Source organism: Marmota monax, unplaced genomic scaffold, assembly GCF_021218885.2.
Source record: "Marmota monax isolate L192 unplaced genomic scaffold, Marmota_monax_Labrador192_F-V1.1 WCK01_AAM20220418_F8-fsc00134, whole genome shotgun sequence".
Lineage (NCBI taxonomy): Eukaryota > Metazoa > Chordata > Mammalia > Rodentia > Sciuridae > Marmota > Marmota monax.
In genome coordinates, this window is record NW_026692281.1 from 2,217,506 (window position 1) to 2,289,594 (window position 72,089).

Below are 72,089 nucleotides of genomic sequence, written 5' to 3' on the forward strand. Positions count from 1 at the left end.
CAAAAGAAAAAAAGGCAACATTTTTATGGGGATATCTGCACTCCCATATTCATTGAGGCATGAAAATAACCTAAGTATCATTCCATGGTGAATTATGCTAAGTGAAATACAAGAGAAAGGCATATATTACTTGCTAATATCTATTTGTAAAATGTAAAAAAAAATCGAATTCTTAGAAACAAATAGCAGAATCATGGTTTCTAAAGGCTATGGGGTGAGGTAAATGGGACAATGCTGGTTTTTGTCAAGATATATAAATTTGTAGTTATCTAATGAGTGTGTTTTGGGGTTATAATTTACAGTATTGTAACTATAGTTGATAGTACTCTATTGTATACTTGAAATTCACTAAGAAAAAAATACATCTCAAGGGTTCTTTCCCTCAAAATGAAGTAATTATGTGAAGTGATTATGTTAATTAACATGATTGTGGTAATCACTTCATAATATATACATACATCAAATCATTAGATTGGTCTCTAAATATATACAATTTGACTCACCAATTATTCATCCATAAAGCTGAGAAAATTAAGACCTAAATAAAAGACACACCATGTTCATTGGTTGGAAGACTTTTAATATTTTAAGATAGCACTACTCCTCAAATTGATTTTTTATGAAAATACCAGCTGGCTTTATTTTACAGAAATTTCCTGAAATTCATATGGAAATTTAGAGGACTTAGTATAACCTTAAAAATGAATAACATAGTTGAAGCACTCATACTTCTTTATTTCAAACTTAGTACAAAGCTAGAGTGATTGAGACAAGATGTTCCTGGTATAAGGCTAGACACAAAGATCAATGGAAGAAAATTGAGAGTTCAGAAATAAGCCATCACATTTACAGTCAATTACTTTTCATCAAGGCATGAAAATTCAATGGTTAAAAGAATAGTATTTTCAACAAATAGCTCTGTTACAACAGGGTATCCATATCCAAAACAATGAACTTAAACTCTTACCTCTTATCACATATATAAATTAACACAATACAGAGCAAAGATGTAAATGTAAAAGCTAAAACTATACATTTTTTTGCAATTCTGATAAAAGATTATAACTGATATTTTTCAAAAGTTTTTTTTTTTTAGTTGTTGATGGACACAATATCTTTATTTGTTTATTTTTATATGGTGCTGAAGATCGAACCCAGTGCCTCACACATGCAAGGCAGGTGTTCTACCACTGAGCCCTAGCCCCAACCCCATCTAGAGGATATTTTTAAAAACCTCTTACAACTTAATAAAAAGAAAAGTAATCCAATTTTAAAATGGGCAAACAAATTGAACAGATATTTCTCAAAGTAAATTATATGAATGGTTAGTTAACATATGAAAAGATGATCAATATCAATACTCATCTGTGTGTTCTTGCCCCTTTAATTTGCACTTGGCTATGTGATCTTGCTTGGTCCAAGAGAATATGGACAGAAGGTTACAATGTGATAATTTTATGCCTTAGTCTTAAAAAATGTTGTACCTAGTGTTTATACCTGCTGTTCTCTGTCATGTCCATGAAAAGACATTCCTGACTAAGTCAGTGGGGTAAATGGAGACTTCGTAACTTGTGTCTTATTTAGCCTCTACTGAGTTCACTGTGTTCAACAGTGCCACCACAGGTAAGCTAAACATGCAAGAGAAACAATGATTTTTGCAAGTCACTGAGATTTTGTGGTTACATGTTAAAGCAGATCTGCCTGATTCATCTTCCTGTTTCCCAACACTGTCCAGGCCCTCTAATGTGGTACTTATGAAATTCTTCTTCACTTATCATTGGTTCTGCTAGAAATTTAAACAAACATATCTTGAATTATCTCTACTCTTAAACAGATATAAACCAGGCTAGCAAGCCTGGGTGATATATTTCTGCTGAGATCTTAATAACTGGAACAAGCTTTGGGAGTAATAGTAATTTTCTTGTTATTAGAGGTCAAAACCTATTACTAAACAAAATGAGGGTCCAGGATAAGAAAGAAGGAATTCCTTTAATAGGAAAGGATTTAGGATAGGTGTCCTCTGATTCTCCTCTTGCCTCCCCTTACCTATATTGAAATATATCTTTATCAGAGCAAAAATCACATGAAAACAAGTCATAGGACATAATGCTGGGTAATTTGGATTCAATTGTAGAGAGACTGAGTTATCTGAGTGAACAGATTTTCCTTAATTTAATAGACAATGAAGAGCCATTTAAGTACATTGAACAGATGAATGACCCCATAGGAATTGTGATTTAGAAAATTATTCTTTCTATCTAACCTCAGTTCCTTATGCTACCATTTGGTCTCTATTCTTTTTTAATGACTCAAGAAAACAAATGACTCATAACTCTTAGTAAAAGGAGCTTGCCCCAATTTGGAGAAACTTGGAAATTTCTTTTAGATGCTTTTTTTCTTATAACTTAACAATTCAAGTTTCTTTAAAATGTACCTCATTTAGGGATGATTAGTTCTTCTCCCACATTGTCATCCCTGTTTAGGGAGGTAAAGGGGAGTCATGGTGAAAGTTTTAGGAAAAAAAAAAACTCCAGAAAACTCTATTGTGGGTGCCTTTGTTAAAAAGAAACACAGCAAACTGTCTTTGAGTCCATAGGACAGGTTTTGATCATGAAACTGTGTTTGTTGCTCATAGAAACAGGCTGCCATATAGTCTTACAAAGTGTACACTGCACATATCTAGGGTATACCTATCATTGTGCCTAGCACAGAATGGATGCTTAATAAAAATTTAATACAATATAGTATAATATACAGTATATTCCCTATGTAATTTAGAGCATGGATTTTATGCATCCTTGTATAGTAGGTACAATCAAGTCAGTAGGCATAGATTTGAATATAATATTTTCTTTCTGTGTTATCTCAGAACACTGTCCTTACCTCAGTTACCCTCTCTGCAAATGAAGTGGGTAGCCTGTGATCTTCTGTACTGGCATTTTTTTATTTCTGTGAAAATCACCATTGACCCATGGATGGAGAATTGGGTGATGAGAGGGATATGGTGAACAATAGACCTCTTTTAAGCTCTGGAGAAAATATCAAACACAAATTAAATGAAGACAAAACAATGTTTTTCAGACAGGGACAATGATTCCAGGCAATAGCCTTCTTAATAATACCTGTGACAAAGAGGAAAATTGAGTATCCAGAATCATAATGCAGCACTGAGTAGTTGTTTCCAGAACAGCAGAAACCATAACTGGCTAACAAAGCAGAAAGGGAACTTACAAACCAATTAGGTCAACTTCTTGTATGAAAATGAGGCCTGGAAATGTGTAAGACTTTCTCAAATCCGAGAACACACATTGGTGATAGAGGCAGAATTGGGTTGGGGCTATCTAAGGCCAAATTCTGTGGTACTCTAGTCTATACCCAAGACATATTTCCAAAAAAGACAAGAAATTACAAAGTAGTAAGCAAAAAAACCTGTGAAGCTCAATCATGTATGTACAGAGAAGACAGAATTTCAACCATAGGGAAAAGGAGGAAAAACAGAAGAAATCAATTCATTCTTAACTGAAACAATGAGTCTTTAAAAAAAAAACACACTACTAATCTTGAAAATTAGTCAAGAAGTAATTCCTGATTTATAGAAGATCTTGGAGAAAACAGGAAAAAAAATATTAAGGAAAAAAAACTATGTGGGGAAGACTTCTAGAAGAGCTTTGAGAAAGAAATTTCATTAATAAAGATATTTTTAGGTAAATAATGATGAAACATTTGATCTAATGCCTAAGCCCAGTAACTTCCTCAGTGGGTGATCAATAACTCCTGAATGGAATGCATCAATAAGAATAAAAGACAAGATGCAGTGACCACATGAAGTGGAAGAAAAGGATTTTTTTTTTTTTTTTTGGTGCCAGGGATTGAACTCAGGCACTCAAATACTGAGCCACATCTCCAGCCCTATTTTGTATTTTGTTTAGAGACAGGGTTTCACTGAGTTGCTAAGCACCTTGCCATTACTGATACTGGCTTTGAACTGGTGATCCTCTTGACTCAGTCTCCCAAGCTGATGGCATTATAGGCATACACCACCATGCCCGGCAAGAAAGGGATTTGAGATCTGGCAACATCCATTATTTTATTTATTATATAATAAGATAACATTTAACTAAGAACAAGAGCTTCTTTATAAATAACTCAATTGCAGTCTTCCATCACATGGAATTCACAAAGTAAAGGAGTTTGAGTTAAATCAGAAATGCAGAAAGGGTGACTGACACATGCTTTCAGGGCTGAGATGAAGCGGGGAAAATGAAAAAGAAAAAGAGCTAATAAGTATATCAAAGGAAATAAAGCCACATATGTATTGCTGATCACTGTGTAAAATTATAAAATCATCTTAGAAAGAAATTTGGCAATGTATATCAAAAACTATAAAAGTGGCCCTATGTTTGATTCAGTAGTTAAATCTATCTTAATGAAATAGTATTAATCCGGATCTCGGGAAGATGGCAGCGAGGGGAGTGCATTGCCCCCGTGTGCCGCGTCACTGTGTGGGAGTATGACAAGTCAGGATGGCTAAAGGCTATCTTGTTAGGAATTTCCAGCAATAGTGTGGTGCTCCGGAACCTGGAGGAAGGATTTCCATCACACGAGGATCGGGGACTCAAATGCGAGAGATTTGTCGCACGGAGGGTAACACTGCTTATTCAGCAAATTGCCCTGCGGCTAGAGTCTGCAGCGCGCTCTGGGAAACGAGGAGGAGATAGTGGCGCAGGGATACAGCGCTGCAGTTTCTGCTAGCCTTCCAAGCACCGTACTCAGTGCTGAATTCTGGGTTTGAGACGGGGGAAGGAAGCCGTCCATTTCGGTTCTCCACACCAGTCAGACCACAGAGGAGGCCAGCGGCCACCATCTTGGAGAGCTGACGTCACCATCCCTGTTTTCGACTGACCGCAGCTCATTCAGCCATAGAACAGGTAATTTCAGGCTGCCATTCACCTGCGGCTTGCAGACAGATTACTCAGGCTCAGTGCCTGAGTGCTTCTTGGAGCCTGCTCTTATCAGAGCATACACCGAGCACGGAGCGGCCGAGTTCCGGCTCCCGGAACTGCTCTGGACCTGGGCTAAGGAGCCCGTGGAAACTGCTTCTCGATCCGGGTCCACCCGTTGCTTTGGTTACCCGGCAAAGGGAACGAAATGCTGCCATTTGCATAAGATACCAACATGGCAGAGATCTGATGTCATCAGAAAGTGGCGGAGGAGAGAACTTCATCAATACCAGCGGCAACAGAAACAGTTGGTCTCCTGGTAGGGAGGGTGAGGCACAGACACCCGAGTCTCTCTCGATTGGTCGTCGAGCCAGAGGGGAGGAGCCGGGCCGCCGCCCACGCCCGGAGCAGGCCCAGTGGCTCGCCGGCGTGGTGATCGCGTGACCCCAATTGGAGAGGGGGCGGAGCGGAGCCGCCACCCGCGCCCGCAAGGTGGGCAGACCCGCGACCCAGTGGTACACGGGCGTGCTAGGAAGGGCAGGGCAGAGCTGCCGCCCGCGCCTGCAAGGTAAGCAGACCTGCGACAGACTGGCGGGTCAGGCCCAGCGGCCTGCCAGTGTGGTACACACATCACCCCAACTGGAGTAGGGGCAGAGCAGAGCCTTCGCCCGCGCCCGGATCAGGCCCTGCCGATGTGGTGGTCACCTGACCCCAACTGGAGTGTGGGCGGAGCGGAACCGCCACCCGTGCCTGCAGGGTGAGCAGACCTGCGACCAACCTGCAGATCAGGCCCAGCGGTCCACAGGCGTGGTAGGAGGGGCAGGGCAGAGCCGCCGCCCGCGCCTGCAAGGTAGGCAGACCTGCGACAGACCAGCGGATCAGGCCCAGTGGCCTGCTGGCGTGGTACACATGTCAACCCAATTGGAGTAGGGGCAGAACAGAGCCGCCGTCCGCGCCCGGAACAGGCCCAGTGACCTACCGGCGTGGTAGTCACGACACCCCAATTGGAGTAAGGAGAGAGCAGAGCCGCCGCCCGCGCCTGCAAGGTAGGCAGACCGCCGCCCGACCCTGCAAGGGAGACTTTTCAACTATACAAGAGCAATATAAATATATAGGAGAAAAAAACATTTCAAAAACACAACAGTTTCACCAAGCAGAAAGAAACGCAAGCAGTATGAAAAGACAAGGAAAGAAAGGACCACAAGCAATGCAGGTCAACTCAACTTTAGAAGAGGTAACACCTGCAGCAGATGGAATGTCGGATAAAGAATTCAGGATATACATGCTTCAGATGATCTGGAGTATCAAGGAAGACATTAGACAGCAAAATCAGACAATGAAAGATCACTTCAACAATGAATTACACAAACAAATCCAAGAAGCAAAAGATCAACTATACAGGGAGATAGAGGTTATAAAAAACAAACAAACAGAAATCCTAGAAATGCAGGAAGCAATAAACCAACTTAAAAACTCAATGGAGAATACTACCAGCAGAGTAGAACACTTAGAAGATAGAACATCAGACAATGAAGACAAAGTATTTCAACTTGAAAAGAACATAGACAGCTCAGCAAGACTGTTAAGAAACCATGAGCAGAACATCCAAAAAATATGGGATAACATTAAGAGACCAAACTTAAGAGTCATTGAGATACAGGAAGGTACAGAACCCCAAACCAAAGGAATGAGCAACCTATTCAATGAAATAATATGAGAAAACTTCCCAGACTTGAAGAATGAGACAGAATCCCAAATCCTAGAAGCCTACAGGACGCCGAATGTGCAAAATCATAAGAGACCCACACCTAGACACATTATAATGAAGATGCCCAACATACAGAATAAGGAGAGAATTTTAAAAGCTACAAGAGAAAGGAAGCAGATTACATTTAGGGGTAAACCAATCAGGATAACAGCTGATCTTTCAACACAGACTCTGAAATCTAGAAGATCCTGGAATAACATATTTCAAACACTGAAAGAAAATGGGTTCCATCCAAGAATTGTGTATCCAGCGAAATTAAGCTTCAGGATGGAAGATGAAATTAAAACCTTCCACGATAAACAAAAGTTAAAAGAATTTGCAGCTAGAAAACCATATCTCCAAAAAATCCTTGGCAAAACATTACAGGAAGAGGAAATGGAAAATAACAATGAAAACCAACAGTGGGAGGTAGGACAGTAAAGGGGGGAAAATAATCAAAGAGGAAAACAAACCATGTTTAGTAACATAAATAAACAAATATGGCTGGAAGAACAACCCATATCTCAATAATAACCCTAAATGTTAATGGCTTAAACTCACCAATCAAGAGACACAGGCTAGTAGAATGGATCACAAAACAAGACCCAACAATATGCTGCCTACAGGAGACGCATTTGATAGGAAAAGACATACATAGGCTGAAGGTGAAAGGTTGGGAAAAATCATATCACTCATATGGACTTCGGAAACAAGCAGGAGTGTCCATACTCATATCAAATAAAATAGATTTCAAGCCAAAGTTAATCAAAAGGGATAAAGAGGGACACTACATACTGCTTAAGGGAACCATACACCAACAAGACATAACAATCATAAATATATATGCCCCAAACAATGGTGCAGCTATGTTCATCAAACAAACTCTTCTCAAGTTCAAGAGTCTAATAGACCACCATAAAATAATCATGGGAGACTTCAACACACCTCTCTCGCCACTGGACAGATCTTCCAAACAAAAGTTGAATAAGGAAACTATAGAACTCAATAACACAATTAATAACCTAGACTTAATTGACATATATAGAATATACCACCCAACATCAAGCAGTTACACTTTTTTCTCAGCAGCACATGGATCCTTCTCAAAAATAGATCATATATTATGTCACAGGGCAACTCTTAGACAATATAAAGGAGTAGAGATAATAACATGCATCTTATCTGATCATAATGGAATGAAACTGAAAATCAACGATAAAAGAAGGAAGGAAAAAGCATACATCCCTTGGAGAATGAACAATAGGTTACTGAATGACCAATGGGTTATAGAAGACATCAAGGAGGAAATTAAAAAATTCTAAGAGATAAATGAAAACACAGACACAACATATCGGAATCTATGGGACACATTGAAAGCAGTTCTAAGAGGAAAATTCATTGCTTGGAGTTCATTCCTTAAAAAAAGAAAAAAACAACAAATAAATGATCTCATACTTCATCTCAAAATCCTGGAAAAAGAAGAGCAAAACAACAGCAAAAGAAGTAGAAGGCAAGAAATAATGAAAATCTGAGCTGAAATTAATGAAATCGAAACAAAAGAAACAATTGAAAAAATTGACAAAACTAAAAGTTGGTTCTTTGAAAAAATAAACAAAATCGACAGACCCTTAGCCATGCTAGCGAAGAGAAGAAGAGAGAGAACTCAAATTACTAGCATACGGGACGAAAAAGGCAATATCACAACAGACACTTCAGAAATACAGAAGATAATCAAAAATTATTTTGAATCCTTATACTCCAATAAATTAGAAGATAGTGAAGGCATAGATAAATTTCTTAAGTCATATGATCTGCCCAGATTGAGTCAGGAGGATATAGACAACCTCAACAGACCAATATCAATTGAGGAAATAGAAGAAACCATCAAAAGACTACCAACTAAGAAAAGCCCAGGACCAGATGGGTATACAGCAGAGTTTTACAAAACCTTTAAAGAGGAACTAATACCAATAGTTTTCAAGCTACTTCAGGAAATAGAAAAAGAGGGAGAACTTCCAAATTCACTCTATGAGGCCAACATCACCCTGATACCTAAACCAGACAAAGACACTTCAAAGAAAGAAAACTACAGACCAATATTTCTAATGAACCTAGATGCAAAAATCCTCAATAAAATTCTCGCGAATCAGATACAAAAACATATCAAAAAAATTGTGCACCATGATCAAGTAGGATTCATCCCTGGGATGCAAGGCTGGTTCAATATACGGAAATCAATAAATGTTAATCACCACATCAATAGACTTAAAAATAAGAACCATATGATCATCTCGATAGATGCGGAAAAAGCATTCGACAAAGTACAGCATCCCTTTATGTTCAAAACTCTAGAAAAACTAGGGATAACAGGAACATACCTCAATATTATAAAAGCAATCTATGCTAAGCCTCAGGCTAGCATCATTCTGAATGGAGAAAAATTGAAGGCATTCCCTGTAAAATCTGGAACAAGACAGGGATGCCCTCTCTCACCACTTCTGTTCAACATAGTTCTCAAAACACTGGCCAGAGCAATTAGACAGACGAAAGAAATTAAAGGCATAAAAATAGGAAAAGAAGAACTTAAATTATCACTATTTGCAGATGATATGATTCTATACCTAGCAGACCCAAAAGGGTCTACAAAGAAACTATTAGAGCTAATAAATGAATTCAGCAAAGTGGCAGGATATAAAATCAACATGCATAAATCAAAGGCATTCCTGTATATCAGCGACAAATCCTCTGAAATGGAAATGAGGACAACCACTGCATTCACAATATCTTCAAAAAAAATAAAATACTTGGGAATCAACCTAACAAAAGAGGTGAAAGACTTATACAATGAAAACTACAGAACCCTAAAGAGAGAAATAGAAGAAGATCTTAGAAGATGGAAAAATATACCCTGTTCATGGATAGGCAGAACTAACATCATCAAAATGGCGATATTACCAAAAGTTCTCTATAGGTTTAATGCAATGCCAATCAAAATCCCAACGGCATTTCTTGTAGAAATAGAGAAAGCAATCATGAAATTCATATGGAAAAATAAAAGACCCAGAATAGCAAAAACAATGCTAAGCAGGAAGTGTGAATCAGGCGGTATAGCGATACCAGACTTCAAACTATACTACAGAGCAATAGTAACAAAAACAGCATGGTACTGGTACCAAAACAGGTGGGTGGACCAATGGTAGAGAATAGAGGACACAGAAACCAATCCACAAAACTACAACTATCTTATATTTGATAAAGGGGCTAAAAGCATGCAATGGAGGAAGGATAGCATCTTCAACAAATGGTGCTGGGAAAACTGGAAATCCATATGCAACAAAATGAAACTGAATCCCTTTCTCTCGCCATGCACAAAAGTTAATTCAAAATGGATCAAGGAGCTTGATATCAAATCAGAGACACGCCGTCTGATAGAAGAAAAAGTTGGCTACGATCTATATTCGGTGGGGTCGGGCTCCAAATTCCTCAATAGGACACCCATAGCACAAAAGTTAATAACTAGAATCAACAAATGGGACTTACTCAAACTAAAAAGTTTTTTCTCAGCAAAAAAACAATAAGAGAGGTAAATAGAGAGCCTACACCCTGGGAACAAATCTTTACTCTTCACACTTCAGATAGACCCCTAATATCCAGAGTATACAAAGAACTCCAAAAATTAGACAATAAGATAACAAACAACCCAATCAACAAATGGGCCAAGGACCTGAACAGACACTTCTCAGAGGAGGACATACAATCAATCAACAAGTACATGAAAAAATGCTCACCATCTCTAGCAGTCAGAGAAATGCAAATCAGAACCACCCTAAGATACCATCTCACTCCAGTTAGATTGGCAGCCATTATGAAGTCAAACAACAACAAGTGCTGGCGAGGATGTGGGGAAAAGGGTACACTTGTACATTGCTGGTGGGACTGCAGATTGGTGCAGCCAATTTGGAAAGCAGTATGGAGATTTCTTGGAAAGCTGGGAATGGAGCCACCATTTGACCCAGCTATTCCCCTTCTCGGTATATTCCCTAAAGACCTAAAAAGAGCATGCTACAGGGACACTGCTACATCGATGTTCATAGCAGCACAATTCACAATAGCAAGACTGTGGAACCAACCTAGATGCCCTTCAATAGATGAATGGATAAAAAAAAATGTGGCATTTATACACAATGGAGTATTACTCTGCATTAAAAAATGACAAAATCATAGAATTTGCAGGGAAATGGATGGCATTAGAGCAGATTGTGCTAAGTGAAGCTAGCCAATCCCTAAAAAAGAAATGCCAAATGTCTTCTTTGATATAAGGAGAGTAACTAAGGACAGAGTAGGGACAAAGAGCATCAGAAGAAGATTAACATTAAACTGGGATGAGAGGTGGGAGGGAAAGGGAGAGAGAAGGGAAATTGCATGGATATGGAAGGAGACCCTCAGAGTTATACAAAAGTACATACAAGAGGAAGTGAGGGGAAAGGGAAAAATAATACACGGGGGAGAAATGAATGACAGTAGAGGGGGTAGAGAGAGAAGAGGGGAGGGGAGGGGAGGGGAGGGGGGATAGTAGAGGATAGGAAAGGCAGCAGAACACAATAGACACTAGTATGGCAATATGTAATCAATGGATGTGTAACTGATGTAATTCTGCAATCTGTATATGGGGTAAAAATGGGAGTTCATAACCCACTTGAATCAAAGTGTGAAATATGATATATCAAGAAATTTGTAATGTTTTGAACAACCAACAATAAAAAAATTTAAAAAAAGAAGTTGATATCTAAAAAAAAAAAGAAATAGTATTAATCCCAAATCAAGGGTCACTATATTCAGAGAGGTTTATCTCAGGTTCTGTCTATTTAAAAGTCATTAAATATCCATCAACAGAAGTTTTTAAGTGCATTTAGAAACCCAAGTATATAAAAAAATGAAGAGGTGCTAAGCAACTCAGTGGGACCCTGCCTCTAAATAAACACAAAATAGGGCTGGGGATGTGGCTCAGTAGTTGAGAACCCGTGAGTTCAATCCCCAGTACTCCCCAGCTTAAAAAAATAAAAGTGAAAAAAAATTAAATGTGCTTATAATAGATGTGTTAGTTGATAAGATTAGTATTTTTTCTCCTTTAGTTTTGAAACTATGTATATTTAAATGAAAAAAAAACAAGACACAAAATGGTATACAGTATCATAGTAACTACCTACAGACATAAAAACTGCAGATAGTTAGGTTAGTATGGTAGATGAGGGAAATATTTTCAACATTTACAATTTACCTATATGTTGTTACACAAGTTTTTCAATTAAAAATGTAATTTGTTCATAAATGCCACATGGCAACATAGAAAGTGCTTATTTCTATAATGAAAAGTAAAAAAGATAGAATTAAATTGTATGCACATTATAATTGTAATTATGCAATATATGAACATAGGAAAAGAGATACATAGAAATGATAGTGGCTGCCATCTGATAATTTCAACCAGAATAACCTCTAATATTATTGTATCATCTTTTCAATAATAGTAAAAATGTTTATAAGCATTATATGCCAATATGATAAATATAATAAAAAGTAAAAAAATACCATCTCACATGATGGAAAACTAAGAATGCTTAGTAAGACTATATAGATACTAAAAATTATGATGCCTAAATAGGGTTTTGGGAATTTTTTAAAAATGTGTTTATGAATATTATGTGGCAACATGGAAAAAAAGCTTATTCAAAATGAAAGGGTGGTAAATTCCAGCTAATACCATGCACAAATAAATATGTGCATTGAAAAAATGTGATTGATATGTATGTAATTGTTTGAGTCTGAATGGAAACAGTATTTTTTATTTTCTTTTTTTTCCAATTTCTCAATAATTTTATCTTATATTTATGGCTTTTAAATATTATATACATATGTAACATAGTTATAATCTAATGGTAAGGCAAGATAGCATGTTACTAACTGTTTTAAAAATATAATTGCAAATAAATTGTGGATAAAACTTAGCTAAAAGTGTTACACAAAAATGTGAGAAAATGTGTTCTGTGTAAATGAGGGATGGTTTTATTCTCAATTCTTCCAAATTGCAATGTTTCATCGTTTTTTCAATTAAAACTGTTTATGGAGACTATATAACACCATGGTAAAGGCTTAATCTTTAAGGAAGGATGAAAACATGAGGTTCAAATCCTATGTGTTCTATGATTACAATATAAAAATATGGAGATGAAAAAGAATAGAATGCTTAAAGTGGTATCAGTGATTATATTTGTTAAGGATGTTGGGAATTTTCCACTCCATCTTGTTTATTTCTTTTGAAGTTTTATGGTAAGCTTATGAAGAATATGTAGCAACATGAGGAAATGTTCAGTTTAAAATATGGGATATGGTAGAAATAGTAAATATGTAAAATGAAAACATACAAGTAACAATAGGATATGAACCATAAAAATAATAGCTATTACTATATCAAGCTGATGAAGAGTGATCTTTTTGCATCAGATTTTAACATTACATAATCTTTTCAATTAAAATAAGGCTTTTAAGAACTATGTGGTAAAATGGGCAATGATCCTCTATAATGAAGAGCCAAAAAGCAAAAAAAATTGTAGGTGCTCTATACATAAAAAAAATCTATGAACAGGAAAAAGGAAGCAAGAAGAAAATAGATCAAAATGATAATAATGCCTCTTCTAGGGCTTCACACCTATGGGTGATATTTTTTCTTTCCTTTATTTGCCACACTCCCTATAATATAGTCATATTACTCTAATAATTACAAAAAGAATGAATACTTCAAAACAGAAAGGAAAAACAAGCAGTAGTCTAGCATGCACAGTCATGCATGACATATTAATGAAAGGCAAGGAGTAATGGCTATTACTGACATTAGATCGTTCTGACAACTGGAAAAATGTCAAAAGACACACAAGCCTCAAATATAGCATTAGACACACACACACACTTCTTATGACGTGGGAAAGGATAAAATTAGAGCAAAAGAGCGTGCATTTTTTTTTTCTCTCTAGGATTTGATATTTTTCCTAAAATAGTTTTGTCCAGTATAACAGTTAGAGAACAAACTGTTTTTTTTTCCTGACTGCAAAACAATATTATAGATAATAAGAGTAGAAATTTAAATTAAAATCATGTAAATATTTAATATGTTCTTAGTATAAGATACAAAGCATATGCTGTGGGAGGCAGGTTGGTGTAGCTAAATATGAGGTATATATACATTTTCTAGTTGTTTACTCTTCTAATTAAGGAGAATAACATGGATTCATAGGATGCTGAGCATTAAAAATAAGCTAAGAGATTATGTACTTCACATTTTTCCAGATCCTGCCCCTTCCCTAATTGTACATGGAGAAATTTAGGCCTGAAATGAGGAAGATATTTATATGGTTGTTGTAAATTCTGGACTCAAATCAAACAGGTCATTGATTTCCAGGTGCATTTTTCTCTTTCAATCAACTTTGCTGCCTCACAAGACAAGTTAGTTGCAATAAAAGGGTTAAAACATTGTTCAAGCAAATAATAGAAGAAATGCCTTGGGAAGGGCATGGTTAATTACCAGATGGATTGGACAGACCTATAGTCCATAATACTGAGGAGGCAGAGGTCACTTAAAACTAAGGATGTTTTTCAGGATGCCTCTATAGTGAAAGCGGGTTTTGTTAAAGCCTAGCATCAGGGAATAACACCTAAGGCAAGTAGTACTGGGAAAGGCAATGATGGGCTTTAGGGGACAATACTAGACAGGAAGATTATGGTCCCTTTTGGAAAAGTCATTTTTCAGGGCTGGGGATTTGGCTCATGCGCTCGCCTGGCATGTGTGCCACGCCCAGGTTGGATCCTCAGCACCACATACAAACAAAGATGTTGTGTCCGCCAAGAACTAAAAAGTATTAAGAAAATTCTCTCTCTCTCTCTCTCTCTCTCTCTCTCTCTCTCCCACACACACACACCTCTCTCTTTAAATAAAAAAAAGTCATTTTTCATAAAAACTGAGAGGTGAGAGCTTTAGAAGTTAGTACTTTGAGATCATCTTAATCTGACTTCTCCATTACTAAAAATGTGAAATCTGGGGCTCATAATGTAAGAAAGATATATTAAAATTTCTCTATAGAAAATGGTAAATCCAATACAAATGCTCAGATTTCTAGAATCTCTACTCAGTGCTATTTTCAGTACATTATGAATAAATGGTTACTCAATTGACCAAGAAATATAAATTAAGGAGATAAAAATTGAAAAAATTATTTGGAGATGATTTACTGAAGAGAGAGGCACACTATCTTTGGGAAGCAGCCAAGGTTCTAATGAAAGAAAAATCCAGAACATTAAGTATATGCTTTAAAAAGTTTTTTAAAAAAGGATAACTAATATTTAACCAGAGACTTAAAATAATTATAAAATTAACAAGTGACTCATTCTTCTCAGAAGTTTCCAGTGCCAAAAAAAAGTTTAGAATAAAATTAAAACTAGGCAGGGATAAATGAAGAGGTACAAAAGTAATTTATTGAATGGACACAACTTTATTTCAGCTATTGTCTTTTTTTTTTCTGACTACCCACTACATATCAAACAATGTTCTAGGATGATGAAGAAGTACAAAGAAAAACAAGAGAAGGGCCATGCCAAAGAAAAGGTTACAGTTTAATGGTGAATATAATTGTGCTATGTAGACATGCTTGTATGGTTGAAGATCGAATTTCTACTTTTAAGTATAAGCTAGGAGAAAGATTTTTCCCTTTAAATATAGGGGTCATTATATAAAGAAATGAGTGAGTGAAAGAAAATATGCTTTAAAGTTATCTATAGGATATGCTATTTTGATGGAAGGGGAGAAACCAACAGAACATAGATGCCTTCTTAAAAGGGCTGATGTGGAAATTAATAATAATGATTATGAGAACAGCTAACATATATTGAGCCTTTCCTACATACCATGAAGTGTTTCAAGACTTTCGTGTATGAATTAACTTAATTCTCACAATAGCCATATTTTTTATGCCATTATACATGTACTCTTTTTTTTTGCATTACAATTCTTAATACACATATATACCACAATTTTTCATATCTCTGTTTGTATATAAGATATATTGACCCAAAATTCAAATATTCATGCATGTATTTTGTATAAGGATGACCATCCCATTCCACCATTCTTGTTAATCCCCTTCCCCCTCCCTTTCCTTCCCACCCCTCTTCCATATCTAGAATTCATCTAATTCTCCCATGCTCCCCCTCCCTACCCCACTATGAGGCACCCCCTTATATCAGAGAAAACATTTGGCATTTGTTTTTTGGGGATTGGCTAACTTCAGTTAGCGTTATCTTCTCCAACACCATCCATTTACCTGCAAATGCCCTTATTTTGTTCTTTTTAGTGCTGCATAATATTCCATTGTGTATAAATGCCACATTTTTTTTATCCATTTATCCAATGAAGTAACCTAGGTTGTTGGCTCCACAGTTTAGCTATTGTGAGTTCTACTGCTATAAACATTGATGTGGCTGTATCCCTGTAGTATGCTGTTTTTAAGTCCTTTGGGTATAGTCCAAGGAGAGGAATAGCTGGGTCAAATGGTGGTTCCATTCCCAGATTTCCAAGGAATCTCCATACTGCTTTCTAAATTGGCTGCACCAATTTGCAGTCTCACCAGCAATGTATGAGTGTGCCTTTTTCTCAATATCCTCACCAACACTTGTCATTGTTTGTCTTCATAGTAGCTGCCATTCTGACTGGAGTGAGATGATATCTTAGAGTAATTTTGATTTGCATTTCTCTGATTGCTAGAGATGATGAACATTTTTTCATGTATTTACAACAGCCATTTTTGGTAGGTGATATCATTATCTTTATTTACCACATAATGAAGCTGAGGCACAGAGAAATTATACAAGGTCACATAGCTGATAAGTGGCAGAATTTGGATATGAATCCAGGCACTGCAAATGAGATAATGGGAGCCTTGGAAAGTATGAGCATAACTGAACTTAAATCTTAGAGAAGGAGAATTTCTGTGATAGAAAGAATGTACTCTCAGAAAAGGACACTAGAAATACTGGAAGGGGGATAGTAAAACATCTTTTTATTGAGGTATTACTTACCATACAATAAGCTATACATATATAAAGTGTATAATGTGATGTTTTAGTTTACTTATGCACTCATAAATTCATTACCACAATCAAGATAGTATACATATCACTCCCAAAAATTTCTTTATGCCCTTTTACAGTCCCTCTATCACTCCCCATTTCTCACACAACAAATGACTTTCTTTTTGATTGTGTATATTTAAAGTTGTATAGCATAAGTTTTATATACACATACATAATCAATTGATTACTAAACTCAAGACAATTAATAGATCCATCACCTTACATAGTCACCATTTATTTTTGTAAATAAAAGCACGAAAAATCTACTTTGTTTACAAATTTCCAGTATGTAATATAATACTCCTGACTGTAGACTCCATGATATACATTAGATATCTCGAATTATTTATCCTACATTACTCTACTTTAGTACCTTTGACTTACATCTTTTCATCTCTCTCTATTTGCTTTCTTAACCACAGTTCTGTTTGTATGCAGTTATTTTTTTTAGGTTCAACATATAAGAAAAATTACACAGTATTTGTCTTTCCATGGGTAACTTATTTTACTTATTGTAATGTTCTCCAGGTTCATGCATTTGTTGCAAATGAAAGGAACTCCCTCTTTTAACATTTATTTATTTGTTTATTTATTTATTTATTCTTTTATGTGGTGCCAAAAATCAAACCCAGTGCCTCACACATGGTAGGAAAGTGTTCTGCCACTGAGTCACAATCCCGGCCCAGAACTCTCTTTTTTTAAAGCTGAATAATATTCATATGTACATATGTATTTAATAATTTCTTGATAATTATCCATCTAGATAGATAGATGATATAAGTAGATATCATGATTTTTAGGCCTCCATCAACAGACAGGTTGTTTTCATATCTTGTTTATTCAGAATAAGTCTTCTGTTAATATGTCCATGCATAAACCTCTGCATGCTGTTGTTTTCATTTCCTTCTTGTATAAACCCAGAAGAAGGATTTCTGGATCATATGGTAGTTCTATTTTGATTTTTTTTGATAAGGCTTCCATACTTTTTTGTATAAATACTGCCCTTATCTACATTCCTACCAAGAGTTTACAAGGGTTCCTTTGTCTCCTTATCCTTCTCAATATGTATCTCTTGATTATTTTACAATAGCCATCCCAACAGATATGAGGTAATCTCTCTCTGGTTTTAATTTGTTTCCTTGATGATGAATGATGCTGAATATTTTTTTTTCATGTATGTGCTGGCAATTTATATATATTTTTGGAGACTGTTTTAAAATATTTTTATTAGTGAATTATGATTGTGTATTATACTGGAATTCATAGGACATATTCATTCATGCACATAATTGGTTCTATATCATACCCTAGTATTTCCCTTTTCTCTCTCCTCTTCCCTCCCCTGATCTCTTTCATCTACTCTACTTGGCTCCTTTCTATTTATTTTTTTTAATTGTTGCATTATAATTATACATAAACTGAGATTCCTTGTGATATATTCATACATACAGTGTGGGTCACTTGATTTCCAAATACCTACCATTTCATTCCCCTTCTCCCTCCCCTTCAATTCACTTCTTCTGATGTTCGAGAACATGTGTGTGTTGGGTGGGGTAGATAGAGAAATTCCTAGATATACACAAACTGTTAAGACTGAATCATGAAGAAAATCTGAACAGAACAATTATGGATTTGGTGATTGAATAAGCAACCAAAAAAGTCTCCATCAAAGAAAATCCCAGGACCTGACATCTTCACTACAGTAAACTATCAAACATTTAAATCCTTCCAAATTCTTCTCAAATTCTTTCAAAAAATGTGAAGATAGTACTTCCCAATCTTTTATGAGGCCAGTACTACTCTGACACCAAAAGCAGACAGAGACCCAAGATAAGAAAGCTACAAGTTGATACCTGTATGATTTTTATTGAATGCAGCTCATTTTGTGCTGCCCCAACAGAATACCTGTGACTTTGTAATTTTTAAACAGATATTTATTTCTTATAGTACTGGAGGCTGTAAATTTACAATTGAGGGACCCACATCTGGTGAGAGCTCTCTTGCTGTGTCATTCCATGACAGGTGAAAGGGCCAGAGACCTCAGGAGGGCAAAAGGAGACCATATTTGCTTTTATAAACAAAACACTCTTGTGCTAATGAATCCACTCATATGATAATTGTACTCTAGGCTCTATCCTTATGATTTAATTACCTCATAAATTTCCATGTCTCAGCACTACTGTATTGGGGATGTTTCCATGGTAATTTTTGGAGTAAAATTAATGTCCTTCTTATAATATAAGACATATACATTCCATCCAAATAATTCCAAAGGACTTAACTCACTTAAGAATCAACTCAAAACTCCCAAGTTCAGATTCTCATCTAAATAAGATATGGGTAAAACTCAAGGAACAATTCATCAAAAGGCAAATTCTCATCAGCTATGAACCTGAGAAATCAATTCAAATTATCTTCTTCAAATATACACTGGTAGAATAAGCAAAGGATAGATAGTCACATTTCAAAAGGGAAAAATGGGCATGAAGAGAGGGTACTGTTCCCAAATAAGTCCAGAATTCAATAGGAAAAAAGAATATTAAGCTTTAAAGCCAAGGCCTCAACCAGTCCTGTTCCCATGGATTTCCTGGGTCTGGTCCACCCACAGCTCTCATGGATTGTAATTTCATGTCTACAGCTATCCTAGGCTGGAGTTGTATGCTCATGGTCTGAAAGGCTACTTCTACTCCAATTATTCCACCATGCATTGCCCTAGCAGGGCCTAACTAAAGTAGTATTTTTCCTGTGGTTCCACCAGGTATTACTCTCTGGGGTGGCTTTTCCTCTGCATTAAGTTTTTCCTGAATTATGAGAAATAAATGCTTCCTATTTAATTCATCCAATCTGTGGTATTCTGTTATAGCACCCAACACTAACTAGGGTAAATTCCTTGTTTAAATTTATTCTTAATTATTTTATTATTTTTGGTGCTACTACAAATTTCATTGTTTTTCTGTTTTTTTTTTTTTTTAGTTTGTTGTCATTGTTTAGTAACACAACTAATTTTTATGTTAATTTTGTATCCTGCAACTCTACAGAATTTGTTTATTAGTTTATCACTTTTTGGTTTTGTTTTTATTTTCAGAACAGAGATGATTTTATTTCTTCCTTTCTGATTTTATTAACATTTAGTCATTTTTTTCTTACCTGGTTGTTCTGGCTAGGCATTCGAATAACATGTTCATTAGAAGTGGAAACTGGTCAGCCTTGCCTTGTTCCTGATTATATTGCTTAATTGTTATAAGTTGAAATAACCTTGCATTCCTGGGAAAAATGAGATTTAGTCACAATGTATATTTTTTTAATGTGTTGCTAGGTCAGGTTTGCCAGTTTGTTTGTTCTTTTTTTCCTTTATATCTATACTTACAAAGGTCATTGTTTTTCTGTGATTTTCTGCTTTTGCTATCAGAGTAATACTTGATAGCTTCACAGAATGGAGGTAAAAAGTTCTTTCATCTTATTTTTTGAAAGAATTTGAAGAATTGCTTTATTTTTTCCTCTTTAAACATATGGTACATTTCACCAGTGAAATCATGTTGACCTAGATATTTCTTTGTGAAATTTGTTTTATTTCTAATAATCTATTTATTTTTGTAGATACATTTATGTTTTGTGTTTGTTCTTGTGCCAGTTTTGATAGCTTGTGTATTTCTAAGAATCTATTCATTTTATCTTCATTATCTGATTTTTAGCAACTTATTGTTCATAGTATTCTTATATTCTTCTTTTTTGTGGAGTTGGTAGTAATGTTCCTTCTTCATGCCTGATTTTACTACCTTGATTCATCTCTTTTTTCTTGTTTATATTAGCTAAAGATTCATCAATTTTGTTGGTTTAAATAACTCTTTTCTATTATTTATTTGATTGACTTTTACTTTAATGCCAATTATTTCCTTTTTTATGCTTACTATGGGTTTCTTTCTTTTTTCTTTTGCTCTTTTTGTGTTTCTTAAGACAGTATATTTGGTTATTTATTAGAAATTATTCTTGTTTTCAATAGTTCTTTTTTTAGAAGAGTTTTTGGTTTACAGAAAAATTGTGCAAAAAGTACAAAGGGTTCCTATATATTTCCTCTCCCTTACTTTCGTAAGTACAGTTTTTCCTATTACTAAGATCTTGCATTTTTGTGGCACATTTATTATAATTGATGAACAAATATTGATACATTATTATTAACTAAAGTCTGGAACTCACATTAGTTTTCACTTTGTGTTTACAGTTCTATGGGTTTTGACAAATACATAAAGGCAATCCACCATTATCATAACTTAGAATATTTTCACTGTTCTAAAAGCACCCTGTGCTGTCTTCATTCATCTTTGCCCTCTTCTCTCCGAACCCCTGTCAACCACTGACTGTTTTTCCTTTTTCAGAACATCCTATAGTCGAAATCATATAATAAATAGCTTTTTCAGACTGGCATCTTCTAGTTAATAAAATGCATTTAAGACTCTCCATTTCTTTTTGTGGTGTAATAGCTTCTTTCTTTGTTATTGACAAATAATACTTCATTGTATGAATATCCCAGAATTTTTTACTTTGTTTACTCATTAATATATTGAAGGATGTCTTGGATGCTTTCTTTTGGAAATTATTAATAAAATGTCTATAAACTCTCATGAACAACTATTTGTGAGAATATATATCATTTTTCTTACATAGGTGTTACAACTATAAATTTCCCTCTGCATAATATATTTCCTACATCTCTTATATTTCAGTATATTTGACTTCATTGTTAATCACTTTAAAGCATGTAAAAATGTTTTCTATATTATTTTTCCATTCACTGAATATACAGCCATGTGGTGTTAATTTCACCCATTTGGAAATTATCTTCATTTCTCAGTTATTGATTTCTAACATACTTCGTGGTATTTTTAAGTTCTAAATTCTTTAAGACTTATTTCATAGTCTAGAATAACCATAAATATCTATCTTGAAGAATGTTTCACGTGCACTTGACAAAAATATGTATGATGCTGTTGGATGGAATGATCTATAGATATCTGTTAGGCATACCTTATTAGTGATGTTTAAGACTTTGAATTCCTTGATGACAGTCCATCTTATTGTTCTATCCATAAGTAAAACTGGAATTTTGCAGTTTCAACCATTCTAGTTGAATTATGTATTTATTTTTTGGATTCTGACAGTTTTTATCTCATGTATTTTGAGACTATTGTTAGGTGCACATATATCAAAATTAGTACTTTGATGACTTGATCCTTTTTCTTTAAAAGCCCCTTATTTTTTCTAATATCAGTTTCATCTATTTTCTCTGTCTTAGTATAGGTGTTACAGTTCTCTTTTGGCTCCTGTTAATGTGGAATATCTTTCAGCCTTTAATTTTCAAACTATTGCATGTGTGAATGTGTTGTATTTCATGTAGGAACATGTAGTTATTTTTATTCATGCTACCAACCTTTGATTTTATTTGGGAGATTTATTAATTCACATTTAATACAAGTACTGATGAGGTAGGATTCATGTATGCCATTCATATTTGCTATCTATTTGTCTTATTTCTCATCTTCAATTCTACTATTATGGCCTATTTTTTTGTTCAATGGATGTTTTAATGTAACATCTTAATTTCCTTCCAGTTTCTATTACTAATTATTTTGGGTTATTTTCTTAGTGGTGATCCTAGGAATTGTTTGCCATTAACATTTTAATTCAAAACACTTTAGTTGGGATTATATCAATTTATTTTTAGTAATGTTCATAAACTTTGCTCTAATGTGACTCTTCCACTTCTTTTTAGACTATTAATGTTTGAAATTGCATTTTTATACATTGTGTTCTCATCAGTATAGATTTGTAATTGTTTTATGCATTTATCTTTTAAACCAAGTAGGAGGAAAAATAATTCATAAACAAAAAATAAATGTATACCTTCTTTTATATTTACTTATGCAGTTACCTTCATGGTGATCTTTGTTTCTTCAGATAGATTTTAAGTACTATCTTTCATTTTATTCTGAAAGATTCTTTTCAATATTTATTGTAAGGCAAGTCAGTTACCAACAAAATGTTTCAGTTTTGTTTATCTGAACTTATCTTAATTCCTTCTTCACTTTTTAAAGAAAGTTTTGCTAGATGCAAAATTTAAATTTTTATTTTCTTCAGATTTTGGCTATTCCATCTCACTGCCTTTTGGTTTCCATGCCTCAGTTGAGAAATAAGCTTTTTGGGGCTGGGAATGTGGCTCAGTTGTAGAGTGTATGCCTAGCATGCATGAAGCACTGGGTTCAATCCTCAGTACCACATAAAAATAAAGATATTGTGTCCACCTAAATTTATATATAACAAAGAAATCAGTTTTTGAACTCAGGAGCACTCGACCACTGAGCCACATCCCCAGCCCTATTTTGTATTTTATTTACAGACAGGGTCTCACTGAGTTGCTTAGGGCCTCGATTTTGGTGTGGCTGGCCTTGAATTCGTGATCCTCCTGCCTCAGCCTCCAGAGATGCTGGGATTACAGGGGTGCACCACACCCAGTTTGAAATGAGCTATTAATCTTATTGAAGATTTCATTTAGTTGACACAACATTTACCACTTGCTGCTTCTTTTCAACAGCTTGATCATGATGACAATAGACATGTGTTTTCTTGAGTTTATCCTCCTTGCAGTTTGTCTATCTCCCTCCTCCATGTGTAAATGGGTTGTCATCAAATTTGAGATGATTTGGCTGGGTGCAGTGGTACATGCCTGTAATCCCAGGTGACTCAGGAGGATCACAAGTTCAAAGCCAGCCTCAGCAAAAGTGAGGCACAAAGCAACTCAGTGATACCCTGTCTCTAATAAAATATAAAATAGAGCTGGGGATGTGGCTCAGGGGTCGAGTGTCCCTGAGTTCAATTCCTGGTACCCCTCCCCACCAAAATTTAGGCTATTTTTGGCTATAATTTCCTCAGATATTCCTTCTGCCTTTTCTGTCTACCCATTCCTTCAGATACACTCATAACACATGTTGGTACGTAATAATACCTCACAGATTGCAAAGCTTTGTTCCTTTTTGTTGTTTTATTTAGCCTTAATACTTAATAGTCTCAGTTGACCTGAGTTTAGTTTGCTAATTAATGACTCATTCTGAGCAAATTTTCTACTGCACTCAACTAATGAAATTTTCCCTTATATTTTTATACTTTTGAAGTGCAGAGTTTCCATTTGATTTTTTAATTCTATTTTTAATTAAAGAGAATTTTAATTTATCCAGGCATTATTATAATATTTCCATTTTTCCTTGAGACATGATTTCTTTTAGCTCCTTGAGAATAGTGAGAAGTGCTGATTTGAAGTCTTTTTCTAATAAGTATGACATGTGAGTATCCTCAGGGACAGTTCTTACTGATTTCTTTTTCCTCTCTCTCTCTCCCTCTCTCTCTCTCTCACACACACACACACACAGATTATATGGTTGAAAGCAATTTAGCAAGGCAGTTTTACAGATATTACATTATTCATTCTTCTTCCAACAATCCTATGATCATAACTATTGACTTGTTTCACAGATTAGGGAACTGTGATCCAGATATAATGAAGGTTACAAAGAAAATGGCAGAATTGTAATTCACCTCTAAGTACATCTGATACTATAACCCTCATCTGTTTCCCTGACTTCACTTCTGGAATCACATCATATATGGTAAGAGCCAAAATATAGAGGATCTTGAGTATTGCTCAGGAATTTGCACATGATTTTGTAAACCATTTTTGAGTCAACATTGGGTAAGGAAGGGATATTTGGAGGGGGGAGATGTGGGTGGTAGGGTGTAGGTAGATTGCAGATGGGAAAATGGATAGTGATCTGTTTGCAGTTTTCCATTCAAGCGAATAAGAGGTCCTGATTCAGGGTAGTGGTGGTGAGAAATATACCTTGTTCTGCTATTTATGTCAGTATAAATGTTCTCTCTGTTTGTTTTGTATTATAGTATGATTGAATGCCATATTACATCAGAATGAGAAGTAGGCCTGGAAACTTTGAAAAAAATTAAAATGAACATCAAGAGCATTGGAAACAAAAGATCACACTAGGCCCTTAAAAAAAAAAAAACTATTGATGTGATGTACAAATGTTAATATGATAGACACAATGTACCCTGTGCCAGCTGCTAATGTTTGTGTAAGTATTGTCATGGTCATTTGTTTCAATAATGGGAAAGAAATAATGACAGCATAAGGATACATATTGGTTGACGAATTAATTTATTCTGAGAGGGGATACATATTCATTGAGTTTCTCACAGATATAAACAAGCATTAACCTGCATCATATAAAGACTCAGAATGAACAAAGTGCTATTATAGAAGGGACTATTCAGACCCACAGTTAGAAACAACAATTTCAGTATGGCATAATTAAAGTCATAAAGGTTCTTTTCACAGCTCAGCCGAATTACCAGGCTATGTGACTAAATAATATTGTCCCCTTTCTGAGATTCAGTTTCCCCATATTTACCTAGAAGAGCTTGGATTAAGAAATCTTGCTGGATTTTTCCATCACTGGAATATTGTAATCCTTGTTTCAAAGTAACAAGGAATGGCAAAAATAGTGACTTTGCAAAGAGAAGTGACAGGGCCATTCAAAGGTCTACATTTGGATTTACCTTCTCCTTGGCCCTTTCAATTCAGTCTCCTCACAGAGCAAAAGATGTTACCTTAATAGCTGTCCACACTGTGCCTTGTCTATTCCTCAATGATTCCAGTAATATTTCTCAAATTTGAGAAATATGTGTATTATACCAGACCTCTGGGTTTCAGTTCAGTTATTTGCATATTATGTTATTCACAATGGGAAAAAAAAAACATTAAACTGTGGAGTCTTGGGGTGTCAATAATTTTCATATAATTAATTTATAATTTAAATACAAAGTCAGTTTCAAAGGCAATAATATATGAATGAATAACATGAAATTAATGTGATAAATAATGCTTTTACTAAAATTAAATTGTTCATGCTGATTTTGAGTGGAAGGGTGTATTTTTGTTTCATTTTTCCCTCATTCTTTCACTTTGGAAAAGGATGGTCATCATCTTAGTCATTACCTTTCTTTTGTTTTTTAAACTTTTAATATGGAATGATCTCAAACATACAAACACAACTATCATGCAGATTTTGCCACACTTACTTTATCATTGTCTTTTCTACCATCTGAGAACAAGTTTCAGACATCATTCTCCTTTGCCCTTAACTAATTTACTAAGTATTGCTTAAGGGCAAGGAATCATAATGTGATTATGAAATGCATATAATAGCTGATCTCTAGTCCATTTTAAAATTTCATGGTTTGATCCAGTAATTTACTGTATAGATTCTTTCTCCTGGTCCAGAATCCAATCCAGGATTACACATTTTTTTAACATCTCTGAAGTCCCCTTTAATTTGTTAAAAAAAAATCCTTTTTTAGGGCTAGGCTTGTGGCTCAGTTGTAGAGCACTTGCCTAGCACATGTGAGGCCCTGAGTTCAAATCTCAACACTACATAAAAACTAAATGAATAAAATAAAGCTACAAAAAGTTACCTCATTTTTAAAAATCCTTTTTAGTCTACTGATTTCTATACTTGTTATCCTTTTTATAAAATTTTAAATAATACGCTCATTTTAACAGCTAAGCCATTATTCTGAAAGGGTAACAAATTCACTGGTGTATCCTAAAATTCAGTATTGAAAAATACAAATAAATCATTTAGTGACAAATTTCTTATTGCTTATTTGTTATTATGTTCATTGTTAATGAGCCACAACTACTTGTTTATATATGAAGGCCAGGGATCACATAGTATATCTTATTATGCTATCACTATGGATGTACCTACTACAGTGTTTATGTTCAGTCTTAGTGGCTTTATGCAGTTGGCTATGTTGTGATTCAATTTTCCTTCATTTTCCTCTGCTTGAATGGCTAAAAGTTTTGTTCCTTTAGTGTTCTGTGAGGTATTTTATCTTGTTATCAACACAATCCATAATAAGTACAAAGGCAAATGGGAACACTGCAATGTTAGGGATATAATTGGTTGCAATAGAGATATGAGAATATCAATTGTAAAGCATATCTAATAGAAATATAAATACTTCAATTATTTAAATTATCAGATAACTCTCAGATCATTGGGGATACACCCACAGATTTCCCAGTTCATTAAATTAGACATATTTTATTTCTGATCATAACAGAGCTTAACATGACTTTCATAACACTATCACTCTAGATCCATGGCCCATGGTGCTCCTTTAACTTCACTCAGTCATACATTTCCACCTCATGCTCCATCAGTAGTGACTAGTTTATAATTTTTAGGACATATGAGGCAATTCCTGTCTCAACTTTTACTTACAAAAGTGAATTCTGAATCTTAGTTTAACTTACACCAGAAATAGGACTTAATCGCCCTTAACATAAATTCTGTTCTTTGACTCTTCCCAGTTGTTTGATGTCATTGATCAAGATTTGTGCCTTATACAACTGCCTCCTGGTGACAACTTCTTTATGAAATATGTAAATACAACCTACTTGACATGCCTTGCTGGCCCTCACACTCTACATAGACTGCTTAGGTATGCCTCAGTGATCACATTATCAGCCACGGTGTGAACCAGTGGAAACTGCATCACTTGCCCTAAACCTATCAATTAGGCCTCCTCATGGAAAACCTGTTTGAGTAATGCCCCATACCAGTTTTAGCCCATCTGTGAATTTCCCTCTGGCATTACAACTGTTTGTTGAGTGCATTACCCTCATGATCTTCCCATTAGCCATTGTTGGTATACTTCTCTTGTGGATGTGGAAGTATTAAAATACTCTTGTCATTTCAGGCCTTTTTCTTATGTTACCTCCCCTATGATCTGTCCAACCAGTACACTTAGATCTAATTTCCTCCTGGTGAAAGCTTTCCTAAGAATATCTATCTTGGCAAGAATAAACTAGACACATGTCAGACAAGAGACACAAGGTGTCTGCCAGTATAAGAAAGTTTCCTATGAGAACACCTGATCATGGGTCAGACACGTAGGCATGAGGCCATCAACCAGGATAAAAAATATCCTGTGAAAGGTTTATTGTAAATATCTCCAACAAAATCTCCCGGAGATCTGTCAGGCAGAGCTAGAGTTTATATCCTCTCTCCAGAGATGTCAAGACCAAATTAAAGAAAAAATATATATATAACAACTTGTTTCTTCTTTTGTTCATAAAGTTTACTTTCTGTCTTCCTGATAAATGCATTCTTAGATTTTAATGTTCATTTCATACATATCACCACATAAGATTACAGTCAAAATCAACCACTCGGTTCTATGTGTATAAAGTTATCTTTCTAATCACTCATGTAAAAGTTTTATTGTGAGTGACTTCAGGAAAAGAACTGAAAGATTTTTGTCTTAGTACCTCAAATTGCTGGTCCAATGTATGGAATGTGGTAAACATCTACTAAGTACTTTTTAAATGATTTAATTGAAGTTGGTACTATTCTGCTGACTTTACCAATAATAGAGGAAGATATAGAAAGAATAAGTTATTTTCTAAAATTACAAAGCTAGCATGGTTAAGAATTGAATGAGGTCTATTTTACTATAAAATCAGCCATTTTAATGTCAGCTCTTGAAATCTCTGGGAAAAGAAACACTACAGAGGGTCCTGGAATTAAGTGAACAAGACTCCAGTGTCAGTCACCTCTCTAAGACAGGGGGTGTTACTTCCAGAATTAGCTTTCAATAAGTGATAGATGGAATAATGACCCCCCAAGTTATCCACATCTTTGTTCCCAGAAGTGACTATGTTAATTGATATGTCAATGGGCAACAAAGATTGCAGATGGAATTAAGATTATAAATCTGCTAACCTCAAGATAAAGAGGCTATCATGGATTACATGGGTGGGCCCAGTGTCATCACTAGTGTCCTTAAAAATGGAAGAAGTCAGGCTGTAAGTAGATAAAGATATTGTGTTCATCTACAACTAAAAATTTATTTTAATAAAATGGAAGAAGTCAGCTGGGACTGTAGCTCAGTGGCAGAGCACTTGCATTGCATGTGTAAGGCACTGGGTTCAATCCTCAGCACCATATAAAAATAAACACATAAAATAAAGGCATTCTGTCCATCTACAACTACAAAAAAAAAAAAAAAAACAGAAGAAGAATAAGGGACATGAATCAATAAATGCAAAAGGCCTCTAGAAACTAGAAAGGGACAGATTTTCCCCCACAGTTTCCATTGCAATAAAGCCCTATCCTAAAACCTTAATTTTTAGCCCACGAAGACCCATTTTGACCTTCTGACATACAGAAAAATTAGATAATAAATTTGTATTGTAGTTAAATTTGTGGTAATTTGCTAGAGTAGAATAGAAAATTAATATAAAAAAATGCATAGGTTGCTTGAAAGACATATAACAAAGAGAAAGGAGTTGGGTAATGAGACTCCAAGTCTGAGAAAGAAGTAAAAGACAAAGCTTGACAAAACTTGAGAGAAGTTTCAGGTTCCTATGAACCACAAATTCAACATACTTATGAAGCCAGATATAAAGATAGGTAGTTAGTGTAGCTAGGTAAATCGGATCTGATATTAACTCAAATAAAGAAAATGAAGTCTACAAAGAAAATGTAGTCTGATCTGAGCCTGGAAAATCAGAACTACACCTGGGAGATTGAAATGTTAATGTTCCCCCAGGCCCCAGGCCCATCCTAAAGAATTGTTAATGAAGCAGCTGCCAGCAAATAGCGAGGTGCTCATCATATCACCCTAGGCCCTTCTGGCCTGGATCACTTCTCCCAGGCCCCTTGGTCCACCTGTTTTCCACCTTTTGGCCTTCCCACTGGTATCCCCCATCACAAGCAGGGTAGAGGGAAATAAGCAAGATAAATGACAGAAATGTAGAAGGACAAAAGAAAACCTTAGATATAAAAGGGATAAGTCCTCCCCATCCCATGGATTCTGCCTTTAGATCCCCTTCTTCCTGGGGGAGTATGTCTTTTCTGCTTTCCTTTAAGAAAGCCTTTTACTTTACTCTTGTATCATTGTACTTCTCTGGTGTTATACTTCAATATTCAGGGAAGCAAGGACTCCTCATGGTAACCAGCAGTATCATTTATTGAATAGTGAGCTATGGAAAAGAAAAAAAAAATTTCCTATTTTATCTACCATTTCATAATAAAAAAAAATAACTCAGGCTTGGTGGTGCATGCCTATAATCCTAGAGGCTCTGGAGGCTGAGGCAGGAGGATCATAATTCCAAAGCTAGCACATTAATCCAGTTGAATGGTTTAACTAGGTGGTAACTATAGGCAAGCAGGGTGTGGCTGAAGGAAGTAGGTCATTGGGGACAAGCCTCTTGAGTATATTTTGTCCTGGTGAATAAAGCACTACTTATTCTCTCTCTGCTTTCTGATTGTCATGTCCCTAGCTGTTATCCTCCTTCTTACCCTTCTGCCATGATGTTCTGCCTCATCTGGGGCCCAGCACAAAGGAGTTGGCCATCAATAGACTGAACCTCTGAAAACATGAACACCAAATAAACTTTTCTTCCCCTAAAGTTGTTTTTGTCAGGTCTTTTGGTCACAGCAGTGAAAAGGCTGACTAAAACTTAGAGGTACGCTACTATATCCGACTTCACAGGGTATTTTTGGTGCACATGAAAGGATACCTATTGTTGAAAAACCAGCCTCTACCTCAGAGCAAAGCCTGTCCAAGGAAAGGACATGACCTTTGTCTTTGGAAAGACCCACAGAGCACTCCTAGGCACATTCCCACTCTGCTAAGTTGTTTATCTACAAATAACAGGAGAGATCTGCTGCGCCAGGTGTCCCTGACTCAGTCAGGCTAGGTGGGGACCCATAGCAACCCTCTAGCAGCCACCATTCAGCATGAGACAGGGAAATACCTGGGATGCCAGAAGACCCTCCCAGTAGTTTATGGTGTTGGGAAACCATGTAGTTCAGCAGGAACACCCCTCTTGGCTTAAACCAATCAGTTCAAATGAATCCCCCTCTTGTAGTAACCAATTACCCCTACCCAACTTGTTCCTGCCAGTGAATGTGCTAATCATGTTTTAGAGTTGTTATTTGATTTTCCCGCGGTGTGTGATGATTTGCTAAGAGATGCTATGATGTATGTGGGGGTCCCTGCCTTCCCCAAAGAGTGTATAAAACTGCTGCAAACCCTGTTAGGTCGGTGGCGGCAACTTGGTGGCAACTTAGAACAAAGCAGCCCGCACAAGAAAAGAACATCAATCAGATGCCGGCGGAAATGCCTGTCAATCAGCCAGATCTCCTGACTAAGGCCTGTCAATCAACAGGATCCCCTGGCCAATCCTGGAGTTCAGCCAACTCCCCTGAGCAACTTCAAGGGGGCAAGGGACCCTAGGAACACCTTTTCCTGTCCTGAGCCCTTCCCTTCCTGCTGTAAGCCCCATAAAAGTCTAGTCCGGTCGAGCTTCCACACGGTTTCTCTTCAGACCCTTCCCCTGTCCCCTCTGTGAGTCTGATTGAGTTCGGCCGGGAGTGATATCTCAATAAAGCCTCCCCCGCCTGATCTGAACTCTCCCCCGCCTGATCTGACAAACCCTGGGCTCAGGGCCTCTCAGCGTCACCAGTTGCTGTGTGCACTCGCAGAGGACCAAGCTAGCTCGCAATAAATGCCTCTTTGCTGCTTACATCAATCTTGGTCTCTGGTGGTCTTTTGGGGGTCCCGAATTCGAGCATAACATTGTCTCTAGGAAAATAACTTTTTTTGAGTTGCTAACTGAACTAGTTCCCTTTACTCAAGGAATACCATCATAACTTGAGAGAATAGCTGACAAATTATTATTATTATTATTATTATTATTATTATTATTATTATTATTATTCAGAATTTGGATTTTTGACAGACATTTCCTTAGAAACTGAACAAAAAGAACTTGTCATTTAAGGGAGAAGAATACATGTCATTTTTTCTTCTTTTTTCTATTTTGCCAATCATAAACTTTGAGCAAGCAAGTGAAAATTAGAATTTTGGAAAACTTGTATCTGCCACTGTGAAGTTTTTTTTTTTTAATTGATGCCCCTAGTGATATTAATAAATAGTATTTTTATATTGTACAATAATATGAATAATACAAATGCATAAGTCAATGAACCGATATTTTCCAAATGACCTATAAAGTTACAAAACCCTGTAATTAAAACTTCATTCAAAGTGATGCATGATCAAGAAATTTTTATGTAATAGAGCTCAAACAGGTAATTGAAATGGTTTCAGATGACACATTGCAGCTGATCATTTTAGGAAAGTACCACTTGTTGAATTTTGATGTAGTTAGTATCAGAGAATAATATCCTCAATTATCTGAAAAGATTATTAACATGTCCCTTCATTTTCCAACTATATATCTAAGTGAAGCAGAATTTTTATTATAATTATGAATATGTTAATTACACAAATTGATAGTATTCGGTGTGATATTTCTAACCATGCATAAATCGTGCATTAATCACGTCCATCTACTCTAATTCTACTCTCAATCTTCTCTCCTCCTTACCACAGCACTCTTTCCAGTCCATAAAAATTCCTCTTAATTTCTTTCTGCCTTCTTTCCCCCTTGTTCTTCCCTATCTCTAGTAACCACTATGCTGTACCTTACCTCTACATGGTTGACTTATTGGTTTTCTTAAATGAATGAGAATCTGTGGTCCTTGTCTTTCAGTGTCTGGCTGGTTGCATGCAACATAATATTCTCGAATTGCATCCAAATTACTGCAAAGACAGGATTTCAATTTTTATGGCTGAATAATATTTAATTTCGTAAATATATAAAGTGTTCTTTTTTTTAACCTATTCAAGGGCATCTGAGTTGATTCCAAATTTTGGCTATTGTGAATAGCATTGTGATAAACCTGAACAATGCCATCAAGTATCATTCTGCTATAAAGAATGAATTTTTTGGAGTAAACCCAATCATGGAATTGCACGGTCATATGATAGCTCTATTTTTAATTTTTTGAGGAATCTTCATATTGTTTTTCATTGTGGATGGACTAATTAAATTTATGTTCCCATCAATAGTGTATAAAAGTCCCTTTTTTCCTGTATTCTTGCTAGCTAGCATTGCTATTACTTATTGTTTTGAAGATAGACATTCTAAATGGGGTAAGATATCTCATTGTGGTTTTGATTTGCATTTCTCTGTCAATTAGTGAAACTGAACATTTTTCATGTATTTGTTGGCCAGTTGTATGTCTGTTGTTGTTGTTTTTCCATACTGATGATTGAACAGAGAGGTACTCCACTGAGCTACATCCCCAGTCCTTTCTAGTTTCATTTTTAGATAGAGTCTTACTAAATGACTCAGGATTCCATGAATGTGTGATCCTTCCTACTTAGCCTCCAAAGTCAGTGGGACCATAGGTGTGTGCCACCATGTATTTCCTCTTTTGAAAAGTGTCAATTTAGTTCCATAGCCTATTTTTCATTGGGTTGTTTGTTTTTTAGTTCCTTATATATTCCAGATTTCAAACTTTAGTCTTTTCTACACACCTTAGCTAGCTGAGTATGAATTAATTTTTGGATTTTCTATTTTGTTCCATTGTTCTATATGCCTATACTTATACCAGTACAGTGCTGTTTTAGTAGTTGTAGCTCTGTATTCAGTTATTGTGATGCTTCTAGCATTGTTTTTTTTTTTTTTTTTTTTTTTGCTATCCTGAGAAATGTCTCGTTCCATATAAATTTTCAGGTAAAGCAGCATATCTTGACAGATCAAAGTAAGAAGTGAGTAAATACACTGTCTTCTATTAACCTTAACATTAAAGGAATTTGCAAAAATATAAAAGCCACTCTCCTCACTAATTTTTAAAAATATAATCCATTGTATTATGTACTGGGTACATACATACATATTTTTTTATCAATTTTAATTTCTAGCATAGTAAATATCGACAGATATACCTTAAAAATATTTTGGGATTCCCAGTAATTTGTTAATGAAAATGAGTCGAAATTAAAGTTTGAGAACCTCTATATTTTGCCATAGGTTTTTTTTTCTTTCATAATGATATGTAAGTGATGCTTCATCTTATAATGGATGGTACTGTTACTTTTGATTAAGTAACTTCTTGCATACTGTTTTAACTTCTTGCATACTTCTTTGCATACATATGAACCCAATCATCCTTTTAAATGTTGTATGAATGTGATATAAATTATTCAGCCAATCTATCACTGAATAATTTGCAGGTCATTTCTAGTTTTTTGTTTATTTTTCAATTCTAAGCAATGCTTCAATGGACATTGTTGTACTTATATTATTACACTTTATGCAATTATATCTGTAGGCCAAAATCTGAAAACTGGAAGTACTATATGAGAAAGCAGACAATTAAAATGGTTGTATATAGTGACAAATTGTCATTGTTATCTATGTGAAGTTATGCTTTTCATCTTATTTTAAAAGCATACCATAGGTATTTCCTCATCTCGTTAAATAATCTTCAAAAACATGACTTTTAATGACTGCATAAAATTCCACTACATGGATGAGTCAGAATATTTTGATATTTAGTAAAATCATATTGGCATGTTTCTGATCTAGTGTTGCTGTAGTGTTAGACTCCCTGTATGTTCCTGTAATGAAAATGCACTATCCCAATTTTATCAGGTTGCCTGATCTCTGGAAAGTTTGCTTAATCTGAAGTTCACTCTCAGGAAATTTCCCCAATCTCCTGATTTTAAAGCTATCTGCCCTTCCTCTTTTTCCCCATCTCCCTTTATCTTTCTATACCCTCTCACTTAATCTTTTGTCCTAGCAAGCAAGTATTACTAAGTCCTACTATCAAGACTGTGTTCAGAATTGAAGAAAAAAACTTGAGTTTAGGCAACATGATATGATGGCTAGACACAGTATCTTGAAGCATTTGGAGTCTGAATCCCAGCTCCATTACTTGTTAGGTGTGCAACTTTGAGTAAAGTAGTTAATCTGCGTGTGACTAATTTTCTTCATCTGTAATATAGGAATGGGATAATAATATACTTACCTCATAAGGTTATTGTGAGGATTATATGAGTTTGGTAAAACATCTGAAAGAACACAAGGAAATTGTGAGTATTCTATTTCAAAAAGAGATGGATGTGTATATATTTTAACACAAACCACACTTTCAAAAGGAGATGGATGTGTATATATTTTAACACAATTATATGTGACAATCACCTCAATTGAGCTATATGAAGTATATAATACTATCTTTAAGAATGAGCATCAGGTTTTACTAATTAAGCCTTCACAGAAGTGGTGACATTTGAGCTAATATTTGAAGAACTGACTAAGATGACCATGTAGACAAAAAAAAAAAAAAAAAAGAGGTAGTCTTTCCAGGTGAAAGGAATAGCCTATACAGATGTTCAAAAATGTGAAAGAACATGCCGTCCTTCAGGAAGTGCAAGTAGTTAAACGTTGCTGGAGTAAAACTGCGTTGTCCTGAAGTTACCAGAGACAAGCTTGGTTAGGTAGTAAGAAGCATTGATCATTAAGAGACTTGACACCTATGCAGAGTAGTTTCGATTAATCCTCTGAACCCAAGACTGAAGTGATAGTTAATCTTGCTTTCCAACTATGATCAGTTCATTGTAGCTTCTTGGAAAAGTATGTTAAAAGTATTTTGAAGCCATGTTGAGCTCAGTTAGAAAGAGCTTATAATTTGTTAGTGACCTGTGCTCTAAGCTTGAGAGTGGGAGTGGTATATTTTTAGGACTCGCCTCTAGGTAGTACATACTTATTGAAAAATTTTGAGTCATGTACAGAGGGTTTCAGATGGAAAGGGCACTATGACAGAAGAAGATGGATTAGGAAGTATTAGAGGCACAGAGACTAGGGAGTTTATTGCATTACTTTAAGCATGAAATGATATGATCTTAAAGGGGCATAGCATCCGCAGGAACAGAAAGAAGCAATTAGATTCTGAGTTATTTGTGAGATAGAATCAATAAAACTTATTTTGATTCAGACATGGTCGGGGAAGTGAGGGGAAGGAAAATAGTAATGCCCTTTCTGAGATTTCCAGTTTAAGCAATGGGATGGATGTTAGTGCAACCAACTAGAAAAAAAAAGACAGAAGGGACAGAATCATTGAAAGGACAATTAGTTCGATATATTGAATTTGAATGTCTTCTGAGACATTCAGATGGATATATACTGATAATCAGGAGAGAAAAATAAGGGTTAATGGAAAAGAAAGGAATCATTAGAACAGAGAAGGAAGTTGAAGTGATTTGCATAAATCAGATTACTCAGGAGGAGTGTGTAGACTGAGAAGAGAAAGAACCTGACTGTGGTACCTTGAGAGATGAAGCAGAAAAAATGCAATCATAAAGCAGGTCATAAAATGATAAGGATATTATACAAATACATAAGAAAATCTCATGGATGGAATAATCAACATTGCCATGTGTTGTAGTGATTTCAAGAAAAAATAGAGCTTAAAAGGCGTTTATTGGGGGGACCGGGGTAGTAGCTCAGTGGCACAGTGCTTGCCTCATATGTGTGAGACTCTAGGTTGATCCTCAGCACCACATATAAATAAATAAAATAAAGGTATTGTGTTCATCTATAACTGAAAAAAAATTTTAAAATGGTGTCTATTAGCTTTGAGAGGTAGAAGTTAACTGGAGATCTTTGTCAGGACTGCTTCTGGAGAAGGATAAGAGGCAGAAACCAGACTACAGTGAGTTAGAGAGTAAACAAAAATTGGAATTGTGAATATGGTGACTATGAATAATACTTTATATTTTCTAGGCTTTCAAGGCAAAGGTAAAACATCAATCAAAAATTTCAAAATTGACTGTTGTGTATGCACATACAAGTACATTTCCACAGGGGTATAAAATAATATGTAGTTTAGTGCTTATGTTGTTTAAGAATAGAGGTGAAAAGTTGCTACAGAGGTGAACAGATGTCAGCTTATAAATGATATTATATTAAAGAACATGGATATCATTGCAAATAGAATGGGATTTTTAAAAATATTTTTAGTTTTATATGGTCACAATACCTTTATTTTTTTTTATTTATTTTTATGTGGTGCTTAAGATCAAACCCAACACTTCACACAAACCAGGCTGGTGCTCTACCACTGAGCAGCCCATTGCATTGGATTTAAATGGGTTGGAAGAACATAGTTTCCAGTGTTTGAAGTTGTCTTTGGGAAAATTTGGAAGAGGGATTTGTACCTTTAAGTCCTGTTGATGTAGCTGAACTCATACACTAATATTTACTTCATCCTATAGACAATGGATATAAGTTGAAAGGTTTATTTAGGAGACAGTTAGGGTTTAATTTTATATAGATTATCCTGGCATTTGTATGGAGACTGGATATAAACAAGTTTAGAGGCTGGTCATAATAAAGAAGGGGACTATATTATTTCAAGAAAAAGGTGGGATAATGATAGTGGAACTGTAGTAGAGGGCCAATTTTCATAAATATTTGAAAACTAAAATATGTCAAAATTAGTGTTACTTAGACATGATGGTTAGGGAAGAGAGAGAAGTCTATTCGTCTATAATTGCATTATAGTGTTGCTTAGATACATAAGATTAGATTTAAGGGACTGCTCGTGAATTGGTATTTGAGTTTAATTAAGGATATATTATATTTGATATGACCAAGGAAATGCATAAACTATTAGAAATATTTAATGAATGAGGATTTGTCAGCATACATGATAGCAATTAAAGCCTTTAGAGAATTTGAAAAATAACAAGAAGAACAGATTAGTGATAAGGGTACTTGTGCAAAGAGAGAATCCTAAAGAACTTCAATATTCAATAGATAATATATTTTATACATTGCATTAAGGCAAATCTAGAACACCTTTAGAGAACCTAGAGGGGAGAAAAATATTATGAAGGATGGAAAAGCCAATAGAATCAAAACTAGAAATACCTGTGAAGAAGACTGAAGGGTATGTCTTGGGTTTTGCAGTGAGGAAGGTAGTGATGAATTTGATAAGAGCTATTTCTTGGATGGGGGCTGGCAAAAAATCTGAGTGCAAAGAGTCAAAAAATGAGTGTGAAGTAAAATGAAGTCAATGAGTGTACAAAATCCTTTCAAAAGGCTTAGCTTGGGCTGGGATTGTGGCTCAGTGGTAGCATGCTCGTCTATCATTCATGAGGCACTGGGTTCGATCCTCAGCACCACATAAAGTAAAATAAAGACATTGTGTCCACAAAAAAACTAAAAAATAAATATTAAAAAAGGCTTAGCTTGAGGGGCAGACAAGATATTTAAAATAAAAAAAATGTTTGGTCATGAGAGGATTTGAATTCAAGATGGGAAGAATTAGAATTATTTCATAGGTTGAGGTGAGAAGTCACCATTGTAGGAGGATTTAGAGGCAGAGAAGAAATAAAATAGATAGTTGAGATAGCTCCTGGATGAGGCCTCCAGTTATCATGATAAATTATCAAAGTTATCAGCCCAAGGTAAATAAGGTGAGAATCAGGTAGTAAGCTTGGGGAACATGTGAATGAATTGCCACCCAGGGAAAAGGAGAGAGAGCTAGTACAAGAAGGAGAACTGTACAATAACAAGAATATATCTGAGTCTCCAGACTGTGATATTTTTGTGAAAAAAGAGGTTATTTTGAATTTTAGCTAATATTATTTTAATTGTACATATTTATGGGGTACAATGTGATGATTTGATACCTGTATATAGTGAGTAATGATAAAAGCAAGATAGTGTGCATTTTTGTCTCCTTAAACATGTTAAAATTTTGTGATTGACACATAATTATACCTATCTGTGGCTTACAGTGTGATATTTCAAAGCACATAAAAATTCATACTAACCAAGTCAGGGAAACTAAGATTTACATGTCTTTATCATTGCTTTGTGTTCAGAGCCTTTAAGCTCCTGATGTTCATTATTCATAACATGTAATAGGTTACTGTGAACTACAGGAACTCCACTGTACTTTAGAACACTAGAACTAATTACTTCTGTGTTGCGATGCCTATAATTCAATCTCACTGTATCCTCCCTCTCTCTCCCCTTCCCATATTCTATAGTGAGATCAACATTTTTAGCACTCATATTTGAGACAATATATATGGTATTTGTTTTTCTGTGTATTACTAATTTCATTTAGCATAATGTCCTTCAGTTCCAACCCTTCTGTAGCAAATTACAGGATTTCCTTCTTTTTTTGGCTGAATAATATTCCATTGTACATACATACACAATTTATTTTTCCACTGATTCACTGATAGGCATCTAGGTAGATTCCATGTTTATTTACTGTGAATATGCAATAATAAACATGGATGCAGATATACTGATTTTATTCCCTTTGGATATATATACCCAGAATTAAGATAGCAAGATCATATGGTAGTTCTCTTTTTAGTTTTCTGAAGTACCTCCATAGTGGCCATATGAATTTACATTTTTACCAGCAGTGTATAAGAGTTCCCTTTTATTAATATCCTCACCAGCATTTATCTTTTTTTGTTTTTTTTTACTGTTTTGTTTTATAATATCTATTCTAGCAGGAATGAGATCATGATATCTCATTGTCATTTTGATTTGCATTTCCCTGATGGATAATGCTGTTGACTAACTTTTCACTGTACTATTCAGTGTGGTTGTTGTTTAGTAGCATTGTCATAGGACTGGTGGAAGTAATTTTTTTTTAAATCGGGTTGATTTGAAATTCACCCTATTTAGTTATATAGTTGACCACTGTCACAATCAAGATATTGAGAAATCTCATCACCTCAAAAGGTCCTCCTTTTGTTGGGCACAGTCACACATACCAGTAATCCTATTGTCTCCGAAGCTGAGTCAGGAGGACCAAAAATTTGAAGCTAACCTCAGCAACTAAGAGAGGCCCTACAGAGGCCCTATACAACTTAGCAAGACCCTACCTGAAATTAAAAAAAAAAAAAAAGTATTCTGCTGCCTTTCCTACAGAATACTAGTACAGACACTAGTATAGCAATATGTAAAACAGTGGATGTGTAACCGATGTGATGCTGCAATCTGTATACGGGGTAAAAATGGGAGTTCATAACCCACTTGAATCAAAGTGTGAAATATGATTTGTCAAGAACTATGTAATGTTTTGAACAACCAACAATAAAAATTAAAGAAAAAAATGAAAAAGGGGTGGGGATGTAGCTGAGTGGTTGAGTGCACCTGGGTTCAATCTCCAGTTCAAAAAAAAAAAAAAAAAGTCCTCATTTCAGTTTGTAGTCAACCAGTTCCCCACAACAATAGTCTCTGGAAAATGCTAGTCTAATTTCTATTACTAGAGATTTGTTTTTCCAAAATGTTGTGTAAATGGAATTATATACTATGTAACTTTTTCCCCATTTTTAATGGTGTATTATAGTTGTTTGTAGCTTGGGGATTTGTTACATATTCATACAAGCACACAATATAGCAATATAATTTGACCATTATCTTTCCCCTGTATTTCCCCTTTCTATCTCCTTTTCCCTCCCCTGGTCCATTTCCTCTACTTTACTGAGGTCCCTTCAATTTTCAAGAGACCCCTGGACCAAGCATGTAACTTTTTGTATGTGGCTTTTTTTCATTTACCAAAATATGTTTTAAATTAATCCACATCATGTATTAATTGTTCATTCCATTTTATTATAATAAATATAATAAAATAAATTAATATTTAATATAATAACATTGCTATGTAGCATGTTATTATATGAGCATTAACACAATTTGTCCTTTTAATTGCTAATTGATATTTGAGTTTTTTCAGTTTTTTGGCTATTTGGAATAAGGCTGACAAGCATTTACATATAGGTCTTGTGAGGACATTTCATTTCTCTTGGGTAAATTATTATGAGTAAGATTTCTGGACCATATGGAGTGTATAATTAACTTTATTAAAAAGCTACTAAATTATTTTCCAAATGACCATATAATTTTGCATTCCCACTAGCAATTATACATTTTCCAGTTGTCCCTCATTCTTATTAGCACTTAGAATTGTTAGTTTTTTTTTTTTTAGAATTGTTTTTATTATTAGTAGTATTTTAGGCACATTAGTAAGTGTTTAGTGCTATCACACTGTGGTTTTAATTTACATTTCCCTGATGACTAATAAAGTTAAGCATCTTCTCATGTGCTTGTTTGCCAATTTTATGTCCTCTTCAGCCAAATATCTATGTCTAGTGCCTATTTTATAATTGGATTGTTGCTTTATTATTGAGATTTGAGAGTCTTTCATATATTTTAGGTAAAGGTCCTGTAATACATAAATGTTTAAAAAAGTACTATTTTCTCATTCTGTAGTCTTTCTATTTTTAATAGGAATTTCACCAATAAAATTAATTTTAATTCAATATACTTATCAATATTTGCTTTTATGGATCACGATTCTGGGGTCAAATCTAAAAACTCTGTCTAGTTTCAAATACCAAAATATTTCTCATGGGATTTTCCTAAATAGTTTACTATTTTTCTCTTTGCATTTAAGCCCATGATACATTTTGAATTAATTTTGTATAAGGTGTGGGAGTGAGTTCTGCGTTCCTGTTCTTTTATTTGTTTTGTTTATGGATGTCCAATGGCTTAGTTTATTAAGAACTTTTTATTGCTAAGAATATCCTTACACCATTGAATAGCTTTACCAACTTAAACATAAATCAGTTGGGCATATTTTTGTGGGTCTATTTCTAAGATCTATATTCTGTCTCATTAGTCCATATGCTTATTACTTCCTCAGTATCACAAGTTTTTGGTTACTATGCTATAAAGTAACCATCAAACACAGTGATTCCTCCATTTTTTAGAGAGAATTTTTTAATATTTATTTTTTAGTTTTCGGTGGACACAACATCTTTATTTTATTTTTATGTGGTGCTGAGGATCGAACCCAGCGCCCTGCACATGCCAGGCGAGTGTGCCACCGCTCGAGCCACATCCCCAGCCCCAATTCCTCCAATTTTAATGTTCTTTTCCAAAGTTGTTCTAATGTTCTAGATCATATTCCTTTCTATATAAATTTTAGAATCAGCTTGTTTTGTGTTCACAAAAACACTTCTGGGATTTTGTAAATAGCAGTTTTTCTAAGAAAATAAATTAGAAAACATTTTGAGATGAGTGAAAATTAAAACATACCAAACTTATGAAATGTATGAAAAGCAGTGCTTTAAAGATGAAAATGTTGATATTGCAAAAGAAGAAATACACAAAATCAATGGTCATTCTTCTATCCTAATAAACTAGGGGAAAACATCAGGAAACCAAACTGTTTTCTTCTAAAGGTTTTTGTACATTTAGCTTTATATTTATATATGATTTCTCTTGTCAGTTCTTCTTTGACCAATTAGTTACTTAGGAGTGGTGTTGCTTAGTTTCCACAAATTTGAGAATGTTTCAATCTTCCTTCAGATACTGACTTATAATTTCATTTCCTTGAGGTCAGGGAAAATTCTTTTTAAAATTATTTGAATACTGTTAAACCTAATGTAACAATTCACAATAGCCAAGCTATGGAGACAACCTATGTGCCCTTCAACAGAAGAAGGGGTATATATCATGTTCTCAAATTTGTGGAAACTAAGCAACACTATTACTAAGTAACTAATAGGTTAAAGAAGAACTGACAAGAAAAATCATATACATAAAATGGAGCATTACTCAGCCATAAAGAAGAATGGATTTATGACTTTCCAGTAAATGAATGGCTCTAGTGACTATCAAGATAAATGAAATAAACCAATCCCCAAGACCCAAAGTTTGAATATTCTCTTTGATATGTGGATGATAACCCACAACAAGTGTGTGTGTGGGAGAATACAAGTTAAGTGGATTGGAGAAAGGGGAATGATGGGATGGGAGGAAAAGAAAAGGAAAAGAAAAGGAAAAGAAAAGACAGTGAAATAAATCTGATATAATTTTCCTATATACATATATGAATACCACACAGTGAGTCTCACTGTCATGTACATACACAAGATTGAGGTCCTAAGGAGAATAAGATATATTCCATGCTTATAGAATTATATCAATATGAAATCTATTATCATGTATAACTAAAAAGAACAAATAAAACAAAAAACCTAAAGTGGCTCATTTCATGGCCTAGCAAATATTCTGTTTGGGGGAATGTTTTATGTGCACTTGAGGTGACTTTATTTTCTGATGAAATGTTGTTTAAATGTATGTTATGTAAAGGTTGTTTATGGTGTTCAAGTCTTCTATCTCCTTTTATGTGTTCTTAATAATACATTTATACATTATTAAAAATGAGATACTGAAGTTTCCAGGGCTTATTACTATGTTATTTATTTCCCTCTTTACCTGTTTAATTTTTCACTCTATTTTGGGACTTTTATGTTTGTAAGGTGCACATGTTTGTAATTTTCTTGTGTTCCTAATACTTTGACCCTGTTTTCATTGTAAGATTTTTTTTGGCCTCTAGTTATTTTTTAATGTCTCTTTTGTTTAATACTAGTACAGTCACTTCAGCTGTTTTTTTGGTTGTTGTTGTTGTTATCATTTGCTGGGTAAATCGAGGTCTAATCTTTTAATTTTGATCCATTTATGTATTTGAATCTATAGTGTCACCTGTAGTAAGCATAAAGTTGGGTACTGTTTTCTAATCCTTAATGCCAGGTACTGCTTTTTTAAATGAAATATTTAAATCTTTCACATTTAATGTAATTGCTCATAACATAAGCTTTATATCTGCCATTTTGATAGATTTTCTCTTTTTTGTATATTTTGATCCTCCATTCATTAAATACTGGCTATCTTGTGTAAATAGATATTTTCTGAAGATAGAACTTTAATTTGTTATTTTTTAACAATTTTTTGTTATTTTCTAGTGGTTTCCCTGGAATATGCAATAACCATTTTCACATATGAAAAATCTATTTCATATTAATACCAAATAAATTTCAATAGTATACAAAAATTTCATTATGATAAGGTCTTTTCCAGTCATTTCCTAATGCTATTTGCCACACAGTTGGTATATTTATACATTTTTTTAAAATATGATTTTAGTTGTTGATAGACTTTTATTTTATTCATTTTCTTTTTTTAAAGAGAGAGAGAATATTTTAATATTTATTTTTCAGTTTTCAGTGGACACAACATCTTTATTTTATTTATGTGGTGCTGAGGATTGAACCCAGTGCCCCGTGACTGCCAGGCGAGCACATTACCGCTTGAGCCACATCCCCAGCCTATTTTATTCATTTTCTTATACATGGTGCTGAGAATCGAACCCAGTGCCTCATACATATCAAGCAAGTGCTTTACCACTAAGCCACAATCCCAGCCCCTATTTATACATTTTTATATGTTATAAGCTGATCAAAACTCATAAATATTGCTTTATCTAATCTCTTGAACAGATAAAAGAAGAAATAGGTTACAAATAAAAAATATATTTTATTGTATTTTACACTTACATATTATAAATTACCTTTATGTTACTCTTAGTTCCAGTCTATTGATTTTTACTGTCTAGTGTCCTTGCATTTCAGCTTGAGGGCTAATTTTAGTATTTTTTAAGGATAAGTTCTAATGATGATGTGTCTCTGAGTTTGTGAAAATGTCTTAATTTCTCTTTCTCCTTCTCCTTTTTTCTTTGGTATAAAGGTAGAGAACCCAGAGCCTCACACATGCAAGGCAAGTACTCTATCATTGAGTTCTAGCCCCAGGTCTCTCCATTTTTGAAGGATAGCTTTCCTGTTCATATAATTCTTGGTTACCAATCTTCTTCTCCAAGAACCTTTTGAAATGTCATCCTATTTCCTCAACCTCCCATAGTTTCTAATAAGCAGTCAGTTTTTATCTCATTTTGGATCCATTGTACATGAGTTGCTTCTCTCTTGCTACTTTTAAGATTCTGTCTTTTTCTTTTGTTTCTATCAGGTGGAGATGAAAGATAAAATCTTTTCTGCAGCTCTCCAGGCAATACCTCATCAAGGGAATTGTTATGCCACTATAAATTTTTTTGTGGAGAAAGGGGTATGGATATTTTTTTTACTTGCTCCCACTAAAACTGTTGTGGGGAACATTGTTCCTTTGTCTTTTTACTGGAGTAGGGTGGGTCAAACAGGTTTTTATTTGGCCACCTTTCTATAGCCTTTTGGCTAAGAGATGAGACATTTCCTCAAACATTTTTTTGTCTGTTCCCATTATAGAATGGAAAATTTTGTCTGAGATATATGGGAGGCAATAAGAAAACTGAGGAAGTTCACCACCGTTTGTCTCAAGTCATAAGCAGTTCATCTTCATTCAATTTTCAAATATTTCTTATGCTTTTTTTCTTATCTAATGTATAGTGTTTTTAGGTGAAAGAGGAAGAAACAGGAGGAGCAGGAATGCTTCCCCTTGGCTGAAACCAGAAGTCATTTTTGTCCTCCTATATGAATTATGTCTTCTTATTATTGAGTTTTGAGAATTCTTTATATAGTCTGGATAAAAGTCCTTTATCAGATATGTGTTTTTTCATTTACTTATACCAAGTATAAGGCTTATTTGTGTTCTTTTAACATTTTCTGACACAGATTACATGATTTCAGTTCCTTTAGAGTCCAATTTATTCATTTTCTTTTGTGAGTCATAGTTTTTTGTGTCTTATCTAAAAAAAATATTTTCCTGTACCAAGTCAGAAGGATGTTTTCTCTTATAATTTGCCTAGCAGATAAACTATACACTCAAAAATCTGATCACCTGGTGAGGGTGCCCTTTTCTAACAGGCAAAAAATGCTAATAGCAGCCTTGTTTGCAAATAGAAAATATACAAAAACCAGAAACTGTTACTGAGTTCACTCTCTTAACACATGATGTAGGTTGCATAGCCAAGATTTCTAAGTTGTGATAAAAAATGTAGGAATTAAGGTCTAGACTTATTAAATAATCAAATTTCAAGTATAGAATAGATGGTAATGAATATATGAGAGCTGGCAGAACGTTTTTTTTTTTTTTTGCCACCAAAATGTATAGTATTTGAATTGAAGATTCTGAAGATAGAATGTTACAAGGTAATCTTTAAGGACAGCTTTAAACAAAAAATAAATAGCCAAAGTTGAAAGGGGTCAGGATCACTAGATTTGAAGAAGAGAGTCTTCAAGGAAGTTAAGTACTTTTGAGAGTAGGCTATTGTAAGGGTCCTTTATGTGGACATTGGAATCATATGATGATAGCAAGCCATGGAATAGCAGGAAACACTGTAGGCTGGGTACTGATTTGTTCAAATAATATGGGTGAATCATCAGAGGGTCCACGAAGTACAGTGTTGTAGATCATAAAGAGCAGTTTGTCAGATGACCTCACCTCAGTGGGAGGAGAAGATTGGATGTCAGGAAAAAGTTAATAAAAAGTTGACACTTTCCAATTGTTTTGTGTAGGGAAGTGAGATCACTTTATAAGAGAAAGTTTAAAGAAAAGTTTAGTTTCACTTAAAATAGGTATGTGTGTGTGTGTGTGTGTGTTCTGAAAAGAAATTATAAGTTATGGAAAATTGTTTAGTTTAAATGGGTTCCTGTGAAAGAATTTATGTAGGTTGGAGTGGCAAGAAGAGATGGAAGAACAGAAGAGGGAAGGGTAAAGGGTAGTATACACTAATAAATGATATTTCAATATTTAGATTTCCCAGCTTCAAGAACTGTTATAAATAAATTTCTGTTGCTTACTAGTGAATCCAGTATTCTGTTATAGAAGCCTGGAAAGACAAAGATACCTCACGTGGAAGAGAGCAAACTAGCACTCTAACCTCTTGTTAAAAGGACACTAATGCTATTCATGAAGGCTCAGCTTCAAGATCTAATTACCTTAGAAAGGAACAATGTTCCCCACAACAGAGATTAGATTTTAATACATGAATTTGTGAAGACACAAACAATCTATAACAAAGCTGGAGAATCACATCCTGGAAAATTTAGTGGGATTGTAGTGAAAAAAAAGGGTGAAACTCAATAATAAATGCAAGATTTTCTCTAATAGAAGAGACTCAAATGCATTTATAGGCTGGCAAGAAAGGGATACTCAGAAGAGATTAGAAGAGAAGAACATTCTTCAATAATGAGAGGGATAAAACTACTGATGTGATGAGGACATTAAGGGGAGAAGAGAGAACTCAGAGTATAGGACACAGGTCAAGTGAATGGTTATCCCTGAGCAGGAAGAAAGACACCTCTTTTCTGAAATTGAAGAAAAGATATAATATATGCATAGAAACACTTAAACTTTTAAGTTTAGATTCAGGAATTTCAGAGGATTCCTAAAATTATAATGGGGCTGCTATTTACTTTACCTCACCCAATGTTCTTGATAACCCTAGAAGGTAAGGTAATTATTATTTACAGATGAGAAAACAGGCTCATAAAGGTGAAGAAATTTGTCCAAATAACACAGGTAGAAAACAACACTGTCAGGACCTGAATTCACTAGTCTGGCAACAAAGCTTGTACTTTTTATCAATACATTAGTAAGAGCTAGTTATTTGTTGGGAATGAGGATAGAAGTGATTGGATTTCAAATCTCAGGAAAATGGGAAGAATTTTTACCTAGCCTTTGGGGAAATTTCAGTGGGAAATATGACCAACAATAATTTTGGAGATATGTAGTTGAGATTTAGTTTGTCAAATTTTTGGATCTAAAAATCTGTATCAGGAGAGTGTGGCCAAGATTGTGCCTCAGTGGTAAACAGCTTGCCTAGCATGTGTGAGGCACTGGGTTCAATCCTCAGCATCACATAAAAATAAACAAATAAAATAGTTATTAAAAAAAGAAAGCAGAGTGTATATGAACCTGCATATATACCTAGGAAATCATCTGAGTACTATCTAATAAGCAAAAATATCTAAGTGTCTTTTGTCATGAAAATCAATGTAAATTTAGAGTTTGGCACTTTCTTTGTGATCTAGCCAAAATGAACTACTCTCTGCTCTCATACAGAAGCTCTAAAAGTATTCTCTTGCTACTGTGTCTTATTAATTCCTCTGTACATTCTGCTTTGAAAAGCTTCTACTGTCCATTCACACTTAATCAATTTTAACCAACACATAGATCCAATATCAGAGGAATCCTAGATCTTCACAAACTTGAAATAATATTGTCTGCTATTTATTGTATTTGTTTTTTCCTCTGCTGCTGTCAAATGTGTGTTGCAGGTTCCTGTATATATATATATATATATATTTTCTATTGTTCTATAAGTCTCTGGAAAGCAGACAATATATTAGATTGGTTTGGACATTCTCCATGGCTTCACATGAGTGTGTTGCCCTGGGTCAGGATCTGCAAAAGGTACCTGAGCACAGAAACACTAGCAAATGTCACCATCTAATTAATGCCAGAACTAGATCTAGAATCTGTCTCCTATTTCACTAGGCAAAGGAAAAGAAAACGAGGCAATGCAAAAGGAAAAGAAGTATTCTTCATGAGGGCAGGAATTTTTATGTTTTGTTTACAGCTACATTTCTAATGTTTAAAATAATGTCTGGTTCATAGTAGGCACTAAACAAATATTTATTGAAGAAATAAATAATGAATTAAAAATGCATGTGGGCCCTTAAGGATGATAAAAACAACAGCAACAAATTTAACAGCAAGTTATTATTTGTTTATAACTAGGCATTTATCTTTGAAAAATTTCTAAATTATCTAAATACAGAAAAATGAAGCCACAAAATTCACCGCATTTTCTCTATTGTACTTTTCCATTGATCTCTTGCTCCACCTGTCTTTCTGTAAGAGAAATGCTGAGGCTCATGAGAATTTCCACTGAGCTCCTGCATTAGTGTTCTGATAAAACAGAATGTGATGTGCTGGAGAAAGACTGACTTTATTTCATGTGATTTTTTTCTTAGGAAAGGTAGCACTTGACTAACATAAAAAAAAAGATAAAAAAGAGAAAAATAAAAGCAGAGCTCTTTACTATTCTGCTTCTTTTTTTTCTGTCCTGCTATCTGGTATCACAAGGGGGCAGGCTAGCAAATTTTTACTAAAAAAAATAAAATAAAACCATTTGATAGCTTTTTTTTCAAGAAAGCTGTTGCAATATTATCATTTTTTATGGTACTAAAATATACATAGTATTGAATTACTATTTTAACTATTTTAAGTGTACAATTTAGTTCCATTATAGCCTTCATAATGATGTACATTTTTTACCACTATTTCAAGACAGTTTTCATTATCCCAAACAGAAACTATATCCATTAAATAAGTAACTCTCCATTTCCCCCTACTTAAAGCCTCTTGTAATTGCTATTCTACTTTCTGTACCTATAAGTTTACCTTATCATGATACTACATGTAAGTGGCATCATATGACATTTGTACTTCTGTGCCCAGCTTAGGTTACTTAGCATAATGCTTTTAAACTTCATCCATATTGTGGCATTAGTCAAGATTTTATTCCCTTTTCAAGGCTGAGAAATATTGCATTGTATATAACACATTTTGTTTATCCATTTGTTATGGTTTGGATGTTAGGTGTCCCCTAAATCTCACATGTAAGACAATGCAAGAAGGTTCAGAGAAGAAATGATTGGGCTCTGAGACTCTTGACCCAAACAGTGAATTAATCATGTGATAGGATTAATTGAGTGGTAATTGAAGGCAGGCGGGGTGTGCCCTGGAGGAGGTGGGGTATTGGGGGTATGGCTTTGGGGTATATATTTGTATCTGGTATCTATCTGTTTTCCGATCACCATGTGAGCCACTTCCCTCTACCTTACTCTTTTGCCCCAATGTTCTTACTCACCTTGAGCCCCAAGAAATGGAGCCAGCCTTCTATGGACTAAGATCTTCTAAACTGTGAACCCTCAAATAAACTTTTCCTCTTCTACAATTGTTCTGGTCAAATCTTTTAGTCACAGAAGTGAAAAGGCTGACTAAAACACCATTCATCTCTTAATCAAAATTTAGATACCTTTTACTTTTCAGCTACTGTGAATAATACTATTTTGAACATTGGTGAACAATTGTTAGTATGAATTTCTGTTTTCAACTCATTTGCATGTATATCTAGGACTTAAATTGCTGAATCATGTGGTTATTTTATGTTGAAAATACTTGGAAATACTTGAAGATACTTGAAAATACTTGAAGAATTCAATTACTCCACATCCTTGCTAAAACTTGTTATTTTATGTTTTTTGCTTTTCTTGACAGTAGCCATGATAATAAATATGAAGTTGTATCTCATTGTAATTTCAATTTGCGTTTTCCTGATGAGTAGTAATATTAAGGATCCTTTCATGGGATTTTTGGCAATTTGTATGTTTTCATTGAAGAAATTTGTATTTGGGCTTTCCCCCTTTTTAAAATTGTATTTGTATTTCCATTGTTGAACTGTAGAATTTCTTTGTATAATCTAGATATTAATATATTTTCAGATATATGTTTTGTAAATAATTTCATCATATTGGTTATCTTTTCACCATATTGATATTTTTATTTTATGCACTTTTTTTTGAAACTTAACACCAAAAAACAACCCAATCAATAAATGGGCTAAGGAGCTGAACAGACACTTCTCAGAAGAAGGTATACAATTGATCAACAAGTATATGAAAAAATGTTCAACATTTCTAGCAACTAGAGAAATGCAAATCAAAACTACTCTAATATTTCATCTCACTCCATTGTCAGATTGGCAGTTATCAAGAATACAGACAACAATAAGTGTTGGTGAGGATGTGCAGAATAAGGCACACTCATATATTGCTGGTGGGACTGCAAATTGATGTGAACAATCTGGAAAGCAGTATGAAGATTCCTTAGAAAACTTGGAGTGGAACTATCATCTGACCCAGCTATCCCACTCCTCAGTGTATACCCAAAAGACTTTAAATCAGCATAATATAGTAACACAGCCACATCAATGTTCGTAGCAGCTCAATTCATGATAGCTAAAATATGGAAGCAACTTAGATGTCCTTTAATAGATGAATGGATAAAGAAACTGTGGTATATATACACAATGGACTATCAGCATTAAAAGAGAATAAAATTATGGCATTTGCAGGTAAATGGATGGAGTTGGAGAATATCATGCTAAGCAAAGTAAGCCAACCCCCCGCACCCCCCCCAAAAAAAAAAAAACAAAGGCCAAATGTTCTCTCTGATAAGTAGATGCTGAACCATAATAGGGGGATGACATGGGGAAAATGGAGGACCTTTGGGCAAAGGGGAGGGGGGAAGAGGGAGAATGGGGGCAGGGTGTGATGCTACATCGTGTACAACCAGAGAAATGAAAATTTGTGCCACAATTGTGTACAATGAATCAAAATTCATTCTGCTGTCATACATATCTAATTAGAATAAATAATTAAATTAATTGAAAATTTTGTTTTCAATTTGAGCATGTTCTTTTGTTTGTTTTTCTGTTGCTGGTACTTTCGGCATCATATTTAAATGTTATTAGAGATTTTTGTCAAATAAGTTTATTTTAGTTGTTTTATCATAATTGTGATTAAAAATGTTAATTTTTCTCAATATAATAACCATTTCAATGTATATGTATCCCCATAACATTATGATTTAAACTTCAAATAAACACAATATCCTGATAATCCACACTAAACACTATTAAAGCTAATAAAAAAATTGAGCACAATTGAAAGATACAAGCTAAACATGCAATGACCATTTGTATTTCTATACATTAGTTTCTAACAAACTGAAAAAAATTAATAAATTAATATTATATGTGATCATAACAAAGAATAAAATACATAGTGATAAACAAAAAAAAGAACATGGAAGACTTACACACTGAAAAATATGAAACATTGCTGACAGAAATTTGAAAACACCTAAATAATGCAAACAAATTCTATGTTCATGTATTGAAAGGTTCCATATTGTTAAAATGTCAATATCACCTAAAGCAGTCTACAGATTTAGTGCAGTTGAGATAAAAATCACAATGACTTTTTTTTTTACAGAAATAGAAAAATGAGCCTAAACTACATATAAATTTGCAAATGTCTCCAAATTGCCCAAGCATTATTGAAAAAGAACAAAGTTAAAGGACTCACAGTTCCCTATTTCAATTTACCATGAAGCTACAGGTATAAATACAATGTGATGCTGATATAACTGTAGATATATAGACTAATGGAATAAAATTTAGAGTTTGGAATAAACCATTATATCTATGACCATCTATGGACTGAGACCTCTGAAACCTTGAGGCCCATATAAACTTTCCGCCTCTAAAATTGTTCTTGTCAGATCTTTTGGTCATAGCAGCAAAAAACTGACTAAAACACTGTTCATATTAAGTATCAAGAATAGATAAATCTGGGCCTGGGGATGTGGCTCAAGTGGTAGCGCGCTCGCCTGGCATGCGTGCGGCCCGGGTTCGATCCTCAGCACCACATACAAACAAAGATGTTGTGTCCGACGAAAACTAAAAAATAAATATTAAAAAAATTCTCTCTCCTCTCTCTCTTAAAAAAAAGAGAATAGATAAATCTATAGGTACAAAAAAGCAAATTAGTGGTTTCCAGGGGCTAGAGAAAGGAGCAATGGGAGAAATTGGTAATGTGAAGCTTCATTTTGGGAAGATAAATTGTTCAGGAATTAAATAGTGGTGATCATTACACACCACTGCATATTCTGAATATCAGTAATGATTAATTTTATCTTATATCTATTTTACTAGAATAAAAGATAACAGAAATTTTAAGAAAGAAAGACAAATATTTATAAATCAGTGCTTGTTGGACTAGATAAAGAATTGTGTAGGAAGCATGAAATATTTCTTTGGCCTGCAAGTCTAGATGATAGTTAGGTAGTTGGATAAAGTGGGTAGTAAGTTGAAAGGAGTTAAATTAAAAAAAAAAAGTTGCTGAAATATCTAGCTGTATCATTGCAAAAATAAAGCCCAGAAAGCCAGAGACTATTCAGGGATCAAAAATGTAAGGGATGGAGCTGGGATTGTAGCTGGGTGGAGTGCTTGCCTAGCATGTATCAGGCACTGGGTTAGGTCCTCAGTACCACATAAAAAAAGGCAAATAAAATAACATTTAAAAAGCATTCTTAAAAATGTCTTCTTATTTCAAAAAATGTAAAGGAGAGGGGACAGAAACAAGAAACAAGTTTCTTGTGTCAGACTACTTAGGCTAAAATCTTAACTCTTCTGCTTTTTAGTTGTGTGACCATGAATGAGCAACTTAAGTTTAGCCTTTTTGCCCCAGTAATGTTTATCTGTGGAATGGGGATACTTACCTACCTCAAAAAATTGGTGAAATAATTCCATGAGGCTTTAGCACAGTGCCTTGTGCAAAGTAAGGAGTCACTGATAGATAACCATTAGTTACTTTTGGTGATGGGGGATCTAGACAAAATTCCAGATGTCTTTATGCAGAAAGCATAAGAACCATGTATGTGACCTAGATGTGGTCAGAATTGAAATTATTTTTGTTTCCTGAAATTGTTTTATTTATTTTTGTTCTGTTCATCTTTATAGTTTGGGAACATCGTGAAAATGCAATTCTATCTCCATCATGTTAGAAAGAAATATGACATATTTTATTTGCTCCATATTTAAAACAGAGCATTAAGGGCAAAGCACTCTTTTCTAGAGGTGAGGGTGTGCATTGCTGCAACAAAGGAACTAAGCAAATCTGAGAGAGTTGGAATAAAGGCTCTTGACCAGCTAAACTACCTGCTAGGCGTTTCCCTTACTTGAGCTATTATTTCCAGATTTGGAAGTTCTGGGGTTTTATTTAATTATTAAATAGTCATTGTGATAGATCTATTATGGCTGCTATAACAAAAATTGTTATAAACTGGATGGTTATTAAACAATATATATTTTTCACAGTTCTCTAGGCTAAGAAGTCAAGAGCAAGGCAAAGGTTTAGATGGTGGTTTTCTGTTAGGCTCTCATATCGTGAATAATTTTTATAAAATAACAGCAGTAATCTCACTCATGAGAGCTGTCCCCTCCCGACAGAGTCACTTTCCAAAAGGCTACATTTCCTAATATTATCATCTTGGGGATTGTGATTTTGACATATGAAAATTTTAATTGTTTTCATTATTGCATCATAAATGTACATGATAGTGGGGTTCATTTTGACATAATCATACATGGCTGAAATAGAATTTGCTCCTTTTTAGACATCAGAGCTTCCTCTTTCCCTCTCCTTTTCCCTTCCCTGTTCCCCTTTCTCTACCCTACTTGTCTTTCTCCTATTTATTTATTGTTTTTTAATTGGTGTTTTATACATGCACATAAAGGGGGAATTTACTGTAGTATATTCATATATTGACATATGAATTTTTATGGGGCACAAACATTCATACCATAGCAATATTGGGGCAGAGTTGGGGCAGAGTTACATGTAATGTTTTACTGTTATTACTTAGAGCATGGGCTCAGAAGAAAGACCAGATTTTAATCAGGCTGTAGCATTTCCTAGCTGTGGGATCCTGGATAATTTAATCTCTGCGTGTTTCTGTCCTCTCATATGTAAAATCAGAATAATAATAATATCCATTTCATGGAATTGTGGGAGTTAATGAGTTAATGCACATACATATAAATATTTGGAAAAGATACTCATATATACTAAGCACTCAACAAATTTAAACGTTTGGTTCTGCATACATGTCTCTGATCAATCAGCTGTTTCATATCAATGTTTATAGCAATATCATATCAGTGTCAAATAGCTGCATAATTCACAATATCTAAGCTGTGGAACCAACCTAGTTGCCCTTCAACAGATGAATGGATTTTAAAAGTGTACTATATATACACAATGGAATATTACTCAGTTATAAAGAAGAATGAGTTTATAAAGTTTGCTGGTAAATGGATGGAACTATAAAGTATTACACTATGTGAAATAACCCAGTCCCCCAAAATCAAAAGTCAAATGTTTTATCTGATATGTGGAAGCTAATCCAAAATAAGGGGAGGGAGATATAAAGAATAATAGAAGAAATATTAGTGGAGTAGACAAAGAGAAATCAAGGGAAGGGAGAAGATATGTGATAGATAAAATCAGTGGAAAGAATCTGACCTAACATTCCTATGTACGTATATGAATATACCACAGTGAATCCCACCATCATACACATGCATCAGACACTAACTAAAAAAAAAACTAAACTAAACTAAAAGTAAACAGCAGAAATACCAGTAGAGTAGAGGGAAAGGAACAGGAAGTAGGAGGAAGGGAGGGGAAGGGGAAATTCTAGGGAACTAATTAGAACAAATTATTCTTCATGCTTTCATAATTATGCCAAAGTGAATTCTATCATCATGTATAACTAAAGAGAACCAATAAAAATTTTTAAATATTCATATAAAATACTGTTGTTTTTTTGTGTGTGTGTGTGTGTGGTACTGGTATTGAACTCAGGGCCTAGTGCATGAGACACAAGCACTCTATCAACTGAGCTATATCCCCAGGCTTAAAATAGCTGTTTCTTTAAAAAATGTGGAACAAATTGGTGTGAATATACTTTGTATGCAACCAGGGATATGAAAAATTGTGCTTTATATGTGTAATATGAATTGTAAGGCATTCTGTTGTTATATACAAATTTTTTAAAATTAATAAAAATGAAAAAATGTGACACATTTATGGGCTACAAAAATAATAATGAATTATTATTAATTAAATCACAGTGATTAACATCTCTATTTTTCAACTATTTATGTGTCAGCTAGCTTTTAATACCTATTTATCTTCTATGCCTAATTCGGTGTCTCTCCAAGATTTAATGTTTAGGAAAGAAGGGTGTTCAATTGAATAATGAATGCTGATATGTAGTAGATGGTATATTGAAAGTTGAGTTAAAGGCCCTTGATAGGCCTTAAAATATAGGATAATAAACACTGTTTGAATAAATGGGATCCATTTCCTTTTAGAACTTTCACAGATTAGTCAAAGCTTTCAGAGCAAGCTCTACATCTGAGAAATAGCCACAAGGTGGTGATATTGCAGAGCACATTCAAACTGCCTAAGAAAATACTAGAATAATCCAGCTTCTTTCAGCCTGGAGAGTATGTTGATATATTTTCTCTTGCCTTTTCCAGAACTTGATTCCGTCATTTCTTTCTCCTAGCACTGGAGTACAGGCCTTACTATCCCAGGCTCCTGGGGAAGATGACTGACACTCCAGGCACTGTCATTACTAGAAAATAATAATGGAGCTAAGTATGTTTCTGGTTCTTCAGAATGATGAGTTTCTAATTCCTATCCCACTGACCCACTGATTACTATGGTATGCCTACCACCGTGGAGAGGAATAAGATGATGAGGGACAAGAAAAATATTTTTAAGGAGATATGTGCTATATCAGGCATTTTATATAATAATTTCTTTTAATTTCCACAACAACTCTATGAAATATATGAAGTCATTTTTAAAATATCTGTCATCAAGCTTCAGCAATTATTAACATGTGAATGTCCAATATTTTTCAGTCATATGTTAACTCACTTCTAGCAACCTGCCATCATTGGAATATTTTGGCAGGGTACTGGATTGAACCCAGTACCACTGAACTACATCTCCAGCCCTTTTTATTTTTAATTTTGAGACAAGATTTTACTAAGTTGCTGAGGGTCTTACTAAGTTTCTGAGACTGGCCTCAAACTTGTAATCCTCCTGCCTCAGCCTCCTGAGTCACTGGAATTACAGGAGTGAACCTCTGCAATAAGCCCATCATTACAATATTCAGAGGAAAATTTCAGATATCATATCATGCCCTTCTTTTTTACATTTCTCTAAGAAATAAGAATCGTTACATTTCTCTAAGAAATAAGAATTGTTAGAAAACATAAATGTATTTTAAAAACAAATGTTTTTTAAACTTTTTAAAAATTTTAGTTGTGGATGCACACAATATCTTTATTTGATTTATTTATGTGGTGCTGATGATCAAACCCAGTGCCTCACACATGCTAGGCAAGCACTCTACCACAGAATTATAGCCTCAGCCTTCATTATCTCATCTTAAAACATTTTTTAGTGTTCAAATTCCTCTGGTTGGCCTGTTAAAAAACTATTTACAATTGTTCTATTTAAATTAGCCTCCAAATAAAGTGGATACATTCCATTTGTTTAGTATGTGATAAGGCATCCTATTTTAAAAACAAGATCAGAGAGGACCATCTATTCAGCGTTAAAAACTGTCATACATTGTGAAAGGAGTTTGGAATTCAAATATTAGGAAGTTACAGCCCCTGTCCTCCAAAGACTCAGTCTCATGCTCCTGTAATGCTCTGTATTTCTATTACAGGACTTATAATAAGTGTTTATGTGTCTGCCTTCCAAGAGAGATAATGAATTCCTCAATGCTAGGGGCTATCTCATATTCAACACTTTATCCCTAATTCCTAATATAGTCCTTGACATATAATAAGAATTTAATAACTATAGAAAGTGTAAAATTTTGTTTGACCAGGCAATAGGAACCAATAAAGAGTTTTGAGCAATGCAATGACATGGTAAGATTTACAATGTGGGTAGATAATTTAAGTTGCTAATTTTATTTGAGTCATTTTAGTCTTTAGGTAGGGAGATGGTGGGGCCTCTACTGTAATGAATTCAAGAGAGAGAGAGAGAGGATGAGGATTAGAGATAGGGTACAACCAGTAAAGACAGTGAAGAATTATTGAGGAAGTAATTTTTTAATTAATTGATTATTTTTACACAAATGGAGCACAACTTTTCATTTTCCTGGTTGTACATGATGTAGGGTCACACCATTCATGCAATCATACATAAGGGTAATAATGTCCATCTTATTCCACAATCTCCCCCCACACTCCCCCTTTCCCCTCCCTACCCTCTTCTCAATCCAAATTTCCTCCATTCTTCCCTTGCCCTCACCTTATGGATCAATATTCACTTATGAGAGAGAAAATTCAGCTTTTGTTTTTTTGGGATTGGCTTACTTCATTTAGCATGTTATTCTCCAACTCCAACCATTTACTGGTAAATGCTATTATTTCATTCTTCTTTAAGGCTCAGTAATATTCCATTGTGTATATATACCACAGTTTCTTTATCCATTCATCTACTGAAGGGCATGTAGGCTATTTCCACAGTTTAGCTATTGTGAATTGAGCTGCTATAAACATTTAAGTGGCTGCATCACTGTAGCATACTGATTTTAAGTATTATGGGTATAGCCCTAGGAATGGGATAGCTGGATCAAATGGTGGTTCCATTCCAAGTTTTCTAAGGTATCTCCATACTGCTTTCCAAAGTAGCTGTACCATTTTGCAATGCAACTATCAATGAATCAGTGTACCTTTTGCCCCACACCCTCGCCAGCATTTATTGTTGCTTGATGTTTTCATAATTGCCATTCTGACTTGGGTGATATGAAAGTTTTGATTTGCATTTCTCTAATTGCTAGCAAGGTTGAATATTTTTTTCATAAATTTTTTGATCACTTGTATGTCTTCTTCTGTGAAGTGTCTGCTCATTTCCTTTCCCCATTTATTGATTGAATTATTTGTGGGTTTTTTTTTTTTTTTTTTTTTTTTTTTTTTTTTTTTTTTTGGTGTTAAGGTTTTTGAGTTCTTTATATAACCTGGAGATTACTGCTCTATCTGATGTACGTGTGGTAAAAACTTGCTCCCATACTGTAGGCTCTCTCTTCACCTCATTATTTGTTTCCTTTGCTGTGAAGAAGCTTTTTACTTTGAATCCATCCCATTTATTGATTCTTGATTTTATTTTTTGTGCTTTAGGAGTCTTGTTAAGGAAGTCAGGTCCTAAGCTGACACAATGAAGATTTGGGCCTGCTTTTTTTTTATATTAGGTCCAAAGTCTCTGACCTAATTTTGAGGAAGTAATTTTGACAGGACTTCTTAGCAATTTCCTAGATGTGAAAAGAGAGTTTGAAGAGTTTCAAGTTTCTGACTTGAATGGTTATATGAGTGATGGTTGTGCCACCAATGGAGATTTGCAATAAAGGCAAGTAGTTTGGGGTGTTGAAGAATAGTTTCATTATGGACATACTGAGTTCAAAGTGTTTATGTTATCTATGTTCAGGAGTTGTTATACAGAAGGGTGCTTGAAACCAAAGCTTGGGAGATATGTCATAATTGAAAGTATAAATCTAAGAATTATGAACATGTAGTGGGTAGTTAAAAGCCTTTTAGGGAATGCCATCATTCAGAGGATATCATCCCAAAGTCTTGAACACTAAGCTAAGAAAACTAAGACTTCATTATGTAGGTGGAGGACTTCAGGGACTTCAAAGATAAGGGAATGATTTATAGTGGGTTTTTTAAGGGGTAGCTTAGGAAGTAAGGAGGATTCTGTGGGCTGCAGGGGATTGGAACTACAGAGAGGAGAAAATTGGGATGGAGTGCTGTGGTAGCTCAGGTGTAGAGAAAAAGAAAGAAATCAAAGCTATTTACTAGGAAAAAATGTAAAGCATTGAAAATACTAACAAATGATCATTCATTTCATTTTTGTATATGGTCTTATTTAATCCTAACAACCACTTTATGAGGCAGAAAGATTATTGCCTTCATTTTAGACATAAGGAAACTGAGGTAGAAAGGTAAAGTATTTGCTGAAGATCCCCAAATTAGTACATTACAGAACCTAGATTTAAATGCAAATATATATTTATTCAATATACTCTCAACCTCATTGTTTTGCCCTGATTCTATTAGTACACCAATAGGTTATCAGTTAGGGTTAAGTTCAACTGTGAGATAACATTAATCCAAAGTAATAGTATAGAAATTAATTTTTCTTTAATGTTAAAGGCTAGGAGTGTGCTTCCTTTAACTTATTTATCTATCATTTCCACAATGTAAACTTCAACCTAACAGTTCAAGATGTAACCTCAGTCTCCATACCTGTATTTCAAACCGCAAAATGTAAAATGAGAGGTGAAGGACAGCACAGATATTGAGGGAAATCTACCAGTCTAAGATAAGTGGCCATTCTTCTGCTGTGGGTAATTTCTTGGAGCGTGTTTTTTTTTTTTTTTTTACCAATTGGCAATTGAAACAGAGAATTCAGGAAACCTATTAGAGTAAGTTTTTTTTTAACAGTGGGTGCATGTTTCTGCTCTCCTAGAAAACTACATCCTCTGCTCTTAAGAGAATCTCTTCTTTCTTTCTCTAATTATGAGATTCTAGCGGAGCCTTCCAATCAGTATGTACATTCCTAGCCAGACTTGATTTGATTGGTTGTGGTAAGTGAATGTAACCTAGGTAAGGAAATCAAGTCCCCAATGACATATTGCATCTAGCCAAACCCTACCTGCCTGCACTTACCACAGAGTTAATCCATATCAGTGGACTGAAGAAACTAAGGGGATGTACACCCCCCAAATGACAAATGGGTGGAAATTGACCACTATTTACTTCAATCTACCCCAACTCCCTTGATTATTGTGACTGACAACCAAATGTCTCAACTCTAGGGGAATAGTGAAATAGGTCATCATTTTGCATTCACATCCAAATATAGCTATCTCTTATTACATTTGGGTTCAAGGCTCTGGTCTTATCTGTAGTCAAGGCCCACTTACATTCTTCCTTTTTCCTTTAGTTATATATATCTTCTGATAAATTCCTCCTTTTGCCCAAGTTAACTTTTTTTCTATCACTTATAATCAATAACCTTTTGATTAAAATTGTCCTTTAAAATATAATTCTGAAATTGACACAGAATATTCATTTAAGGTATGTGTATATTTAACTGGGGTATGACAAATAGTGATTGAAATAAGGGACACTATGAGACTGAATAGTATACATGAGAAACAATAAGCATTTGAAATCAACATAAAACAAGTAGGTACTGTAGGTTTTACCTAGGTTTGCCATGTCTTGGGCCTTGAGCTGATCTTCCACACCCACAGGCCTATATACACTTGTATGTAGTTGCAGTGCAACCATTCACATAAGTTGCCTAGTTATTATTCATTGTGAAACTGTTTTAGTTTAAATATGTTTTGTTTATATATTTTTTAATTTAAAATATATATAAATTTGTTGCTACAATTTTTTTAAATTGTGACCTTATTAAGTTTTTGGTTATAGCTTTTTAAAAGTCTGTCTGCTCATTCCACCTTCTGTGTCATCTCAGTGTCCATTTCTATTGATTGCCTTTTCTTGAGTATGGGTTACATTTTCCTATATTTTTATATGTCTACATCATTTTGAAATGTCTTTTGAACTTTGTAAAATATAGGTTGTAGAGAATCTGAATTCCATTTTCTACTTTGAAAATTATTGATTTTGTTTGTTTTAACTAGGCAATTAACTTACCTGAACCCAATATATATTAATTATCACCCCTGCAGTCAAGAACACTTGCAAATTAATCAGATCTTTCAACTTTAGATTGGCTACATGGAGCTTGCTGCTCATGTTCATAGTTCAGGAGTTGGCCAGAGATCTGGGCAGAATTTATGCACAGAATTTAGACCTTTTCTTCTCTGGCTTCTTTTTAGCATTTTATCTCTGCATGTTCCAGTTACTGTAGATGAGTCTAGAGCTCTGTGTTCTGGTTCTTCTAGCAAGTAAAAAGGAAGCTTTTCTTTTCTTTCTTTCTTATTTGCCTGGGATGAACTGGTGCTAGCTGTTTAGCCCAGAGACACTTTACCACTGAGCTATATCCCGCATCCCTTTTCATTTTTTGCGACTAGGTTCTCACTAAGTTCTTTAGGGCTTTGTTAAGTTGTTAAGGCTGGCCTTGAATATGCAATCCTCCTTTCTTAGCCTCATAAGTCACTCTGGCATGTGCCTGAGGGAACACTTTCTATACACGTTTTACATACTCAACAGGGAACAGATTTTGGCTTGACCTCTGGCTAAATCCTTAAAACTGGTAAACTCATTGAGTTCAATGGTACTTTCAAATTTATATTCCCTTTAATTTCTGCCTGGTTTAGTTTGCCTTCAATTTCTTGAGGTAGTTTGTTTGTTATTTTTGGTTTTGTTCTTTACTATTTGCTAAAAATATATAGTTTTTATCTGATGAAAGGAAATACTTAGATGCCACCACAAATCCCTGTCTGGCCTAATGTACAAACTGCAGCCAAAATAGCACAATAATTCCAGTAATATAGTGCAAATATACTCAAGATCTCGATGTTGGATTCAGCATATAAGGCTTCATATAGGACATTTTTACAACTTTGTAAAGAAAAAATAATGGTGTTTCAGGATGATATCATTGGGAATGTGAAAAGCTTGGAAAGTTTGGTCTTGGGATTCTCATGAGCTTTCATTTTTACCCTAGACAGGAAAAATCTCAGTGCCACCCACTTAGGGTCTCATTGAATAAACTCTATTGTGATGTCTTTTTAAAGCCTCTGGTGAGAGCTTATTTTCTCTTATTCCAGTGAACTCATTTCTATACAATTTAAAAGTTACAATACCATGTTAAATTCTCTACCATGTCTTCTGTCAGAACTAGTATCTAGGATGCAGAGAAGTGGATAACTTAAAAATCGTTTTAGCAGGCTGAATGCTTACAGATTTTAAAAAGCATTTCATTGAGGTATTATTTATATATGATAAACTACATATATTTAATGTATACAATTCAATGGGTTTGGACATATGTTTAAGCCTGCAAAAGCACCACTACAATCAATAGACATTTTCATCGTTTTCAAAAATTTCCTTCTGATCCTTTTCTTTGTATGTGTGACAAGAGCACTTAACAGGGGATATAATATCCTATCAAATTTTTAAATAAGTAGCATACTCTTGTTGGCTATAATATCTAGACTCTTTGGCACATCTCTAAAACTAATTCATCTTTTATTTATTTCAATTGACATATAAAACAAAAAGTATATGTTAATGGGATACCATGTGATGATTTGACATAGGCTTATACTGTATGATGTTTGAATCACACAGATATTTTAAAAATGTCTATCTCCTCAAACATTTATAATTTTATTGCAAAAAAATCAAAATCCTTTTCTCTATCTTTCTAAAATATACAGCACATAATTGTTATTTATTGTCATCCTATTGTGTGATACATTAAAACTTATTAGCCTTATCTAATTGTATCAAAGTACCCATTGAGTAACCTCTCCCCACTATTCCCTTCTTCCTACTTTCCTCAGCCATTCCACTCCGAACAGAACTCTTTTAGATTTTACATGTGAGTGAGATCATACAGTACATTTTGTATTTGGCCTATTTTACTTAATATGATAATCCCTAGTTGCATCCATGTTGCTGAAAATGTCAGGATTTCATCCTCATATGTAGCTAAATAGCTTTCCCTATCCTTCACATTTTCTTTACCCAATTCATCATTTGATGGACACTTAGGTGCTATCCATTTCTCAGTTATTTTTGTGGGGATGTATCTATCATCAACATACTGATTTCATATCCTGTCAATATATAACCAAGAATGGCATTGCTGGATCATTTGGTAGTTCTATTTTTAGTTTTTTGAGAAACCTGCATACTGTTTTCTATAATGGCTCTACTAATTTATACTCCTCCCAACTGTGTTCCCCTTTCTCTATATCCTCACAATCACTTGCTATTTGTTGTCTTTTTGATAATAAACATTCTACCTTGGTAAGTTGATACTTCATTATGGTTCCAATTACTTTTTTGGTGTGAAGAGTTTTTATATGTTCTGAATATTAAACTCTTATATGATTTACAAATATTTCTCCAATTCTGTAAGATGGGTTTTCACTTCTGTGATTATGTACTTTTGAGGGTACCAGGGATTGAACTCAGGGGTAGTCAACAAGTGAGCCACATCCCCAGCCCTATTTTGTATTTTATTTAGAGACAGGATCTCACTGAATTGCTTAGTGCCTCACTTTTACTGAGGCTGACTTTGAACTCGCTATCCTCCTGACTCAGCCTCCAGAGCCGCTGGGATTGCAGGTGTATGCTACTGCACCCTGTAGTGAATATGTGTTTTAATGCACAAAAGATTAAACATTGAGGCAGTCTGATCCATTTAATTTTTTATTTTGTTTGTGTTTTGATATCATGTATGAAAAAGTAATGTGAAATACAGGATCATGGATTTGCCACTATCTTTTCTTAGACAGTTTTGTGATTGTATGGCTTGTATTTATATTTTTAATGCATTTAGATTTAATTTATGTATATGGAATTAAGTAAGGTTCCAAATTTATGCTTTTGCATGTGAATATGCAGGTATCCCAGCACAATTTTGTTGAAGAGACTATTATTATTCATTGAGTGATCTTGGAATCATTATGAAAAATCAACTGTTTATGAATGTATTGATTTATTTCTCTACTCCCTATTCTGGTGCATTGGTTTATAGGTCTTGTCTTTATGTCAGTACCATGCTATTTTGATAATTGTCATTTTTGCTAAGTTTTGAAATCAGTGTGAGTTTTCCAGCTTTGTTCTTCTTTTTCAATATTATTTTGTCTGTTATGAGCTCTTCAAAATTCCTTATGCTTGGTGGATAAGCTTTTCCAAAATGGCCACTGGAACTGGGATGGTAATTCTATTTAATCTGAAGATCATTCTGTTTAGTATTGCCAACCTAAGAATAGTGAGTATTTAAACCCATGAATAAGGGATGTATTTCCATTTATGTAGGCCTTTAATGTCATTCAGAATTGTTTTGAAGTTTTCAATGTACATGTCTTTCATCTTATAGATTAATTTTAGTCCTAGATATTTTATTATTTTGGATGCTACTACAAATGGATTTTTTTTAACTTTCTTTTTCAAATTGTTCATTGCTGGCATGTAGATAAACAATTGGCTTTTGTATGGTGATCTTGTACCATTTCACTTTAATGAATTTGTTTATTCTCTAGTAGTTTTTCATGGATTTTTAGGGTTATAAATGCATATATATATATATATATATATATATATATATATATATATATGCTTATATACACATATAAATATGTATATATCATGTCTGGATAAAGATAATTTTACATTTTCCTTTCCAATTTGGGTGCTTCTGTTTATCTTGCCTAATTGCTTTGGATGGGATATCTAATATGTTGTAGAATAGCAAAGGTGAACATGGGCATCCTGTGCTTATTCCTGAATTTAGAGTGAAAACTATCAGTTTGGTGCCATGCAGTGCATGATATTAGTTTTTGATTGTTAAATGAGTGCTCTTTTTCATTTTAAAGATGTTCTCTTCTATTCTTAGTTTGATGACTTAGTCAAAAAAAGTTTTGACCCTATCCAGACTTCCTGGTAACTTTTTCTGCAACTTTAAGGTACTTTACCTTATTATGCTTTCACATTTATTTTTTATAACATGAAGCTTTTTCCAAATGACTTTTATGCAACAAATCAGATGATCACTTTTTTGTCATTTTATTAGTATGGTATAATATCATAATGATTTTGTTGTGATGCACCACCTTTGTATTCCTGGGATAACTCCTACTTGCTCATGGTGGGCACAGTTATCATCTTTTCAATATGCTATTGAATTCAGTTTTCTAAATCTAGTGAGGTTTTGAGATGAGTAATTTTTAATCAATTGAAATGAATGTTCCAGAGAGCACATGTAAAGAATTCAGAGAAAGGGCAATGATGAGAGAGTGTGCCTTTGAAGGACAGAATGTAGCTGCAAGTATATGAAGACAAATAGCAGAGTGACTTCCAATTTGTGTAGTGTTCCAGAATAAATCATTGCCTAAGGGCATACAGTTGGTAAGTGGTAGGACTGGGACTAGAATTTATGTTGCCTTCCATGAATGCCATGAATACTTCATTACACCACACTGCTGACCAGAAGAGCTGGCCTAAATTTGTTAGTCTCTCAAAATTCTATGTGGCTTAGTTCTTTTCTTCAGAATAATTTCCCAGAAACTCTCCAAGAAAAAGTACTGATGACTGTCCAAATATCCTGCCATTGTCTGCTCTTTCACCTGCAAATAATGTGAGAATTGAAAATTCTCAGGAGGAAGCATGGTCAAATGAGGAGAGGCAGAAGACTGCTTGAACCTAAAATATTTTTTACTTCACCTTTGAAAGTTTCAGTACAAAATGCTTATCAGGAGAAGCTAAATCATAGACAGAAAGAGTAACATTTCTGCCCAAATATACAATAAATACTTCTCTGAAGTTTTTTTTTTTTTTTGGGGGGGGGAGGGGACTGGGAATTGAACTCAGGGACACTCAATCACAGAGTCACATCCCCAGCTCTATTTTGTATTTTATTTAGAGATAGGATCTCACTGAGTTGCTTAGCTCCTTGCTTTTTGCTGAGGCTGGATTTGAACTCGTTATCCTCCTGTCTTAGCCTCCCCAGCCGCTGGGATTACAGGCATACAACATGGTACCTGGTCTTCTCTGAAGTTTTTATTTGGAAAATCAAAATGTATAGCAAATGAATAAGATTATTATAATAAACCAATATGTATCCATCATCTAGCATTAGCATTTCTCTCACTGTTGTGTTTTATTTGTAATATATCATCTTGTTTTATTTTTATTATTAACAAAAATCATTTGTACAAATTCACAGGTTTATTTATAATATTATATGCATGCATATATTGGGCATTGATCATATCTACCCTCTCTTACTTTCCATTCTCCTGCTCCTCTTCTACCCTTCTCATTGCCTAATTGTGCACTATTCACATGAGTTAACCTTGAATTAGCCTATAAACAGATAAGTGGATAAGGAAAACATCACACCTCACCCCACACAAACAAGGGAGCATTATTCTTCTACAAAGAAAAATGAAATCATGTAATTTGTAGGAAAACAAATGGAACTGAAAAGAATCAGATTAAGTGAAATAATACAGATAAAGAAATATAAGCATTGCATGTTTTCTGACATATGTGTAAACCAAGAAAGAAAGCATGGGGTGGGGAGAGGGCCAGGGGGAGAGGGAAATAATTTTAAATCAAATTTTAAGCAACATAATTTTATCAGTAAACATTGTTTTGCTTCTTTTATGCTTTTTAGACGTACATGACAGCAGAATTTTTTTAATGTTTATTTTTTAGTTGTAGTTAGATACAGTACCTCTATTTTATTTATTTTTATGTGGTATTGAGGATCAAACCCAGGGCCTCACACATGCTGGGTGAGCACTGTACCACTGAGCCACAACCCCAGCCCAGTAGAGTGTATTTTGACATATTGTACATATGTGGAGTATAGCGTCCCATTCTTGTGGTTATACATGAGGTGGAGTTAACACTGGTCGTGTCTTCATACATGAACATAGGAAAGTTATGTCTGATTCATTCTACTGTATTTCCTTTTCCTATCCCCCCATTCCCTTCAATCCCCTTTGTCTAATCCAATAACATCTATTCATCCCTTCCCACCTTATTGTAGATTAGCATCCATGTATCAAAAAGAACATTCGACCTCTGGTTTATTGGAATTGGCTTATTTCACTCAGCATGACAATATCCAGTTTCATCCATTTACTGGCAAATGCCATAATTTCATTCATTTTTTATAGCTGAGTAATATTCTAGTGTGTATATATACGACATTTTATTTATCCATTCATCTGTTGAAGGGCACCTAGGTAGGTCCCATACTTTAGCTATTGTAAATTGAGCTGCTATAAACATTGATGTTTCTGAGTCACTATAGTATGCTGATTTTAAGTCCTTTGGCTATATACTGAGGGGTGGGATAACTGGGTCAAATGGTGGTTCCATTCTTAGATTTTTAGGAATCTCCATGATGGTTTCCAGATGGTTGCATTAATTTGCAGTGTCACTGCAGTGAGATGGAATCTCAGTGTAGTTTTAGTTTGCATTTCTTTAGTTGCTAGAGATGTTGAACATTTTTCATATATTTGTTGACCAATATTATTTCTTCTTCTGTGAAGTACCTGTTCAGTTCCTTTGTCTATTTGTTGATTGAGGTTTTTTTTTTTTTTTTTTTTTTTTTTTTTTTTTTTTTTTGGTGTTAAGTATTTTGAGTTCTTTGTATATCCTGAAAATTCATGCTCTGTCTGGGGTGCATGTGGTAAAGATTTTCTCCCATATTGTAGTTTCTGTATTCATGTTCTTGATTTTTTTCCTTTTCTCAGAAGAAACTTTTTAGTTTGATTCCATCCCATTCATTGATTCTTGATTTACTTCTTGTACTTTCGAACTTATTCATCAGTAAACATTGAGTATATATCTCTAAATAAGTATTTCTCAAAGTGTGATCTGAGAATTCCTGGAAATATTTAAAACGTTTCCAAGCCTGAAGCATTAAAGGTTATAGAAGACATGGTGATTAAGTGATCTAGAATTTATAACTTAAAGGGTTATACACGTGAAGACATTTTCCTGAGAGGCATGATAAATGCAGGATGAGAACTAAAAAAGTAGTCAAGAAGCTTTGATTGGTGACCTCCACCTCTTCTCATGACCCAATAAAAGCGGCTGGATATACCATGTGTCTTAGTATATATTCTTTTATTGTAGCGACATACTAGATTCAGAATAATTTATAAAGAAAAGAGGTTTATGTAATTCACAGTTCTGGAGCTCCAAGAGCATGGCACTGGCATTTTCTTCACCCTGGTGAGGGCCTTCTGACTATATCTTTAGATATAGCATGATAGCTGGCTTTATGATGGGAATATATGGGGGGAGAAATCTCATGATAAGACAAAAAGGAAAAGGGCAAGCTTAACCAAATGAACTTGCTTTATAACAATTCATTCTTGTGAGAACTAATCCAGTCCTATGAAGCCTGCATTAATTACTTTATTAGAGTGGTGTCCCCATGGCCTAATGACCTCCCACTAGGCTCCCTATTAAAGATTCTGCCACCTCTCATTACTGCTACATTTGTGGAAGTTTTCAATACAAAAAACTTTGTGGAACACACTCAAACTATATGTAAACCACAGCACCACCCTAACTTAAGCAATGAGAGAACTGGAAAAAATATTGTACAACTATTTTAGGAAAATGAACAACAAGCAATATAAGATTATGATCTCTGAGAAAAAAAGAAATTAAATGAGCCCTATCATTTCCTCAGCTTATTGCCTGAAGGCAGAGTCTAGGCTAAAACACCAGAGGGAACAATCTAAACAGTCCAGTAGGCTCACTGAACTGAGGAGGCATAAAATGGGAATCTGAGAGAGCAAGGCAGCTAGAATTTATGGAACATTATACCAGAAAGGAGGGAGCTATTTGAAGAGTGCACTCCACAGAGCTGCCCTTGAATCTTCAGCTAAGTAATGCTTAGTGAATACATGTGACGAAACTTCTCAAGGCCAGAGGAAAAAATTAAAGATTATAGAAAACAATCCTTAGATATGAAATGCTCTGGGAAAAATTCCTATTTCCATTAATCGGACTTATAACTAATAGAGGATAAGGTATAGTACTCAGAAGAGCTTTGTCTCATCAGTGGAGAAAAATTAGCCATAAACTAAATGCTGCTATAATCCTATTTAACAAGGCTTAAAATCAATACCTGAAAGAATCAAACTGTTTCCAAGTAATTTAACTGTGTCTCAGAGCAAAACTAAAAAAAAATGCTTTTATGAATATAAAAATATTCAGCATGAACCATAAAATTTCTAAATTAAATTTCATCAAAATTAATAACTTTTGTGTTTCAAAAACCAATGTTAAGAAAAAAAAAAGTTAAGATATAGACTGGGAGAAAATATTTGCAACTCACCTATTTAGTAAAGTATATGTATTTAGAATATATAAAGAAATCCTATAATTCAATGATAACAAAATAAAAATTAAAATCAAGAGATTTTGATAGACACTCCATTAAAAAATCTATATGAACAATAAATTAGAACATGAAAATTTGTTCAACAACATTATTTATTAGGGAAATGCCAAATAAAATCACATTGAGTTGCCACTGCATGTCTATATTAGAGTGCCTAGGAATAAAATGACTGACAAACACCAAGTGATTGTGGGAATGTGGTACACTGTATGGTACAGCCTCTTTGGAAAACAGTTTGGCAGTTAAGTATAAAGTTCAAAATCCTACTACTACATATTTACCCCAAATAAATAAAACCTATATTTCCACAAAGACCTACATATAAATGTATATAGGAGCTTTATTCATAACAGTCTCAAACAATAATAACTGAAATGTTCAACATTGGTGAATACATACAACTGGATGTACAGACAAGCAATGGAATACTATTTGGTAATAAAAATTAACCATGATAATTTAATAATACTGATGAATCTCAAAAGTGTTATGTTAACTGAGTAATTCCAGACACAAATAAAACTATGTACTGTATACTTCTATATAAGTATTTGTGGCCCGGTGGCCCGCGCAGCGAGAAGGGTCCCCGCCTGGCCCAGCAGACGGCCCCCGCCATCCTGGCTCTCCTGGCAGCCCTGCTCGCTCTGTGATCGGCCACCCCGCCCACCCGGCTCTTAGCCACGAGGCCGCTGCCTACCGGGTTCTACAAGCTGCCCCCGGCGGCTGGCGCAGCGAGAAGGGTCCCAGCCTGGCCTGGCAAACGGCCTGTGCCCTCCCGGATCTGCTAACGCCCCGCCCGCACGGCTAAGGGCCCCCCCGCCCTCCAGGCTCTGCTGGCGCCCCGCCCGTGGCCAGCCCCCAGGCTCTGCAGGCTGCCCCCAGCGAAAAGGGTCCCCGCCCGGCAGACGGCCTGTGCCCTCCCAGCTCTGCTAACGGCGCTGCCCCCACTGCGAACGGCCCCACCCACTCAGCAAACGGCTCCCCCCCCTGAGACGACGTGAAGGAAATCTAACCAAGCCTTTATGAAATAGCGAACTGGGAACTAAAACCAAAGATTGGGTCAGACCAGAGACAAGCCAGTTCCACCCCTCTCTTCGTACACTCCAGCAAGGAGGCAGGGGCCCGCCATAGCAGAGAGGGGAAGTCACCAAAGTTCGGCCAAAGAGATTCCTTCCCAGCGGAATCTACTTTAGCAGGTGTGTGACTCCCACCCGCATCAGATACAAACAACCGGGAAACTTCAAAATCTCTCTGAGGGCGTGACTGTAAGGGCCAAAGGACTCTCGACCCCCAACTCCCAATACTGCCAGTGACGTGGGCGTGACTGTAGGGGCGGAGGGAAGCAGAGAAGACTCCCCACCCCCAACTTCCCCAACCGCCAACTGAGAGGGCGTGACAGTAGGGGCGGAGGGAAACAGAGGACACTCCAGACCCCCAACTCCTCCTACCGCCAGCGGAGTGGTCGTGATTGTAGGGGCTGAGGGAAGCAGATGGGATCCTCGACCCCCAACTCCCATTACCACCAGTGGCGACACCAATGGTCTTAGCCGCCAGACTCCGAAGATGTGCCCACCAAAGGGGTCTGGAAAAATTAAACTATTGACTCCCAGAACACAGCTCCACAGCACTGGGGCTTAGATGAATGACAGAGAGAGTGCTCAGTCGTTAGGGAAATAGAGCACCCAGAGGGGCTGAAAGTGTAACCAAATCCTTGGAGAACCTTCTCCGGTGCACAGGACCTGGCTGGCTGGCAGGAGGAAGGGGAGGAGGGGCTGTAGAAGTGAAATGGCTCTGGACCAACAGGATTGAGAGACTCCCAGGAGCCTCCTTACAGGGATTGCTGTTGACACATTGAGGGCAAATCTCAGCCCGGAGGGCACAGCTTTGCCTACGGGAAGAGAAGAAAATGGATCTCTAAGACCTAATTTTATTTCTTATTTTATTTTATTTTTTCTCTCCCTTTTTCCCTCTTTCTCTCCCCTTCCAAGTTTTATTGTTCTTTCCATTCTCCTCTATGCTATCTAACTCCCTCCTTCTTTCTTTTCAAGAGCACCTTCCTTCCCCTTCCCCCCAACTTTCATCCCAAGCATTATGTCCTCCATATCGTGTAACTGTCTAAATGCAAACAGGTGAATGTTTCGAGGCCGTCTATAGTTCTCCTAAATACCTAGCTACTACCAACACCCTGATCCAATTGACAGTTAGCATCCCCCTTCAGTAGAGCAATCTTCTAAAGTAGCCAAGACATACTAACCCTTATACCTTCATAGCACCTAACCTAAAGTCCTAAGAACAAAAAACAAATCACTATATGCATACAAAATCCAGAAGCCCTTTATAAATTGAATGAATCATCTCTAAAGTACAATAAAGCCCAACATCTATAGGCATAATCTCCCACCACAAAGGAGAGACAACAGAGATAAACAAAGCCAAAACAAATGTATAGGAGAAAGCAGTTGCAAAGCAGTCAAACAGAGCTGGAAAGTAACGTGAACAACATGAAAAAACCAGGGAAAAAAGGAGTACAGATAATGCAGGACAAC